Below are 71,896 nucleotides of genomic sequence, written 5' to 3' on the forward strand. Positions count from 1 at the left end.
CATATACCCTAATGATGACTGACTCCTATATATTTTTTATTTTAAAACTATTAAGACATGGAAAAGGTTCAGTGAGCCTAATATCAACTACTCGCTAGGTATAGGTTATACATGCAATAAATGTATATATAGATGTACTTACCTTTACAGGGTAAATACCTAAAAACTATATGTGAATTGATTATTTTGAATGTAAACAGTTTAAATAAAATCTGTAGTAAGTCCTTTTATTGTTGAAAGTCAGGCAACACTAACTTAACCTGTTTGTAAATTTGATTCTACATACTCTCATGGGCTTTTTCAAAGTGAAACCTGTATATGCATATGGTAGATAAGCATGCATATATGTACAAAAGCCCTTTAAAAGGAGTTCACCTTCCTTTTATAAACACCAGAACTCACTGTGCCTGTAACATGTTTTTGCTGACGTTTGCATCATTGACTCAAGTTTACACCTTCATGTTCGAGATATGCTGCTAGGACGATCGGTGCATGTAGATTTTTGTCAACTCCCTCTTACCCCTCAATAAGTCAGTTAACCCTAAAAAAGATTGTGACCCTTTCTATAAAATAAATGTTCATCAAACAAATCAGCATTATTTAGCTTATGCAGAAAAATTTGTCCCCCACACACGAGGAATTTCTATTTTGTAAGAATGTAGCTTGTATTTCAGAGTGCAATAAAATCTGGTGTAAGAAATAAACTGTTTTGAGTGGGTTAAGTGATTATTCTGAATGTATTTACTTCTAGTGTCAATTATTTGAGGGGGTGGGGGTGGAAGGGGGAGGTATAAAGATGAGGTTAACAAGTTTTTAAAATGGCAGTAGCCGTATGTTGGCATATTTTAGTTTGATATGTTAATGTAACATAAAAAGAACCTACTGGAATCCAGCATGGCCATGTCTTCATTTTCTTTGTGCTTATGCAGCAGCAACTATCACATCTAAGGCTATAATAGCCCTTCCAGTCTCAGTCAGATGAGGACCTTGAAAATTAACCTGTGATGTCCATAGGATTGGTTTACAGCATGGCTGAGAATTAGATAAGTACCTATAAAATAGTAAAATATATATACACACACACAGTGTACACAGGGAGTCAAGATGCATCATAGCAAACTGGACTACATTTCCACCTTTTAGACTGGCCTGGTTAAAGGTAATCTGGGAATTAGTACCAATGTGTGAGAAGTTTATATTCTGCAGGGTCGTCTTTGAGTAAATGTTCTTCCTTTGTACACTTGATTCTTCTCTTTCAGAGTAGAGTAGACCTTTAGTTTTCTTCCTTGAACATAATTTGAGTCTGTCATGTCTACTCTTAATCCAACCTTGACTCTCTGCCCTGCCCTTAAAACATCACTATTTTCCCCCCTATTAAGTTGACTTCCGTGGGTATTTAGTGACTTTTCATAACATAACTCCATTATCAATTATGAAGTAGTTTATTTACTTCTTATATTTTCATTTAATTATGGTACTTTGGAAAGGGAGCACCTTTTCAAGAGACAGCCTGCCTTCCCTGTGACATGCCTTTCTCCTCACAGAGTTTGTCACTTGCTCAGTTCTCTCAAGGAAAGGTACCAAGGTTGATCTATCTAAAAATGGAAACTTAACCAGCTCCCTTCTTGCCCACAGCCTTTCATTGGTTTCCTATTCCTTATCCACCCAATAAATTCCAAGGTAACATGTAATATAAGCAGTCTTCTGTCTACACATCCATCTTAATATGTTCTGCGTCAACCCGAATGCTCAGTTCTTCTGATTGTCTCATGCATCTTCACACCTCTGACTTTACTGAACTCCCCCCTCTGCCCAGAAGAATGCCCTTCCTCTGTCTTCTTTACCTTGCTAATTCCTGCTCATCCTTGAAGACCTCACAAAGGTATTTTCTTCCTCCGAGAAGCCCAGTTCTCCCAATCTTTGTCAGGGCCTTTCGTGTATGGAGTCCTGATTATCTGTCTCTCATAAGACCACAAGCTCTTCCGGGCTGGGATCACAGAGTCTTTTTGTTTTTTTGTTTTTGTTTTCCTTTTTTAATTTAGTTGTAGAACCAAGTACAGGTTGCTGGACAGTGAGGTTGGAGATGGTAGGCAGAACCATTGACACATATTTACTTAGTTAATAGGGTAACAACCACTTGAAAGACTAAACATGTAAAATTCCTGTCTGTGCCAGAAGTAGCTGCTGCCTGAGAACTGTTTGACCATTACCTACAGTTGATCGTGTGTCTTTACTTCATATCTTTCTCCTGCAGAGACCTAACTTGCTGTATATTCCATTAGATGCAGGTATATGAGCATTCATCTGATAACTAGGTTTAAGAGACTGTAAACCTTTACCAACTTAACTGGCAAACATCAGATGTACAGTAATAAGGTTTATTTAGAATATGGGACTGTGGTGAGATCATGGTATGAGGACGTTTTTGTCATCTCTGAATCCTTATATTGTTTTGGAAAACTTTTATTTTCCTTAAGAAAGCTCTCTATTTTTCAAACTGGGATTCGGAACTCAAATGTCAAAAATATGAGATACCTGTTCATTTTTCTGATCTAGTATTTCAGTTTGTAAAGACAGTCCTTGATCCTGAGAGACTTTATGTCATTTTAAATAAATAAGCCATTCCTCTCAGCCAGATCTGCCAAGCAGTACTGTGAGTCCTATTACTATGAGAGTAGCTTATTAGTAATTGGACTACATCAACAGCCTGATTTGTACTACAAAGATAGAAATCACTCTGCTGCTTCATGCGCAGTGACCACTTACTGAAAACAGATTGAAAAGGGTATGAAGACCTGCTTTTCAGAATGTCAGTGAAAGTCCTTCCCCACAAGTCTGATTTATCTTTGACTTCATTTTCCTTCTTTATCCTAATGCTCTTTCGTATGAGGTGACTCCTAACATAGGGCACCCACCTATTAATCACATAGCAGCACAAACTATAAATAACACATTTTCTGTGAGCTGCCACTTTGAACTTTATAATGTTTGCTCTCAGGTAAATTAAATTATAAGTCCTGTCTTACTTTTTTGTTTGTGTTTTTATGTGGGAACTTTGGGGCACAGTTGCAAGACTGGGAAGAACAGTAAACGTTAAGAACAGTGGAGGAAGGGCACCTGGGTAGCTCGATCGGATGAGTGTCTGATTCCTGATTTTGGCTCAGGTGATGATCCCAGGATCAGGGTCATGGGGTCAAGGCCCGTGTGGGGCTCCATGCTGAGTGTGGAGCCTCCTTGAGATTCATTCTCACTCTTGCTCTCTCCCCACTGCCTGCTCACACTTGCTCGCTCTCTATCTAAATAATAAATTAAAAAAAAACAAGGGAGGAATTCTGCATAAATAACAACCAAAACTTAATTATTTTAGCAACTTGATTAAAAGGAACAAGTGTACAATTGAGATCTTTGACACTGTAAATGATTTTTCATGTTTTATTTCAAAGTAGCTTGGGAAGTTACTCTTATAAGCAGACTTTATAGGGAATGCAAAGCAAATAAAAAACAAGTAATAAAAGAATTGTTACGGCATTTTTTACTTTACCCTTTCAGTACATTTGCACATTCTGGATAAAGTTTTTCTATGAAGCAATTGAGAGATTCTGTTAAAAGTGTCTCGAATAACATCATTCAGATTGAATATAAAATACTTTGTGGTCCCTTCAGCATCAAGATGCCTCACACTCTGGTGGTCTCTGGAGTTAGTTCTCATGTTTCAGCACCTGCTGTATGGAGTGATTTCACACCATGCCCAGGATGCGGGCCACCCACCAGCTGCATGGCATGACAACTCGGCAGGCGGAGCGGCAACCTTGATAGTTGTAGGGCCACGGATAGTAGCCCCCCAGGGGCTCACAGATCTTCTGGCAATGAGTGTAGCTCCGCCTACATTCTATGCAGCAGATTCCTTCGTGATCCAGTCTAGGGTCGAATGTCATGCCTTCCCCTTCCTGCTGCTGTGAAATAAAAGGTAATTGTGTTTTCTTCATAACGAGAATTCTATAGCATGCACATTATTTTAAAATAAGATCCTGAATATTTCATTGGTACAAGAAATAAGTATCACTTTCCGTAAGAAGTTTTTCAGTCTTTTAACCTGATAATTCAGAATTCCTTCTAAAAACTCAACCTCCATCTGTCACTGGCAGGAAGGTGGTTTTGATTTTTTTTTTTTTTTTTTTTTTAATGTCATGAAGTTTCTCCATACCTTTAATGAACCGTAACTCAGTAGTGCCTCGTTTTAAATAGACTAACAAAAAGGAAAGCATGATTCAAGAGTGGCATTTCTGCCACTGCTAATTTTAGTGGAACACTAGTGCCATTTTGTACTGATGGTCTCCACACTCTTGGAGCATCTTTTGAAACTCATTGCTAAGCCAACAGATTGCTATTCTAACTGCACTAGCTGAAAACGCTGACGTCTTTAGATTCTGCCTTCATTTCCACATAAGGGGTCTGTAACACTCAGGAAAAGGCACCATAAAATATGGAAAAATTCAAGACCTTAAACTTGACTTTCTAATTTCTATGTGCCATTATAATTACATAAAATCATGGATGGAGTAAAAATCACCTGCAGAGTTCCCATTTTCACTGCTGAAGAGCTCACAGAACTAGAAGCAACTTGCCCTCTGCCAAATTTATGTATCTGGTTTTCCTTTTCATGGATTTCTAGGGGTACAGATTGTGTCATATAGTATTGAATTACATTGCCAAAAAGCCCTTAATGTGTGTTCTTGATTCCGTTGAAGTCTCCACTGAACTTGGGCAGATGCAGCACCAAACATAGGTTAGGCTTGAGCTGAGTGAACCTAGTAAGCCTATCACCTCTTCTGGTATACAAAAAAGTCTTGAATTTTTTGGGGGGGAAGGGGGGGTACTTTTTACTATTTTACAGTATATCAAACATACTGGAAAGTGGAGAAAACTGTGTACCAAACATCATCTAGTTTTCATAACTGTTAACCTTTTGTCAGATTTGCTTGGCTTTTTCTTTTCCGAAGTATTTTAAATTTGGAAGTGACCTTAGAATTGAAGGTATTATGACATTTCACCCATAAATACATTAGAATGCACCTCCAAAACAATATTTTCCCTACACAGCTACACTGCCATTACCGTACCTAACAAAATTAACAATTCCTTAACACCATTTGATATACCCTATGTTTAAATTTTGTCACCAAAATATTTGTCTTACTCTCTTAAACTTTTTTTTTTTTTTTTTTTTTTTTTTTTAATTCTTCAGGCTCTTCTCATTTGTTTCTCTTATTTCTTGAACTGGGTTCATCAGGGACTGCAAAAAGAAAACCACCTAATTAATTGATTGTAGCTGACTCTTCCAGGGCAGGGGGAGTCAAAAGCCTGTTGGTTGTGGCATTTCCTCATCTAATAGTTGAACAAAGGTGTGTTAGGATTTAAAAGCTGGGAGGATCTCTCAAAGATACTTCCTCTCCAAGGATATTTCCTTAAAGAAACTTGTGAAGGATTGAGGTCATGGGGAGATGTTTCTGCTTAAACCTGAGCATGAGATAAAAGGAAAAAACTGATACAACTGGAGTTTTCAAGGAATTTGGATCACTCAAGTCTGGAGGCAAGGCAGACAGAGTCACATCCTGCCCTTCTGTGATGGGGCTGATGCCCTCATCGCCTGAACCAGATTTAGCTAGCCCAGCTACCTGGGGAATAAACTATATTAAATTTTCTGTTGGCCTATTCAGATTTTATTTCTTTTTTATTATTTGAGCTTCAGGGAATGAAGTACTATGGTGTCCTGAATTTTCCAATAGGCCGTGGGTTATTTAAAAAATACATTTTGCTCTAAATCATTCTAAAATTTATTAATCTAAAATGATAGACTAGAAAATAAGGACTGAATAGGCTAGATAGGAAAAATATGCAAATTAATTGCCTGTCTATGAAAAGATGCTCAATCTTACACGTAATTAAAGACAGGCGAGCTAAAACAATGAGAAGATACATTTTTACAGCCAAGAGACTAGTGAAGATTTTTTTAAAGTTTGAAAATAAATTAGTCCCTCTCTTTACCACGTGAAGATATGTAGCTGGCATAATTCCTTGGGAAACAATTTGGCATCCTCCCATTAAAATAAAATTCTCATCTCCTTTGACCCAGTCAACCCATACATCAGTATTTATGCTAAAAATACATTCCCACATGTGTACAAGAGGCATAATAAAGACTAGTAATTAACGTTGAGCAAGTTCATGCCTACTGTGCCAAGCACTGTGCTACGAACTTCACCTGCATTACCTCATTTACTCCTTCCCATAAGCCTATAGGACATGTACAAGGTTGTATACTATTAAGAGTATAAGAACAAAAGATAGGGAAATAATTTACATGTCCATCAAAGTAGAACTAGTTAAATTTCTGTGCATCTATCCATCCACACAATGGACTATGATGCAGCCATTTAAATGAATGAGGCAAGGGGTGCCTGGTTGGCTCGGCTGAATAACCCAACTCTTGATTCCAGCTCAGGTCATGATCCTGGGGTCATGGGATCGAGCCTCTCACCGGGCTCTGCATTGAGTGTGGAGCTTGCTTAAGATTCTCTCTCTCTCTCTCTCTCTCTCTCTCTCTGTCTCCCTCCCTCTTCCCCTTTCCCTGCTTGCTCTAAATTTTTTTTTTCCAAATTAAAAGAATTTGGGGCACATGGGTGGCTCAGTTGGTTAAGTGTCTGACTCTTAATTTTGGCTCAGGTCATGATCTCATGATTGGTAAGATCAAGTCCCATGTTGGGCCCCACTTGGGATCCTCTGTCTCCCTATCTCTCAGCCCCTCTCCTGCTCATTCTCTCTCTCTCAAAATAAATAAAAACTTCTAAAAAATAATAAAAAGTAATAAAATGAATGATGTAGATGTATGTAGAAGATACAGACCAGTCTCCAAAATACTGTATTGTAACTGGAAAGAAAGCAAGGTACAGAAGTATTGTATGCTCTTTTGTGTTAAAAGTGTGTGGTACACTTTCTTATACAAAGAAATTGGGCAAATAGCTATTGTTAATACATTGCTCTGGGGAAGGTGTCTGAGGTGGAAGAGAAACACATTTCATTGTATATCCTTTATACTTAAAGAAATATATATATGCATGTATTTTCTCAATTAAAAAATTAGTTACAAAAATTTACTACTCTACTTTTACTCCCTTCAGAGTATAGTAATGGTAAATAATATTTTATTGAAGATTGGAAATTTTTAGAACGTTAGTTTCATCCCTATAAACACCAATTCCCAGTGTTTCAGTCTAAGGTGTTTTATCTGTGTATGAGTCTGTCTCCCTCCTGGACTGAGAGCTCCCGAGGGCAGAAGTTATCTCCTGGCTGTGTGCACAGGGCCTGGAAAAGAGCAAGTTCTCAAAAATGTCTGTTGAATGGATGAATAAAGTGGATAAGAAGGGGGAAAGAGAATACTTCCTTTCTGGATGTTGTCTCTAGGGCACATTCTTAGAAACATTTTTTGAATAATCAAATTCCTGATATGAATTTGTCTTTATGGATTTGCCTGTGAGTCAAAAAAAGGAGAGCACAGAAAACAACTTTGAGTAAGGGTTACAAACAATCTGGATCTCACACTACAGAGACTATGCTTCAGTGTAATCTTACCCTCATTTATTTGAAAGTTCAAGTAGACATACCGCCACTTCAATGTTATGTTCAACGGATTTGTCTGAGCATGTCACGAAAACATCAGTACGTACATGATAAGGGTTGTCTGGATTGAAGGGTTCTGAATCCTCTTGAACACTGGGTCTGGTTTCATTATTTGGTTCTCTAGGGCCTGGGTTGCCCCGTGGTGCACTAGGTGGTCTCCTTGTGGTAGTTGTAACAATTTTTCTTACCAACTCTCTTCTTTCTCTCTGGATTTCTGCAAAAAACAAAAAACAAAACTAAGTTAATCCATTTATTTGGATAATTAAGGAAGTACTGTATCAGGGTAGAAGCATAAATAGATATCAAAAACATTGGACTAAATATGGAAATTTGTATTGATGATTTTTTAAATAATAAAGCATATTTCAGAGTCTTGGGTTAGTAAGCAAACAGATAACCAGAATGTGGTTTTACAGTCCTGAGACAGGTATTCTAAGGTAGCTGACGAAAATCCATTCTCAATCCTTCTTCACTTACCTCTACTATAGGCGCTGAGAAAGTAAGAGAGACCAGATGAAACATTTTGGGCCAGTGAGACGTAAGCAGAATATATTGGCACAGTTTCTGGGAAAGCTTTTGCTTTCTTGGTAAAAGAGGACTGGTACAGCTTTCTCTGTCTTGTCTTCTTTTCTTGAGCATACATATATGTGGGTTATGAGAGCCAATTTGTGACCAGAAGGGATAGGCACAAGGATGATAAACCAGTATGCGATGGGTAGCAAAATGGTAAGATAGAAAGAGCCTTGTGATATAGCTGAGTAGCTGATAATGCCAGAAACCTCCCTCCACACTTTTGATTGTATGAAAAAAGTCAACCTGTATCTATTGAAACCACTGGTGAACAGGTATTCTGTTAACTTTCAGCCTTGTGCATTTTTTGTCTTTTATTTATTTATTTTTATTTAATTTGTTTTTTAAACTTGCATCCAAGTTAGCATATAGTGCAACAGTGATTTCAGGAGTAGATTCCTTAATGCCCCTTAGCCATTAACCACCCCCCCCTCCAACCACTCCAGTAACCCTGTTTGTTCTCCATATTTAAGAGTCTCATGTTTTGTCCCCCTCCCTGTTTTTATATTATTTTTTATTCCCTTCCTTTATGTTCATCTTTTGTATCTTAAAGTCCTCATATGAGTGAAGTCATATGGTATTTGTCTTTCTCTAATTTTGCTTAGCATAATACCCTCTAGTTCCATCCACATAGCTGCAAATGGCAAGATTTCATTCTTTTTGATTGCTGAGTAATACTCCATTGTGTGTATTTATATAAACACACACATACACACACACACCACATCTTTATCCATTCATCCATCAATGGACATTTGGGCTCTTTCCATACTTTGGCTATTGTTGATAGTGCTGCTATAAACATTGGGGTGCATATGCCCCTTTGAAACAGTATACCTGTATCCCTTGGATAAATACCTAGTAGTGCAATTGTTGGGTCACAGGGTAGTTCTATTTTTAATTTTTTGAGGAACCTGCATTCTGTTTTCCAGAGTAGCTGCACAAGTTTGCATTCCCACCAGCAGTGCAAAAGAGATCCACTTTCTCTGCACCCCCGCCAACATCTGTTGTTGTCTGAGTTGTTAATGTTAGCCATTCTGACAGGTATGAGGTGGCATCTCATTGTGGTTTTGATTTGTATTTCCCTGGTGATGAGTGATGGTGAGCATTTTTTAATGTGTCGGCCATCTGGATGTTTTCCTTGGAGAAGTGTCTACTCATGTTTTTGCCCATTTCTTCACTGGATTATTTGTTTTCTGGGGGTTAAGTTTGATAAGTTCTTTATAGATTTTGGATACTAACCCTTTGTCTGATACGTCATTTGCAAATATCTTCTCCCATTCCATCAGTTGCCTTTTAGTTTTGCTGATTGTTTCCTTTGCTGTGCAGAAGCTTTTATTTTGATGAGGTCCCATAGTTCATTTTTGCCCTTGCCTCCGGAGACGTGTTGAGTAAGAAGTTGCTGTGGCCAAGGTCAAAGAGGTTTTTGCCTGCTTTCTCCTCGGGGATTTTGACGGCTTCCTGTCTTACGTTGAGGTCTTTCATCCCTTTTGAGTTTATTTTTGTGTATGGTGTAAGAAAGTGGTCCAGGTTCATTTTTCTGCATGTCGCTGTCCAGTTTTCCCACACCACTTGCTGAAGAGATTGTCTTTATTCCATTGGATATTCTTTCCTGCTTTGTCAAAGATGAGTTGGCCATACGTTTGTGGGTCTATTTCTGGGTTCTCTATTCTGTTCCATTGATCTGAGTGTCTGTTTTTACACCAGTACCATACTGTCTTGGTGATTACAACTTTGTAATACACCTTAAAGTCTGGGATTGTGATGCCTCCAGCTTTGGTTTTCTTTTTCAAGATTGCTTTGGCTATTTGGGGTCTTTTCTGGTTCCATACACATTTTAGGATTGTTTGTTCTAGCTCTGTGAAGAATGCTGGTGTTATTTTGATAGGGATTGCGTTGAATATGTAGACTGCTTGGTTAATATTGACATCTAAACGATATTCTTCCTATCCAGAGGCATGGAATATTTTTCCATTTGTGTGTGTGTGTGTGTGTGTGTGTGTGTGTGTGTGTGTGTGTGTGTTCTTCAGTTTTCTTTCATAAGCTTTCTATAGTTTTCTGTGTATAGATTTTTCACCTCTTTGGTTAGATTTATTCCTAGCTATTTTATGGTTTTTGGTACAATTGTAAATGGGATCGATTCCTTGATTTCCCTTTCTGTTGCTTCATTATTGGCATATGGGAATGCAACTGATTTCTGTGCATTGATTTTATATCCTGCGACTTTGCTGACATGGATCAGTTCTAGCAGTTTTTGGTGGAGTCTTTTGGGTTTTCCATATAGAGTATCATGTCATCTGCGAAGAGTGAAAATTTGAACTCCTGGCCGATTTGGATGCCTTTTATTTCTTTGTGTTGTCTGATTCCTGAGGCTAAGACTTCCAAACTGTGTTGAATAATAGTGGCGAGAGTGGACATCCCTGTCTTATTTCTGACCTTAAGGGGCAAGCTCTCAGTTTTTCCCATTGAGGATGATATAAGCATTGGGTCTTTCATATACGGCTTTTATGATCTTGAGATATGATCCTTCTATCCCTTTCTTGAGGATTTTATCAAGAAAGGATGCTGTATTTTGTCAAATGCTTTCTCTGCATCTGTTGAGAAGATCGTGTGCTTCTTGTCCTATCTTTTACTGATGTGATGAATCACATTGATTGTTTTGTGGATATTGAATCAGCCCTGCATCCCAGGTATAAATCCCACTTGGTCGTGGTGAATATTTTTTTTAATGTATTGTTCGATCTAGTTGGCTAATAATATCTTGTTGAGGATTTTTGCATCCATGTTCATCAGGAAAATTGGTTTATAGTTCTCCTTTTTAGTGGGGTCTTTGTCTGGTTTTGGAATCAAGGTAATGCTGACTTCATAGAAAGAGTTGGGAAGTTTTCTATCCATTTCTATTTTTTGAAACAGCTTCAAGAGAATAGGTGTTAACTCTTCTTTAAATGTTTGGTAGAATTCCCCTGGAAAGCCATCTGGCCCTGGACTCTTGTTTTTTGGGAGATTTTTGATTACTAATTCAATTTCTTTACTGGTTATGGGTCTGTTCAAATTTTCTATTCCTGTTTTAGCCTTGGTAGTGTATATGTTTCTAGGAATTTGTCCATTTCTTTCAGATTGCCCATTTTATTGGCGTATAATTGATTTTAATATTCTCTTATTATTGTTTGTATTTTTGCTGTGTTGGTTGTGATCTCCTCTTTCATTCTTGATTTTATTTATTTGGGTCCTTTACTTTTTGATAAAACTGGCTAGGGGTTTATCAGTTTGGTTAATTATTTCAAAGAACCAGCTTCTGGTTTCATTGATCTGTTCTGCTGGGGGTTTTTTGGTTTCAATAGCATTGATTTCTGCTCAGATCTTTATTATTTCCTGTCTTCTGCTCGTTTGGGATTTTATTTGCTGTTCTTTTTCCAGCACTTTAAAGTGTAAGGTTAGGTCGTGTATCTGAGACCTTTCTTCCTTCTTTTGGAAGGCCTGGATTGCTATATACTTCCTTTTTATGACCGCCTTTGCTGCATCCCAGAGGTTTTGGGCTGTGGTGTTATCATTTTCATTGGCTTCCATGTACTTTTTAATTTCCTTTTAACTTCTTGGTTGGCCCATTCATTATTTAGTAGGATGGTCTTTAGTCTCCAAGTATTTATTACCTTTCCAAATTTTTTCTTGTGGTTGATTTCGAGTTTCATAGCATTGTGGTCTGAAAATATGCACAGTATGAACTCGTTCTTTTTGTACTTGTTGAGGGCTGATTTGTGTCCCAGTATGTGATCTATTCTGGAGAACTTTCCATGTGCACTGGAGAAGAATGTGTATTCTGCTGCTTTAGGATGAAATGTTCTGAATGTATCTGTTAAGTTCGTCTGGTCCAGTGTGTCATTCAAAGCCATTGTTTCCTGGTTGATTTTCTCTTTAGATGATCTGTCCATTGCTGTAAGTGGGGTGTTGAAGTCCCCTACTATTATGGTATTATTATCAATGAGTTTCTTTATGTTTGTGATTAACTGATTTATATGTATTTGGGTGCTGCCACATTTGGAACGTAAATGTTTGCAATTGTTAGGCCTTCTTGGTGGATAGACACCTTAATTATATAAAGCCCTTCTTCATCTCTTGTTACAGTCTTTATTTTAAAGTCTAGATTGTCTGATGTAAGTATGGCTACTCTGGCTTTCTTTTGTCTACCATTAGCACTATAGATGGTTCTCCATCCCCATACTTTCAATCTGAAGGTGTCTTTAGGTCTGAAGTGGGTCTCTTGTAAACAGCATATTTATGGATCATGTTTTCTTATCCACTCAGTTACCCCATGTCTTTTGATTGGAGCATTTAGTCCATTGCTATTTAGAGTGAGTACTGAGAGATACGAACTTATTGCAATTATGTTGCTTGTAAGTTGGAGGTTCTGGTGGTGTTCTCTGGTCCTTTCTAGTCTTGTTGCTTTTGGTGTTTTTTTTCTTGTCTTTTCTCCCTTCAGAGAGTCCCCCTTAAAATTTATTGGAGGGCTTGTTTAGTGGTCACGAATTCCTTTAATTGTTGTTTGGGAAACTTGTATGTCACCTTCTATTTAGAATGACAGCCTTGCTGGATAAAGAATTCTTGGCTGAATATTTTTCTGATTCAGCACATTGAATATATCCTGCCACCCCTTTCTGGCCTGCCAAGTTTCTGTGGATAGGTCTGCTCTGAACCTGATCTGTCTTCCCTTGTAGGTTACGTACTTTTTTTTTCTCTTGCTGCTTTCATGAGTCTTTCCTTGCCTGAGTAAGGATATGTATGCCTTGTTGATGGTCGGTTTTTGTTGAATCTAATGGGAGTCCTCTGTGCTTCCTGTATTTTGATGTCTGTGTCTTTCCCCAGGGTAGGAAAGTTTTCTGCTATGATTTGTTCACATAAACCTTCCACCCCTTTTTCTCTGTCTCCATCTTCTGGGACCCTTATGATTTTGATGCTGTTCTTTTTTAATCAGTCACTGATTTCCCTAATTCTTAAACCGTGCTCTTTTGCTTTGTCTGCTCTTTTTTTCTGCTTCATTATTCTCCAGTAGTTTGTCCTCTATATCGCTGATTGGCTGCTCTGCCTCATCCATCTTTGCCACTGTGGCCACCGTGGCATCCATTTGAGATTGCAGCTCAGTTACAGCATTTTTTATTTCATCCTGACTAGCTTTTACTTCTTTTATCTCTGCAGAAAGGGATTCTAATCTATTTTCGACCCCAGAAGTATTCTTATTGTGATTCTAAATTCTGGTTCAGACATCTTGCTTGTATCTGTGTTGATTAAGTTCCTGCCTGTCATTTCTTCCTGCTCTTTCTTTTGGGGTGAATTCCTTTGTTTCGTCATTTTGAAGGAAGAAAAGGAATTAAAGTAAAAAAATTAAAATTAAGAAATTAAAAACAACACACACACAAAAGTCAAATAAATGATGCTAGATCCTAGATGTGTTTTAGTCTGTGTGTTGAAAGGAGCTTGATAGATTAGGGGAGGAAAATATTTGAAAATTTGAAAAAATACAATGAAGTAGAATAAAATGAAATGATGGAAGTAAAATAGAATTTGAAAAATTTACAACAAAGTAAAAAATATAGTAGAAAAATAATTTTAATAAAAATTGAAAATGAAAATAAATTTTTTCTCTTTCTGTATTCAAGAAAAAGAAAAGAAAAAAAAAGTGATAGATGGACCAGCAAACAGACTGAAATAGAATTGAAATTACATTGTTCTCCCCTAGAAGTCAAACTCTGAAGCGCTTTATAGTCTGCAAACTAAGCAGGCTGAGAAACTTGAGGTGTTCCTGAAGAGCGAGGTTGGCTCACTTGGGCGGGGCTTAGTGTAATGGCTCTATTTTTCACTAGATGGCGCTGTTTAGTTTACTGGGGTGGATTGTTGCCGCGCTCGTTGGTCGGTGTGCGCATGCGCGGGAAGGGTGAAAATGGCGTCACCCAGTTGACCAGTCTCTACTATCCCAACTGCATTCTCTCCGATCAGCTGTCGCACACCCGTCCTTTGTCTCCAGCTTCTGTCCACTCCCCGCTTTTACATTGTTCGTGACCAAGCCATCAGGTTAAAGGCGGCACGACCCTCCTACAGTGTGGCTGCCTCTCGGATGCAGCTGTGTTTCCCAACCCCTCACTTCTGAGGGACTACGACTTTGACCCGCTCAGATCCTCTGGGGGAGGGTCTCACTGAGCAATGGCCAGGTGCTGCCCGACCCAGAAACGTTTGTGGGACCCTGCTGCTGCCGATGCCCAGAGACTGGCTGGGTGCCAGCCCACCCCAGAAAAGGTTCACGCCATCGTGTAGCAGCGTTTCAGGGATATGGAAAATCACAACATGCATCTGGCACCAGGCTTCACCCTTAACGTCCTGTTCCAGAAGCAGCAAATGTGGTTGTTCTCCGGGGTCTGCTGGGGTGGCTACAGATTCTACCAAATGTCCTCCCAGCAGGGAAACCGCCTCTGCCCGTGGCTTGAGAACCCCTGGACTTCACTCTGCTCCTGGGGATTCGCCCTTCCCACCAGAGCTTCTCCAGGTAACGAGCTGTGGAGTTTCAGACTCTGTGCTCCCCCTCTTTATAGAGTCTCAATGGAATTTAAACCCTCGCCTTTCTCCTTTCTGCCTGTTTTGTTCGGTCCCTGCAGCTGTTTCCACTTTTCCACTTTCTCTCCAGCTGCTTTGGGGGGGGGGGGGCGGGGTATGTACTTTTCCCATAACTTCCCCCCCCCCCATCTCCATCCTCTCTCCACAAGAAAAAACAGCTCCCTGCCCTCCTCAGCTTCTCTCTCCCTCACTTTACCTTTCCGCGCCGCGTACCTGCTGAATTCTGTGGTTCAGGTTGTGCAGATTGTTGTGTGATCCTCAAATCAGGATTTGGTTGATTTGTGTTGATTTGGCTGTATCTCATGGACGTGAGATGCAAAAAAAAAACTTCCATGCTGTTCCACCATCGTGACTCCTTGCTGTTTGTTTGTTTTTAAGTAAGCTCCACGCCTGGCATGGGGCTGGAACTCCCCAAGCAGATATTTAGATTCACATGCTTTACCAGCTGAGCCAGCCAGGCACTCCAGCCCTGTGTTCTTAACAGGTTGACTGTATATGTATAAAGCTTTACAATTTTTAGGAGATTTGTTGTCTTAGTTGATTCTTTTAAAAATCCTATGGGTGGGATAGAAAAGGCAGTAACTTTTATATGTGAGGGCATCGAGGCTCAGAAAGACCAAGTGACTTGGCCAAGATCACAGAATGGGTGGCAGAGACAGGAGCCAAACGTGACCTTCTCTGGCTCCCAGCCCAGTGCTCTAGTTGATCACACAGCCACACGGGCCCCATGGTTGCTGAATAACAGACATGGAAAGTAACCACCCAATGTGGGCTTTGGTGTCTCTCGGAGTCTGACTTTCTTCATCTGTAAAACGGGGATAATGTATCTAATTCACCGAATGGTGACAGAAGATAGAGTTGTGCCTAAGGGTTTTACTATAGCATTTGGCATATAATAAGCACTCAAATGTTAGGTAATGATGATTATAGCATGCTGTATTATTTCTAAGAACTTAGATGTGCTTTAGAGCCATGGAGAACTTCCATAGACAGCTTCTGGGTTTCTGCGTTCATGGTTGGAGAGGCATCAGGGAGACCTGGATTCAAATCTCAATACCACTTCTTTTAACTAACTGAATGACCTCAGGCAAGCTGTTTAATTTCTGTGAACCTTGGTTTCTTCATCTATAAAATGGGACTATTTGTAGTTACTAGGATACTTGTTGGCAAAAAGTAACTGAGGACAAAATAGAAAGCTGTAGCACAAAGGCTGGCACAAAGCCAGAGCTCAGCGACCCTCACCCTTCCCTGTGACCTTGCCCAGCCACCATTGTCTCTTGATAATACAGCTCTGTGACCTGCCAGCTTAAAGATCCAAGACAGAGGTTGCTGGAGTTGGGGAGTTTGTTTTTGTTTTTTTCGTGTTTTTGTTTATTTTTGAGACAGCATGAGCAGGGGAGGGGCAGAGAGAGAGGGAGACACAGAATCTGAAGCAGGCTCTGGGCCCTGAGCTGTCAGCACAGAGCCTGACGCGGGGCTCAAACTCACGGACTGTGAGATCATGACCTGCGCCCAAGTCGGATGCTTAACCGGCTGAGCCACCCAGGCGCCCCTGGGGAGTTTTTTTTAGAATTAGGTGGTTGGGACCGACATCCTCAGAGGGGGTTTACTTTCTTGATTTTATTGTTAAATGTGACATTTATGAAAGACTGAAAAAAAAAAATCCTTCATCTTTAATGTGTATAATCCGCCCCGTGGCTGTACCAACAGTTACTTAAATCTTTTCATTGCTGGGGGCATTTCCACTTTTCTGATGTTGTGCATAACATGTAATTCTGGGATGGGTCTGGTGATGATTGAATACTTAAGAGGTGGTCCTGCCTGTGGGCTGTGAGGGGCCAAGCTCCATCTCAGAGGTAGGGAACTCGCTCTTTCCCAAAGGCTGAAAGCGCTCAGTCAGCCAGACCAGCACCGCCTTCGCACGGCTACCCCCGCCCTCTTTGCCCTGCTCTGTTAGGTTTCGGTAACAGGGCATGTTCGCTTGCTACAATGTAAACTTCTGTTCAGAGCATCCCAATTACCCGGCACAAGTAAATGGCACGTAATAAGCCTTCAAAAAATGTTTGTCCAACAAATGAACGAACTCACTGGGTAAGAGGCTTGTCCTCACGAACAGGAAGTGATTAGAGAGAGCTCTACATGGGAGCATCACCTGAGGCTCCGATGCGGCAAGGTGACAGGTATTGGAGGAGTAGTTCCTGGGGGTGGGAAGCAAGAAGCCCATTCCCTGTGGATGGAAGTGAGGAATCGAAAGCTAGACCTTGGCAAACGGCCACAGGATTGTGAGTTGCCAGCACCCCCTGGAGCAAGAACAGGGAGGGCAAAAGTGACCGCCCTTTTGGCAGACCCCCTCTCTGGCCCCTAGGGGGTGACAGACACTGCTCATGCCTGTGGCCTCAGGATCCTTCTCAACTCTCCTTCCAGTGGCTTAACAACTGAATCCTATTTGCTTTGCCTGGGCCAGAAAGGAACCATCTTATCCAAGCTTTGGGACATAATATTTGTGATCCAGAGGAATGAATTAGCCATGGCAGAACCGGAAGCCTGAACTTTCTAAACCTGGTCAGGTTTTGTGTTTGTTTTTTTTTTTTTTTTTAATTATGGTAAAATATACATCAAAATTTACCATTTTAGCCATTTTTATGATTGTACAGTTGAATGCATTCATGTTGCTGTGCAAACGTCTGTCTCCATAACTTCTTCAGTTTTGCAGAATTGTAACCGCACCCTTTCAAAAATAACTACCCATCTCCCCCTCCTAAGCCTGGTGGTCTTAATGCCTGTATTTTATTTCCATGCTGCTCTCTCTGTGTCCAATAAAATCTTTCAGAAAACAGTATACCTCAGCTGTGTTGAGAGAAAGGCCCTTTTCCCACACTTGAGCCAGAACTACTGAGTAAGCATTTGGGGGGCCAGTGGGGTGACTGGTGGCAGTGACGAGCGAAGGTGCCCTGGGGATGGAGAAACTTGGCCCTCGGGGCTCACCTGCCCTTCACCCACTGATGGCTCAAAGGTATGCTCCAACCAGGGGCCTTTCATTTCTTTTCACCGGACTTAGGAGCTGATGCTCAAGCCCTGAACTTGAAGAATCTCAGCCTATGGCCACAGCAGCTTTTGGCTGCCTCATAATTCTAGGTATGAGTATAATAAAGATTCAGCAGTATGACAGCTTCTTAGGCCCTTGATACTGTGCCCTCGGAATAAAAAACATGTAAAATTGGAAAGTGCAGACAACTTAGATTAAGGAGCAGAGCAGAAAGAAGGGGGAGTCTCATAAATAAAAATGGCAGATGATGCAGTGATGGTGAGTCTCCCTGATCTGCTTCCTGTTAACCCTGCCACTCAGTCCCTTCCCTAAAACATTCATGGTTGTCACCTTCCTTCTCTTTGATCTCTCTTGCCAATTACTGAGACACTGTGACTTGTGTCCTGATAAGTCTTCCTTGTTCCATGCTCAGGCCTGTGGAGGGGCTCAGGAAACATATCAGCAGCATTAAAAGAATTTAAAATGTTACCTTTTGGGTATGTTGGCTTAAGCCAGAAGATAGGAAGGTCACCACAGAGTTCTAAGACCTTAGAACTCAAGAAGCTGTTGTCCTTCACGGGCTGGTCGACAGCCACCCAGATAAGAGAATTTTCTTCATACTTGACTGGCATGATCTTGCCTTCCTGTAAGTTCAGTAAAAATGAAATGCATTGAGCAGAGTGGACGGTGAAACATGTGTATTAAGAGTCACGTGCTGGTAAAACATTATTTCGCCTACTAAAAACTTAATGAGAATTGTGAGTGTGTGTGAGGGGCTGTGAGCTGTGTGTGGTGTGCGTGTGGCGGGGTGTAGGCGGGGGTATGTCGTGTGTGTGGGGTGAGTGTGGAGATGTGAGTGTCGGGGGTATTGTGGGGTTTTGTGGTGTGTGTGTCGGATGTCGGTGGGGGGCAGGTAGTGTGTGTGGGATGAGTGGGGTAGGGGGTATGTATGGGGCTGTCGGGGGGGTGTCACTGGGAGGTATACAGTGTGTGTGGGGTGAGTATGGGGTGTGTATATGGGGGGGTTTGTATAGCGTTGTGGGGTGTGAGTGTGTGGGTGCATGTGCGTGTGCATGTGTGTGTGTTTGTGATGCGTGTAGGGGAGTATGGGTTGGGGGTGTGTGGTGTGTGTAAGTGGGCATGTGTGGGGTGCGCTGTGTGTGTCTTATCTCTGTAGCTCTCTTCACAACATTGTCTTCGCCCTGCTTGTCGGCCTGCCTTGCATAACTGAAATATGTGAATATTGAGTGTCCTGAGTGGAAGTGAAAATTACTTGCTACCAACTTTGAGATTTAGGTTAATCTGATGTTGCTGATCAAAGATTTTTTTGAGGAAAAGCAATTGAACGGACTCTGAAATCCTGTAAAGGGATAGAGGAGCCCTTCATTTGAAGTGAAAATCCTTTGGGGTTTTGTTCTGCAGCCTCCGAACAACAATGGAAAAAGCAAGCGATTGTTTCTTTAATGTCTTCAGTTCAAAGTATTATTTAACATAAACCATTTCTACATTTCCCAGCTATAACAAAACACATTTCAGATGTTCCTCACATCAAGCACACCACTGAGATTTCAAAGTTAAACCCTGAATTTTCTTCTACAGCGAGATACTGAGAATGGCCTGATAACCCAGGAGACAAATTTATTTTGCCAGGTTGTTCCTTTCATATATTTATTAGTTTGCAATAGGTTGGAGAAATTAAAATGTTTTCTCCATATTTTCAGCTAAAAGCAGCACTTCATTTATGCTTTCTCCCCGAGGCTTATGGTTGCATGAAAACAACTTAAAGTCATTGGAGGAAGTTAACACTCAGGTAATCCAGTTATTTACCTTAAATTAAATGGCTCCGTCCAGGAAATGAATACTCTTTGGGTATAGCAGCTTTTTAAAGTTCTACAAAACTGATGAAAATTTTATAAGAGCAAGTGGTACATAAACCTACTCCATCATAATCTAAAGCGCGTGGGGAAAGAGTGGGGCGATGGGGATAACGCATACATATGCATCTTACAAGCTAGGAATGTTAAATCAACTTATGGCACATGGTCTTAGCTGCCCATCCAACCTCGTCTCTCCCTGCCCTTGCAACACAGTCCTGCTTCTGTGTGAGGCAGCAGTGTCCCCGCCCCAGGAGAGAGGCTGGCTGCTTGCTTTCTCAGACCCTCCAGTGGCTTGGGGTGCCCTAGACTATGCGATTCACACTGAAGTCTACTGGGGGGCTGAGAAACCTCCTGCTTTTCCTAATTAAAGGGAACTCGTGCTTGGCACTGCTCAACCCCTTCTGACTTCCGTACTCGAATGCACAGTTGATGTTTTGGAGCTGGAAGGAAAGGCCAAAAAAAATCAGCGATGCTGGCCACCGAGCCAGTGCCTGCAGCCACCTCCTTCCATATCGGCTACTGTGCAGAAAAACAAATCCTTTTTGTTTCAGTCACTCTGGGTGTAGTTTTCTGCCACTGACATTCCTAATCCACACAAACACGTTGCCTGCATTTGACTTGTCCACCAGAGGGTCCACCAAGCACAATATAAGCAACTAAAACACAGAAAAAATAATTCAGCTTTACGGTCTAAGAAAAGAATCAGATGCAGGCAAAGCTGTAAAAGGCTAAGCTGGTCATCACTGAATTATTTCTATATTCAAATAATTACTTTGAATTATTATTTGAAATAGTGAAAAATTAAAGATGGCTGAAGTATTCAAGAGCAAAAGACTTAAATTATAATCATCTGATGACATATAATACCTCCATTATCATCTACATTTTAGAATAACTAAAGTTAGGTGAAATTAATAAGAATGTAGAGCAATATAACTTCAGTTATGAAAAGGAAACCACACATCCCCATGCATTAAAAAAATTCACCAAAACATTAACATTAGCTATCTGTGGATTATGCAATTGTGGATGATTTTCTTCTCCATTCTATGTAATTCCCCAATTTTCTACCATGGCTACTTACTGTTTCTAAATATCAGGAAAAAAATAACCTTGTTTTTAAAGAACCCGAGAAATGATTAGATCTCCATCAGCTATGTTAGGAGAGCTGGCTCTTCTGGAAGGCAGGAGAAAAGAAATGTAAAGGCTTATGCATTACAGAAACTGAGTCACAGGACTATAAAAAATGGTAATGCAATAAGAAGTTCAAGGGTCAGGGTGCCTGGGTGGCTCAGTTAATTAAGCATCGGACTTCAGCTCAGGTCATGATCTGGCGGTTCATGGGTTTCAAGCCTGGCGTCGGGCTCTGTGCTGACAGCTCAAGAGCCTGGAGCCTGCTTCAGATTCTGTGTCTCCCTTGCTCTCTGCTCCTCCCCCAACCGTGCTCTGTCTCTCTCAAATATAAATAAACATTTTAAAAAATTTAAAAAAATTTCAAGGGTCAGAACAAAGGAGCTCTTGGTCTCATTTTTATACTCCGTACTAGGGGGTTCACACTGAGCATGGCATTCTGTTCTGAATGGCACAGCTCCTGAGGAACAAACTGGAATATGGTCCCAGCCAAACGACTAGAGCAATGAAAGTCTGGAAACTGTCTCACAGGATGAATGGGGAAACTGGGAGCAGAGTAGAAAACTGGGGACATGATAGCCAGCTTTAGAAACGCACCGGTTTGTTTTAGCTTTTGTTTTGTTTTGTTGTGAGACGCCTGCTGCTCCTATGACGGCAACCAGGCAGTTTCCAGGCACCTCTGCTTACCCTTAGTTTTCCTCTTTTGCCTTAAGGGAGCTGATGCTTGCTTTCCCTCCCTCTCGGGGACACAGGAAGGACCAAAGCTGATCATAATGGAATTAGTGATTTAGAGCAGCAGCCGTGTAGTCATTATCTGGTAGGTTCTAGGGCCACGAGGACAGGATGCAGACCCTTAGTTTGTAGATGGCAAAACCGAGGTCCAAGGAATTGAAGCCACATCCACAGCAAGTGTCAGAGCTGGGATTCGAACCCACATTTTTCTAACTCTGAAGTCTATTTTCTTCCCACTATATCCTGCCACAACTCACATGGAAGGCAATAACACGTGGAACCACTTTATAAGCCCTAAAGTATCAAATAAATGCAACACATCAGATGTGTCTTTAGAACTCTGTGCAATTCTTAAAGTAAATTTTTATAAAATCAGGCTCAGAGGCAAGTTGTTAATAATAAATGGGAAAATTATACTTAAAATCCTCACAAGTCTGAGATGTAGGAAAGGAATTCAATACATGTTAAGGAGCTTCACTGGGCTGAACTCAAGCCAAGGGAAAGAAACCAGGGGGAGCCAGCTCAACTCAGTGTAGAGCACAACGGTTTGAACTGTCCCCCTCCCCAGGAAGTTGCCTGGCACCCAGGGAAGGGAGCACCCTGTCATTGCTTTCCAGCACAGCCATTGGAGATTTTCAGGAGGAACCCCACACTGATTGGAAGTGAGGCTAGAAGGCTCCTGAGGCCCCTAATGAAGATTCTGTTATGAGACGTCCTTTGTATTGTTTTCATTACTAATCGGATAGTTCCCCAACATTAGGCAAATGAGAGCCATGTGAAGACCGAGCCCTTTTATGCACTTTAAAATATGGTTTACTGGGGCACCTGGGTGGCTCAGTTGGTTAAGCGTCTGACTCTCATCTCGCCCCAGGTCACGATCTCACAGTTCATGGGATTGAGCCCTGCATTGGGCTCTGCACAGAGACAGTGTGGAGCCTGCTTGGGATTCTCCCTCTCTCTCTTTCTCTGCAAATCCCCTACACATGCTCTCTCTTTCTCTCAAAATAAATAAACATTAAAAAATATATGGTATACCATGTCATATAAGAATGATCACTTGGAATCGCCAAGGAGGACCAAAATAGTTCCAACTCCTTTGGCAGAGAAGGAATAGAATCTATATTCTGGTCACAAAGCTATACAGGAATGAGAGACGGAAAGGGTTGTGGATTCAAATGATGCCTACCAGACCCCCTTGCTGTCTGAAGCATGCGGCCGGTACCCACCAATTCGGAGGAGATGCTCTGTTTGGTCACGGTGCCCACTTCAGGAACACGAGCCTTCACCTGTGCTTTGATGTAGCACTTTTCTCCTCCAGCAAAACGGATTCCGGTGATGCCCTAGGAAATAAAAATTTATCCATCCATCTATCCATTGGTTCATTTACTCAATGTGTTGAGTGTCTACCGCGAACCGGGCACTGTTCCAGGCGCTGGGTATGGGCATGAACAGAACAGATGGCACGTCTGCACTCACGGAGCTTACCTCGTTGTGTTATTTACCAAAAATAAAAGGCAGAGGGAAAGTCAGGTGGTGGTAAGTGCTACGGAGAAAAATACAGCAGAGTGTGAGACAGGAATGACAGAGGTGGTACTTTTGACAGTGTGGTCGGGGAGGCCCCAGTCAGGGGCATGTGAACTGACACGGAGTATGGTCATTGCTCCGTTAACCCAAGCAGGCTCAGATGAAATGCTGCCTCGTCCAGGCAGCTTTCTCTGACCCTGATTTCCCGTAAGCTCTCCAGTCTTCATTCCCTCCTGTGGCACTTAGTTCTCAGTGCCTGTGCGGTCACTCCTGGTCAAGGTCCTGGCCCCACTCAATGATAAGCCTCTTTGACATTGGTATCGGAATCTTTTATCTTTCTGGTGACCCCACGAAGGTTCTCAAAAGATGGGGGCCCAATTAATTAATTCCATGGATTCCGATTTTTCCCAGGTCACCCAGCCAGGGAAATAGCAACACTTCCGACAACACTAGGAACTGACCTTTGTTCCTAGACCTTACCTGAGGACTCAGATGTTTTGTTCTTGTCCCCTGTGAGACACAAACAGTGTCTCCTCCTTGTCAGCCTAGGGACTGGCCTTAAGGGAAACCTCGTCCACGGGGCTCCGGTGTTGGCTGACAGCTCAGTGCCGATGCTACCTCGGGTGCATCAGGCACAACAGTACGTTCTGTCCCAAGAGTGTTTCCTTTCACCCTGCTGGTGAATTTCATGACGAGTGAGTGGCCAAAAGCAGTATGAAAGGCCTACAGATTTTATGCCCGAACAACATAGACACCAACAGAAACCCAAACCCCTCAACTTGTCAATCTGTTCAGTTGGGACAAATGTCAGGAAGATAAGGACCTTGTTCCAGCATCAGTGCCGCACAGTGGGGGAGGAAGAGCATTTAGAAACCTCCGGGGCTTGGCTCAGGACACTGCCCTCCTCGGTGAAGAACAGAGTCAAATGTAAGTCATGCTAGAAGACACTCGTGGTAAGTCTCACCGTTTGTAATCTGAGAGCCAGCAGCCCTGCAAACACTGGTGACAGAGCAGAGAGCAGAGAAGGAAAGGCTCGTTCTTCCCGAAGCTCCTTGTGCTCTCCCCTGTGGCCTAATTGGCCATGATCGCACATGTGACACGTTCGTCTTAGCATCACCTCTCACCCAGAGAGCGGTGGTAGCAACATCCCCTCACTCTCCAGGAGGAGGGACTCGAGGTTTACCGTGCGACTTCTCAACTCACTGCACCAAAGCCACCTGGACAGATTTTAAAACCACGGATGCCTGGGGCTCTCCCCAGAGATTCCCGTTTCACTGGCCTGGGGCAGTGCCCAGACAGTGGGATGCTTCAAAGCTCCCTGTGTCGTTACAATGTAAACCTGGGGTCGAGGATCATCGGGTTAGGGCGAAAACAACTTGTTCAAGGTGACAACATTCTTAAATGACTGAAACCACCTGCTGTAGACTGACTGTTTTTGTCCCCTCACCTGAGTACCTATGTTGAAACCTAACGCCCAATGGGGTGGTATTTGGAGGTAAGGCCTTTGGGAAGTTAAAGGCAGAGCCCTCGTGAGTGGGATTAGTGCCTCATAAAAGGGACCCCAGAGAGCTCCCTCACCCCCCTTCTGCCACATGAGGACACAGAAGACAGGCCAACTATGAACCAGAAACTAGGGCCACCATAGACCCTTATCAGCTAGTGCCTTAATTTTGGACCAGCCAGCCTCCAGAACTGTGAGAGTTTCCTGCGGTTTAGAAGTCACTCCGTCTATGATACTTTGTTACGGCAGCGTGCGTGAGCTAAGACACAGCCTTTGAATCCAAGATTCTTCTATACCACCAGCTCACCAATTTTCCCTTGCATCAAAATCACCTGGAGGACTTGATAAATAAAATAGTGTTGGGCCCCGCCCCCGGAGATTCTGATCCAGGTCTGGAGTGGGGACTGAACTCTGCATTTCCAATAAGCTCTTAGGTGCTGCCACTGCTGGTGGCCTAGGGAACACGTTTTGAGAACCACTGCTCTCTGCTCTCTCCTGCAGACCTGCTGCTTGTATTCTGCATGCACATCTAGCGCTCATGGTTTGAAAAACAGAAGGCAGTGGGGGAGAGTGCTGCTGCCCCCGTGCCATATGTCCTTTTCACTTCACACCCTTATATCCTCTGAATGTGAGGTGCGAGGGGGAAACACCATATAACCGTCACCATATCCCCCAAGGAGAGAGCTGATTCTGTCAAAGGATTCACAGCCCCGATGTGAATCTCGTGTTGAGTTAGTTCTGACAGTCTACACACTGCAAAGAGAGCCGAAGCCCCATAGGGATGGGTCCTGTGGGAAGGAATTCACACGTCTGAAACACCTTGTCTGGCTGCAAATCCATATCACGCAGCCAGATCTTTGAAGAGATTAAACAGCAGGAATGGAAAAGCACAAGAAAGCCAAGCAAACCTCCTGCTTCTGCAAACAAACAAGGCCTCAGAAGCTGGTGATAATGAAGAAATTTGCTAACAAAGATAATGAGGGAAGAGTCCAATGCTCTCACATTCTTTTAATAATTAGAGTCAGGCAATCTCATTGTAGCTGCACAGTTTTTCTTTCTAGAGGATCTCATAGGATTTCTGTGGCTTCAACCAGAAGTTCCCAACAAGTTCCCAAGAGGGCACTTTAGAAATCATTCAGGGAGTTCTGAGTTGTCACAAAGACTGGGGCTCTCCTGGGCTTCCTCAGGCAGAGCCCAGGGATGCTGGGCCCCAGAGAGCCCAGGGAAGCCCCGAAGACCTGACTGCCCTGGGGCCTGGGGGAAAAACCTGATTGCAAGTATCTGTGCCTACACTCGAACACCCTTTTACGTATAAAGACAAAGCGACTTTTGGCAAAGTTTCCGTGTATGATGATGACATTCTTAGGAATGCAATTACTATGAAAATAGAGAGAAGATGGTAGTTTTGCTCACTGTTTGAGAAAATAGGCTGGTATTTAATCTGCCAACACACCCCTAAGTCAGTCTGCATTTTAGGCTGCAGCACTGACAGCAATTCACCTATGGGAGCAAGCATCTGACTTCAGGATGTTTTTGAGTTCGTCAGGCTGAGCATTAATACTGAAGTCCAAGTTAGATTATAAGTTACTCTGGTTTTACTTTTCTTTTCTGTTTTAGTTGGGAGCCATGTTGACTTTTTAAACTTTTTTTGAGTATGGTTGACACACAATGTGACATTAGTTTCAGGTGTACAACATAGGGATTCAACAAGTCCATACGTTACACAGTGCTCACCACAGGCATAGCTACCATCTGTCACCATACAACCTATTACGATACCATTGAATCTACTCCCTGTGCTGTGCCTTTCATCCCCATGACTTATTCATGCCATAACTGGAAGCCTGAATCTCCCACTCCCCTTCACCCATTTTGCCCAACCCCTCATCCCTCTTCCCTTTGGAAACGATCAGTTTGTTCTTTGTAGTTATAGGTCTGATTCTGCTTTTTGTTTGTTTTTTACTTTTTGTTTATTCATTTGTTTTTTAGATTCTATATGTAAGTGAAATCATATGGTGTTTGTCTTTCTCTGTCTGACTTATTTCACTTAGCATAATACCCTTTAGGTATCTATGTTGTAGAAAATAGCAAGATGCTATCCTTTTTTTATGGCTGAGTAATATTCCACTTTATATCTATCTGTCTATCTATCTATCTAATCTGCCTATTTATCTGTACCACATCTTCTTTATTCATCTAATGATGGACATTGGGTTCCTTCCATATCTTGGCTATTGTAAATATTGCTGCAATGAACACAGGTGCATGTATCTTCTCGAATTAGTGTTTTCATATTCTTTGGGTAAATACTCAGCATGAGAATTATTGCATCATATGGTATTTCTATTTTTAATTTTTTGAGGAAGGGTTATGTTGATTTTTGAAATCACTAACCTACCTATCTGTGAGGTAGGTTATGCTATTTTATTTTTCTCTAGCTTTGTAAATTAAAACTTTCAAATATACACAAAGTTAAAAGAAATTGTGTAGTGAACACTTGTATATACATATCAGTTTAGTCTATCTTAATTTCTAACCAGGGTTATTATTATATAAATGAATCATTAAGTCTGAAAGGGTTGGCTTAAACCAATAGCATTGATACTTTTGAGGGCAAAACTTTTTAGAACGTAACTCATGCACTCTGAACAAACCCCTTTTTGTATTCCTTGGGGTACTGATGAAGACCTTCCTTGACCCAACTCTAGTCAGGTTCCTCTGAGTCCTCTTTTTGCCTAGGCCCTGACTGTGGGCTCTGTCGGCCAGTTTATTCCAGTTTTAGCAAGTATCCTGCTGAGTCTGCCTTGATATCTGATTACCTTGGCTTGGCTTCAGAAAAATCCTGTTGGTTCGGTTTAGTAAAGAACTACTGTACCTCTTAGTAACTTTCTATCCACTGATATCCCCACTCTGCTCCTTGGCTATAAATTGCCCCTTTTCCTTACTGTATTCAGAGTTGAATGCAATCTCTCTCCCCTACTATAAAACCCCGCTGTAGTAGCTTCCCTTGAACATGGTCCTCTTCCCTTCTTTAACAAGTGCCCTGAATGATTTTTCTTTCACACTATGGAGACTGGAGTCCTCTGTTCAGTGCTATTCCGTCTCAGGAGGGTTTTCTTCCTATTGGCTCCACTAAAACCTTGGTGTGGTCCTAGGTTACCAGAGGAGACTGTTCCCTTACAGTTCAGAGCCTTTCCTCATCTGGCCCCTGCCTCTGCTCCCCTTCCCCACCATTCTGCCATGTTGGGCTACTTAGAACTCAAGAGCAGGCCTGTGCATTTGTATTCAGTATTCCTCTGAGTCTCTACTTCTCTGCTGGTTGAAATCCTAATCATTCTTCGAGACCTGATTCAACTGTCACAACCTCTGTAAAACCTGCTTCAATGCCCACAGTGCACGCAACTGCCCCCTTCTGTGACCCACAGCACTGCGTTTATAGCTCTGTGGCAGCACATCTCCCAGGCTGACCCGAAGTCACTTCTGTGAAGAATGTCTGCGCCCCCCAACCCACCCCTCCCCCACCCCCCGCACCCTGGCCTGGACTGTAAGGTCCAGGAGGGAGGGAGCAAGTATCAGTCATCTTTGCATCCCTCATGCTTCATACTGTCCCATGCACACAGTAGGCCCTGAAAAATAAACACCTCTTGGATCTGACTGTTGGTTTAATGTACAGGAGAAAGTAATAGTGCCGGTACCATAGAGGCTGATTCATGTGTTTTCAAAAGTCCAGGCTTGTTTAAACCCATAACAGGTTCTATCCATCAAAAAAATGTCCTACTCACCAGTTCTGACTTAGAGAAATGTGGAAGCTATCAAAGAGAATTGATCAGCTTATAAAATATTTGTGGCCCTGTTGGCTTATGAGAACAAAACACAATCAATACCATTATTAGAGCCAGAGGATTATAAAACAGAAATATAGGCCTGGGATTAAAATATTTTAAAAGTATACTCCTGATTCATGCCCCTTTGAGAGAGATGGATCTTTTCTCATTCATCTGTGAAGCTACCTTTGCATATCTTGATACTGTGGCACATCATAGGTATTCAATTTTGTTCTGGATTGAATGATGTGTGTGTGGGAGTCACATTTTATCATTTTACATTGAGTAGTACAAAGAAAAAATGCTTTTGCCTTGTCCTGGGTCTGGCAGTAAAAGCCTTTAATAGGCCCAGAGAAATTATCTTTCTGCACTGACCAGAACCATTTGCAAAGCTCTGATTAAACGAAGTACACCGGTCACATACAGGGCTGCAGAGCCCTCCCCTCCCCCTTCCCCAGGCAGAGCAGAGCCAGTCTCTATCATGAGCAATACCTAACAGCACAGGAGTCCAAAGGTTAGCATCTGTTTGGTATTCAGTAGGACTTGTGAAATGCCTTTTGGCATCAGCAAAGGGAGTTCTTTCATTCAAATGAAGAGCATCTCTGGTTTTTCTCATCAATCGGCACAAGGTGGGTCGATGAGATGTGTGCAGGCCAATAAACTATCAGAAGAGACATTATTTTCAAGTGCCTTTTTTCATTATGGAGTCTCACCTACTCCATCTACAGATTTAACAGGAGAACACAAACAGTGATGCCTCTTTCCCGTCTTAGAACAGGAAGAGAAGAAGATATTTATGGCCAACAGGAAAGAGGGCCAGGAGCGATACTGTGATGCAGATGTCCACTGAAGCACAAAGCGTGAGGGCTAAATTGCCTGCAAATTGAACTTTTGAAAACAAATGTGTTCTCCCCTTTCAAAGCAGACGCGAATGTTTTATCAGTAATTGGCCACGGTCAGAAAACATAGGATTATAATAGAGGAATTACTCCACGCTAATTTTCTGGGTGAAATGGGAAATCTGAAGAATTGAGCAAAGTATGTAAATAGATCCCACCTGTTGTCGATAAGATTGTTAAGTCATTACAGTTTGCCTTTTGTCTCTAAGTTCACATCTCAGACTTTGCAACATTCTAGGATACTGAGTCTTTTATTCATCATGTTATAGAAAGCTGCTTGGAAAGAAATAGCTCTTTCAAATCCTTCTGCCAAGACTTTATATAGTTCCAAGAACTTGTTCTTTTCAGTGCCAAGGTGTTGTGTTTTTCATTCTGAAAATATAAAGGACAAAGAGTGGGCCTTTCTCAGAGGGAATATGCATGGGGGTCAGTGGCACCATGACTGCCATAAAGAACGGTTACATTGGGATGTGTGTGAGATGCTGCTTCTCTGAGGATTAGGAAAGTCTTCTGGACTTGCCTGGTTTAACTCTCTAAATGTGTGAAATATACTTACATTCTGGAAATCATTAACTTCAATTGCTTCTTCAGCTCCACTTCCCATTTTAAAGGTCTCCAGGTTGTTCCCAGCATCTATTTCCATTGACCCATCTTGTAATTTCCCATTGATACTCATGGTATAATGGACATTGTAAATCTGGAAGTGAACATAGGAGTCAGTGATGCTTTCCTTTTAGGGCAATTCAGGGCTTATCTTTAGACCTGCAGTATATGAAGTAGCTATCATATTTGTTAGAGATACACTGAATCATCGCTAGTCGTAACAGATTTAGATATGAGGACTTCATCCATACACCCATCACTTAATACAATGATTTCTTTAAAAATACCTTCAAAGTAAAATCTTTGGTAGTCTCTAATACTAATTCAAATAGCTCAGTAATTTGCAGTCCTGGCTGCATATAAAAGTATCTGAGGAGAGTCTCCACCTACCATGCACGCGTTTACCCTGAAAGAATCAAATCAAAACCTGCGGGGATGGGGCTTGGACACAGATCTTTCTTTTTCTGAGTCAACTCTACTTTGCAGCCAGAGTTAAGACCCATCGATGGATAAATGGTTAACTGGATTGTTAACAAGTCTGTAGCTGGCACCTCAATTTGAAAGTTAAAAAAATTTTTTTTTAATGTTTATTTATTTTTGAGAGAGAGAGACAGACAGACAGAGTGTGAGTGAGGGAGGGGCAGACAGAGAAGGAGGCACAGAATCCAAAGCAGGCTCCAGGCTCCAAGCTGTCGGCACAGAGCCTGACGCGGGGCTCCAACTCACGAACAGTGAGATCATGACCTGAGTTGCTTAACCGACTGAGTCACCCACGTGCCCCAATTTGAAAGGTTTTTAAAAATCCATTGGTTAAGATTGGGCACAGAGTGTGGTATATAGTCAGGACTTCAGGCAGGACTGAGATATGCCTGATACAGGCAGAGCAGCATTTGTGGAGTGCAAGGTCAGTGTGCACATCTGTTTCAGCTCAAAGTGGGAGTTAGTCATTTTAATGACTATGGGACAGGCATATGGTATTGTAGAGCATTATGTTATGAGACGTGTCGGGGAAGAAGGGACGGAGACTTGGCCTCAGCAAAGAGCACTGGCCCAGGAATCAGAAAAACAAGTGGCCACCCCACTTATCCCTGGGTCTTGAGAGTTGCTTTGGGCATAAAATAAAGAAGTTGGCCCTCATAGACGGTTCTCGTTTATGTCCTTGGAGCTCTGAGGTTTCACAGCGGTGGCCCACAGGTGAGGGTGGCGGAGCAGGTGGGGCTGTGATGTGGTCCTTTCTCTCCTGTTCATCTGCAATTTAACTAGGTGGCTCTGCTTGTTGTCTCTTTTGTGTTTTGGATTTTTAAGTAAGATCTTAAGAAAAATAACTCCATGAAATATATATATTTTTAGTTTATGACTAAATTACATGGTCCAAAGGGCTCTCTTAGTTTAGACAACTTGTTAGTATACTAACTTAAAAAATAATTTACACACTGCTCCTGCTCAGTATGCTGCTGCCATGCTAGAACTTTCTTGTGTTGTGGAGTAGTGGGTGGGTCTTGTCTTCCCTTCCTGCCCCTCCCCTCTCCTCCCCTTCCCCTATCTTGCCTCTTTATTTTTCTGACTTAGAAGCGTGTGTGTGTGTGTGTGTGTGTGTGTGTATACATACATATATATCTTATATATAACATACAAGATATAAAATCTTTAAAGAGGAAGGACTAAGAACTGATGAGAGCCACTTGCTATTTAGTGTCAGGCCAGTAGGTCAGAACTGCAAATAGCTCAGATTCAATTCAAGTCCAATTTTCTCCATCATTATGAAGAAAGATGGCTACATGGACAAACACTGGAAGAAGTATTTGATATTACTGGATCATTACTTGTAAAAACTCATTATCACAAGACCCATGGAGCACAGTTTTATTTTACCAGCAGAGAAGTAGAAATGGCTTGGCTAGCCAGTACCCTTTCGGGCACCGGCCTTCATTCAGCAGAACAGAAGATACCAGCACACTGTTTCAGCTAACCGTGGGTCAGTGCCCTTCCTTCCGTCCTGGTGAACTTCGATCCCTGCAGCATACTGTCCTCCGGGCTTGCCTGATCCTGAGAACCACTTCTGGAGTTTCTGATTTAGGGGGGCTGGAGCAGCGCCCACCAGCCTGTGTTCACTTTGCATCTCAGGTGGTCCTTCTGATCAGCCCAGTTTGGGAAACCTGTTTTCTTTGGCTGGGTCCGTGCTTTTTGCAGGTAAGGTTTAGAAAGCAGGCTCTGTTCTGTCCCTGTGCTCTCTGAGCAGCCACTGTTCACATGGGCTAAGGATGACTGTCAAAAGGAGTATAGCAGACGACATTTGTGGGAGTTCCAGCCACAAGCATCCTTCACTCATGCAGTAAGAGGCTGTGTGTGTGTGTGTGTGTGTGTGTGTGTGTGTGTGTTTGCATGTGTGTGAGAGAGAGAGGGAGAGGGAGAGAGAGAAAGCATTGCACATAAGTTTTACTATTAAGGCAATGCAAGATCTCAGAAATGAACAGTTTGTAAGTTCTTAGCAGATCTTAAGGAGACAAAATTCTAACACTAGGAGAGTGGTTTGTGGTCCTAATTTTACTTCCCTCCACCACCACCCCACTACCTTTGTGCCAGCAGAAGCTCCCTAACTAGACACAGGTATTGCATCATTTGTTTTTTTCTTATTATTTATTTAGGTTAATTAATTAATTAATTGACAGAGAGAGAGAATGAGGGGGAAGGGCAGAGGGTGGGAGAGAGAGAGAGAGAGAGAGAGAGAGAGAGAATCCCAAGCAGGCTCTGCACTCCACACTGAGCCCCATGCAGGGCTCAATCTCACAACGGTGAGATCATGACCTGAGCCGAAATCAAGAGTTGGGACGCTTAACCAACTGAGCCACCCAGGTGTCCCGGGTATTGCATCATTTGTAATGTAGCTTTAGCCCATTCTTTATGAGGAGGACACTGTCTCCATGGGGCAGCAGTGAGAGGTCTGTGCCCTCCTGAAGGGAATGGCGGGAGGGTAAACAGTCCACAGTTATTTCCAAAGTACTGGGCCCTACGCTCCGAAGGAGACTGGGCTGGTGGAGCAGGAATCACCTTGTCTGCTCTGAGCCGGTGGAGCTGTGGGGCATTTTCTAAGTACAATGAAGTTTATTGTTTGCCAAAATTCTGCTCAATATGGTGCTTTTTACAGCCAAGAATATTTGCTAATGAGTTTCTAATGACGTCTGGGTTCTATAAGATGAATTACATAACATTTGGGACAATATCTAGAAAAATCAGTCTGAGAACAAAGGCCCCAAGCAATGATCTCATTCCCTCATCCCACAAGGTAGGATGGTCAGCTATCTCATATTGGCGAGGCTATCCCAGATTTCAATGCCTGTTCCGTTTACGATAACGTGGGTGAGACCTGGCTTCGAAATTTGAGCTCCGTCCCTTGTTCCCAGTTATTAGCACTCTGATGTTTCCACAGTCCTGCAGCTGACTTCCAGTAAACCTGTCCTAAGGGGATTTACGCATATGAAAGGGATAGGAGGTGAATTACAGCTGGTTCTCCTCTATAAGCTAATATAGAAGAACAGAGGCATGGATAATCCCCAAAGAGTGGGCAGTCCATTTGGTGGGGGATGTCTTTTTGTTTGACAGAGACTTACCTTTCTGGATTACATTATGTCTGGGCTATTTACACTTCCAGGGAAAGTGGCCCTGTGCATGTACTATGCATAGATGGTGCCAAACGTACTCTATTTTGTGTTTTGTGATTTGTTTTTCAGACTTGGGTGAGATAGATCAGCGCCAAAAATTTTGGGAGTAAAAAATGTCTATCATGATTTTCTTCATTCTTCTGCCTGTAGAGGAAATAGCAATAACTTCATTTTTGGCCAGAAAATGTGATTCACTATTCCTCTGTATTCTTAGAATTTAATACTGCTTGCTCTCTTGGACCAGACTCTTGGGGTAAAGTAGAAGATGAAAAGAGGGAGCCCTACTTAGTCAGTATGATCATTCCATCTCTCTTTTTAGAAGCTTGTCAGTTAGTTGTGTTTGCCTTGAATAATTAAATGCCAAATGGTATTCATTTTAATATACATCATGCCTAAAATCTTTACCCTCCAAAAAGCAAAGCTATTTTTATCTCCAAATGACCTGTACCACTGAGGTTCTGTCATCGAAAAGACAGCTTTTACATTCGAATACCATACAATTTCCCAAAGGGTGACAATCAGAAACCCTGCTATTAATGGAGATGTAGATCTTGAAATTGTTCTCCTGTTCAGATTTGCTGCTTTCAAACATGAGCATTTGGCCTAACTTTTCTATTTAAAATACAAATACATTACAGCACTTTTCAAATACACACAAAAATACTGTGCAATTCTGATCTTACAAATCGATGCTTGTAAATTTGATATAGTCTCTAAAACAGACTCAGCGCTAAATGGCATGATTATCTACAGTAGGCATTTGAGTTAAAAATACAAATTATGCAGTGACTGCGGAAGATGTGATGTGTAAAATGGTTGAATTGCTTTCAGCACCATTTTCTCTAAGTACTGGAATTCGTTCATGCTTTGAGTTTCATGGTTGGGGGGGGGTTCCCCCGCAAACAGCAGCCACAGCTCCTCTGAGGGAAGTGATTAAGAAACAGCCCTTTGTGTGCACCCTGGTGATGGAATTCTTTTCCATTAGTCGAAATAAGCTTATACCAGGCCTGGCAATGGTCATCAAGATAAAATGTCCCCCTTTATATAGGTGAACAAAATTCAGAGTATTTAGAGAACACCCTGGAACTCTGCCCAGTCAAGCTAGAAGCAGTTTTTATACTCCTTGAGAGATGGTGGAGCTATAAAATAGTTACATACAAAGAAAGTGGGACAGCAGTTAGTGAAACATTTACCGTTAAATCACACGTGACTAGGCCAGAATTGATTTTTAAAGAGATTTGCCACCTTTAAGGAATTTCTTTTCCTTAGGGCAAGAGAGAAGGGAGCATTCATGGATAGGTCTTATGCAATAAACAGACAAAAACTCCTGAAAATTCAGATTCATCCCCAATACTGGGTCTGAATGTTACTCCACTATCTTTGTCCTAGGTTCTTAAAGTCACAGCCCTTCTCAGCTGGGAGAGGTCCTACAGATCATTGAATTCCATTTCTAACCCAAGGTATGAGGCCAGAGGGGTGCGGTGCCTCACCCACAGTCACACAGTCACACGACTGCAAGCGATCCGCTGAGACCGGCAGAAAATGGCTTTCCCCTACCTGTCCATGGATTTTCCCGCTACTCTACCTTTTAATATTCTCTGTTAAAACCCTGACTTGCTTTTCTACAAAGTAGCCGAGAGCAGAGAGCAGCGCGGCCGTGTGGGAGGGAAGAAGGGAGAAGGTGCCCCGAGGGGACCCAGAGGAAAGCTCGAGCTGGGGCGAGCCGCCTGCTCCGGCCCTGCGCTCTGGCTCCACCTAGAGGTGAACGTGCGGGTGATAGCGAGGACCCCGCCGCCCCGCGCGCCTCCCGGCCCCGCGCGCCTCCCCGCCCCGCGCACCCGCTCTCGCCCTCGCCCTGGGGTCCGCACTCCTGAGCGACGCCCTCTGGACTTACGTGATTGTCGCTCCCCTTCCAGAAGTAGAAGGCCCCGATGGTCCCGAAGAGCAGCAGCACCGCCCCCGAAATGAGAACCACAGCTCCGAGCTTGAGCAGCCGCGCGGGGCTGGAGGGCTTCACGGTCACCGTGGCGTACGCCTGAGGACCCGGGCCGGGGGTGGGGGGAGCACGGGTCACGTCTGCGCCGCGCCGCCTGGGACTCGGGGCTGGGGCGGGGGACGGCGCGCCCCCTTTCGCGGCGCTCCCTCCCGAAGCCCCCTTGAACTCAGCGTGGATGTACGATAAGCAAACTTTTGGCGGAGCAGGGCCATCGCCCCGCGGCTCTGCACCCTCCGCCGGCCACAGTACGCCTGCTCCTGGGTCCCGGCCCACGCTCCCCTTCCCACTGGTCTGCGGATCCCGGGCCCCCTGCACACGCGCATATTTGGGGACCCACCTCCCACATTCGGTGGCACAAATCCCTGACTCCGGGCAGTCGATCCAGGCACCCGCTCAAAGGCCCGGCCCTGCGTGTCCACTGACCCGGCAGCGGGACCGGGGATTCGGAGCTGTACTCACCGGGGGACTGCAAAACTCGACGTCGTCAGGCCCCACTAGGGCGATGGGAACTTTGTCGGAGTTTTCTGTCATGGCTGTGGCCAGAGGTGCGAGACGCTGGGAGGCTCCGCGCGCGCCCTGGGCTCTGTCCCGCTGCCCCAAAGCGCCGGGCATTTCAACGCCGCGCACACGCGCGTGCACACAGCGTGCCCCGTCCCGCCCGGGCCAGCCCCGCGGTTCCCACCCCTTCCAGCGCCTCGCCCTCTCTCCTCCCTTCCCTCTCCCGCCCCAGCAGCAGTGTGAACTAGTCCTGCATTCCGGACGTCCCCCCTTCCCGCTCTCTCCGGTCTACTGCGCCCCCGCCCCAAACACCCTGAGTGTGGCACGGTGGGGTGGAGATGGGGAGGGATGGGTAGACCGGGAATGCTGAGTCCTGCGATCTCAAGAAATGGGAAAATGCGAGGACTCTTTTTACCATCCAAGCATCTCCTAAAATGTCAGAGGACTCTACTGTGATACCCAGCTGGAGGCCCATTTCCTGCCTTTGTGTGTGCCCTGGGAGCTGGTGGAACAGGACAGAATGGAGAGCAGAGTTTGGCATCGCTGGAGGGCCCCTGGGACTAGAGCATGGAGCAGGGCCTTGGAGATGGCCCTTGCCACCCCTGTCTCTAGGAGGTCTAGGAGAAGGTCTAGCAGGGGGGTACAGCGGTAGCAAAGGTGAAAGCCAAGCAGAGGGGACTCGGGGGAAGGAGCTGAGGAGATCAGAGTAAGAGTGCCTTCTATTTGGTTGACTAAGTTGAAGAACAAACAAATCAACAATGGCAACGCGGGCACCCCCCCCCCCCCAAACATTATGTCCAAAGGAATAACTAAAACATGTATTTTTTAAAGAAGCAGAACAGGGAGAGTATTTTTTCACTTTGGAAATGCCATCTGCCAGTACTAGGATGACAGTGCCTCATTTGGAGCCAGGCTTCATTAATTCATATGGAGTTCTAGCTTTGTGCATAGTCCTCTGCTGGGAGCAACGCATGCGAGGGTGCAAGGGAGGAACTGAGGTTTCCCGAGCCAAGGGAGACTGGATGGGCCCAGCTGCAGCAGGAGGAAGTGCTTGTCAGCGTGGCTCAGCAGGGCTGGGAAGGTGGCAAGAATGGAAGAGACGCCCACGAAGAATCTGTAGGATTTGGCAGCTGCTAGGCTGGGGAGAGAGAGGGCCTCCCATACAGTGCTGTGGGTGGGTGAACTGGTACAGCCCTTATGGAAAGCAATTTAACTCCCAAATGCAAAATCCAATTTCATTTCCGTGGATCTATCCCACACATGCACTTGCAAGGGTGGAAAAATCCTAGATGTGCAAGGATACTCATTGCAGCATGCTCATTAGAACAAAGGACTAGAAACATCTTGGGTGTCCACAGCAGAGAATTTGTGGTACATCCTCACAGAGGGCTCTTGGCAGCTATTTAAAAGAAGGGAGCAGCTTTGGATTTCCTGATGTAGAACAACCCCTAACATATTTTACGTGAAAAAAAAGCAAAGGATGGAAAATATGCATAAATGCCTCCATTTGTATAAAACATGCAAACAAGAATATATGTATGCATATGCTCTCCAGAAAGATAGACAAGGTACTGACAGTGGGGGTTGCCTCTGAGGAGAGCCATGTGGCTTGGGGACACCATGGAAGGAAGATACTTGGTTGTGTGCCTTCTGGAATGTTTTGAATTCTGTATTGTGAACATGTATTAACTCTCCAAAACATGAGTGAATAAAATAATAAATAACAGTGAGTCGGGAGTGGGGTGGGGAGGAAGGACATGCAACGCCTGGAGACTGTTCTTTCAAGAACTTTGGCATTAACGGGAAAATGAAATAAAGAGGCTGGATCAAGGGAGTTGGAGGATCAAGGAAGTTCTCCCTGCTCCCCCTGCTCCCCAGCTAGGAAGACCTTTGAAGGCCACAGGGACGGGGCAGAGAGGACAGAAAGATGGGGCAAGCAACAAGATAAACCTTGAGAAGGAGAGAGAGACTAATGGGACTAATCTGGACGGTTTGGGGACATGTGGACTCTGAGGAGAGGCACCCAGAGGGAAGGGTGAGGAGAGGGAGAAATGCAGCTTTCTATCCCATTCATACAACAAATGACACACCATGTGCCAGGCAGAACACAGGAAGTGGCTGATTGAGGCTTAAGGGATGGGGGTGAGGGGTGCACGGGGAGACCATGGCATCCTCTGAGCACATTCTCTTAAAGTGGCATATTTTCAACAATTTTAAAGTAATATATTTCCGTGAGGATGGTGGGCAGTGATGAGACGACAGTAGGAGGAGTAGCCGGGTGGGAGGCTTGTGGAGAAGGGGATCAAAGGGGTCCTCACTTCACAGGCTTGTTCCCCTCTCCCCCGCTCCTGCTTCACCAGATTCAGAGGCTCATTCCTTGGAGATTAGGACCCAACTCTGCCCTGTGCCAGCTTTGGGGACACAGCAATGGGCAAATGAGCTAGGGTCCCTGCTCTTGAGTTGCTTATAGTGGAGTGGAAAAGATAGTCATGAAGCAGGTGATTACAAAATAATGGTGTCACTGCATTTGTGATAAACAATATGAGAGAAAAGTACAGGGTCTCCTAAGATACTAAAACATCTATTTTACATTGAATGAAGAAGGGGGGCAGCACCTGAGGAGGTGACATTTAAGCTGAGAACTGAAAGACAAACAGGAATGTTCTAGGTGGAGATGGGTGTAGGAGTGTGGGAAGACAGCATGTTACCATGAGGTGGTGAAGAGTTTGCCATTTGAAAGAAGAAAAGCGTGGATCGTAGAGAGTGAAGGAAAGAATGGCAGAAGATGAGGATCCAGGAGCAAATGAGGTCTTCTAAGGGCGTTTTCCTCTTAGTACAGGGAGGTCATTAGGGGGCTGAAACAGTGGAATGGGCATGATCGGGTTTGCATTTTAAAAAACATCATTTGGGGCGCCTGGGTGGCGCAGTCGGTTAAGCGTCCGACTTCAGCCAAGTCACGATCTCGCGGTCCGTGAGTTCGAGCCCCGCGTCGGGCTCTGGGCTGATGGCTCAGAGCCTGGAGCCTGTTTCCGATTCTGTGTCTCCCTCTCTCTCTGCCCCTCCCCCGTTCATGCTCTGTCTCTCTCTGTCCCAAAAATAAATAAACGTTGAAAAAAAAATTAAAAAAAAAAAAAAACATCATTTGGACATCCAAGTGAGATGATGGTGGTCAGGACTAAAAAAGTCATATATGATGGAGCTGAGAAAGAAGGAAGGAAGGGACTTGAGATTTGTTTCATACTAGAATGGACAAGCTCTGGAGATTGATGAGTGTGAGGTGCATGGGAGAAGGAGATGTCAGGATGACCCCCATATTTTGAGCACAAACAACTGGTTAGATGTAGGGAGCACTGGCTGAGTCTGGGGCCCAGTAAGCTTAAGAGCTTTGAAAATTCAAGGAGAGATACACTTAGTGTCAGTAAAGAGGCTGAGAGAGCCATCTGCTGAGATGGAAAGGCGGGGGACTGAGCAGGGCTTATGAAGTATGGGAGACATTGATAGCATTTGTATGAGAAATACAATACGGAGTACAAAAGCAATGATCATTTGGGGCTGGGGAGCATGAAGGTGCCAAGACTCTCCATCAGCACCGAACAAACTCAGAGCGGAACTGAGGGCACTGGATGGTGCTGGGGTAATTGGGTGTATTAGCCAGTGTTCTCCAGAGAAACAGAGTCAATAAGATACGTATAGGTATATAGAAAGAGATCATCATGAGGTATTGGTTCCCATAATTATGGAGGCCGAGAAGGGGTGCCATCTTCTCTATCTACAACCTGGAGGCCCAGAGAAGCAGGTCTAAGTCCTGTTTGGAGTCCTGAAGGCTGGAGAACCCTGAGTGCAGATGTCCAAGGGCAGGAGAAGATGGGTGTCTTGGCTCAGTTTCCATCCACCTGTTCTATTTGGGCCTCCACAGATTGGATGACACCTGCCCATATTGGAGAGGGTGGATCTTTACTCAGTCTACCCATTCAAATACTAATCTCTTACATAAATACCCTGATAGACACACGCAGAAATGTTTACTAGCCACTTCAGCATCCCTAAGCTCAGTCAAGCTGATACCCAAAATTATCCATCACAGCGTGTTAATTAACTCGATGGGGTAGGGGGATCCTTTCACAATGTATACACGTATCAAATCACCACAAGGTACACTTTAAATAGCCTACAGTTTTATGTGTCAACTATACCTCAGTAGAGCTGAAAAAAAAAATCACACTGGATGTGGAAGATGGCCTTCGGAAGGGCCAAAGGTCAGGGGCTGGGAAGGGAGGTCTGGGAAGTAGGGAGGGGCTGATGAACTGGGAGAAAAGGGGAGACCTGATGTGATGGCAGAGGCTTGAGGGGCAGGAGGAGGAACTCTGGAGAAAATCAGGAGGGAGAACTGAGACTTTGAGATCCTAGAGGTGGACCCGTTCTCAGGACCGGAGATCCTAGAGGTGGACCGGTGGGAACATGGTCTAAAGTGTGGGCCTAATGACAAAGCGGGGTTGGGGGTGATGACTTCCAGGATTTGAAGATATTGAGGTCAGGGCATCAGAATCAGGGTTGGTTTTGAATTTGTGAGTACACCCAGTAGGGATGTGACAAGGAAAAATGGAGAGGGAGTTGCAGAGGTGGTTAGGTGGGAGAATGTTCTGCATGCAGCTCCCTAGCCAGAGGTGAGGGAGTGAAAAAGGGGGTATGGATGGATGTGTGAACCTCAGAAAAAAAGACTGTGTTCCAAGAGCGTGGTGAGACAAGTTCCTGGAATGGACAATGGAGATCCAGAAAGAGCCCTTGTCTGCAGGGAATGGAGATGTACAGAGACTCCCTGTTCCAGGAGAGGGATGTAGAGCAGCAGAGAGCTCCAATATTAGCACTGTTACCACAGCTGCTTTTATTTTTTTTTAACGTTTATTTAGAGAGAGAGAGAGGGAGAGTGTGCATGTGCTGCATGAGTTGGGGAGGAGCAGAGAGAGGGAGAGAGAATCCTAAGCAGGCTCCAAGCTGTCACTGCAGAGCCTGATGTGGGGCCTGATCTCACAAACCACAGTATCACGACCTGAACTGAAACCAAGAGTCAGATGCTCAATCGACTGAGCCACCCAGGCACCCCCCCCGCCCCGCCCCCCGTAGCTGCTTTGACACACAGCTTTCTGCCACTACTTCTTTCTTTACACTGGCATTTAGGAGGAGAAGGTGGGAGGCTTAGGGACAACTAGTTAAAGATAAAAGAGGGGGTCCCACAGAGCCACTAACACAGAATTACTTCACACAGGCAGTGGGGAGTCTCTGTAGGATTTTCTGATGGTGACACTGACATCCACAACTTAGGGAGACTAAGAGGACATTGATGTAAAGCTATCATAAGCAATTAATTTTTTGTGCATTATTCCAGAGTCCCTACACCCCTGTGCTCATGAACTGATTGGCCCATGGGTCCTGTTTACTTCTCCTTTCTCACTTTCTGCTATCCAGCCAGTTTGGAGTTAACATAGCAAATGTCTTCTTGTTGGCATAATAAAAACATCGCACTGATGGTAGATGCACTGCAGAAAAAAAATGTCCTCTTCCAATGCTAAATACCAGGGATTAAGTTATTATCTGCCTTTTCAGATTATCAAAGCAGGCTTTTTTCCCTTTAGCTTAGCCAATTTTGAGCCTTACAAATTTGTGTCAGTCCAAACAGATAGGTTAATTTTCAACTTGTCTTTATTAAAAAATTTTTTTTAATGTTTATTTAGTTATGAGAGAAAGATGCACACACACAGAATCTGAAGCAGGCTCCAGGCTTTGAGCTGTCAGCACAGACCCCGACACGGGGCTCGAGCCCACGAACTGCGAGATCATGACCTGAACTGAAATTGGATGCTTCACCAACTGAGCCACCCAGCTCCCCTCCATCCAAGTTATCTTTACATTTTTTTAAATGTTTTTATTTATTTTTGAGACAGAGAGAGACAGAGCATGAGCAGGGGAGGGGCAGAGAGAGAAGGAGACACAGAATCCGAAGCAGGCTCCAGGCTCCGAGCTGTCAGCACAGAGCCCCACACGGGGCTCGAACTCACGGACCGTGAGATCATGACCTGAGCTGAAGTGGGACGCTTAACCGACTGAGCATCCAAGTTATCTTTAACTGCTCATCCCTACGCTGCCTCCTTCTCCTCAGCCAAATGTCAAAGTGTACAGAAAGTGCGCAGAGGGTAGTGGTACAGAACTGTGTATACATCATTGGAGCTACAGCCTCCTGCATCCCTCCAGGTGGCTATTTCTTGGCTTGTTGGCTCCATCTCAGCCTCCCAATGTCATGAACTGAGGCCCCTCCCAATGGAGCTTTATGTGGCAGTAATCCCTGGGAGAACATGAGACGGTTCTCCTTGTCGGCCTGCCTCCCTCCAACCCTGCCTTCATCCATCTCTCTGTACCTCTGTACCATCTGGAGATCAGCTTTTGCAAAGGGCAACTCCTAACCCTTCACACCTCTGCATAGGGCCCTCGCAGTGGCTGTCAATGCCATCAGAGCAAGGTCTAAACTCCTTTAAAGCATACATGAGGCTCTGGCCATCTCCCCAGTTGTATCGTTGCCTATTTTTTTGGTCTGTTTTCTCTGCTAGACTGTCACGTAAGCCTCTGAGAGGTCAGGACTGTGTCTTATTCACTGTTGCTCATTCGACAGATGCATAGTTAATTAATAAATGAAAAGAAAAACAGTGCAAGGGCCATATCAAGAACATTTGCTAAGTCATGGTTCAGAAAACCTTGCTGAAAAGGCTCACGCTCCTCATTAATTGCTTGTTGCAGAATTATAAATGGTCAGTCACCTTATGGTATAAGCTACTCCTGTGTTCAGTGACCGCCATTTTCAGCTAAAAATCCGAACTCATGGTTCAACAGAGGATTTCTGCCTTACTTCCAGATAGAAGAGGTAGTCTGAGATATGTAGCTTGGGTTCTGACTATTGGAGATTTAGGGGGATAGTGACATAGAACATGAAGTATCAGAACCAGCCCAGAAAATCTGGGACCTGTGATCACAGATCCCAAGAATCACAGAAAGATTGGCACATGAACTGTATGACCTTGTGTTCTGATTATTTTGTGAAGAATTCCTAATCCCTCTCATAAGACAACAAGTTTCTGGCTTACTAGGGACTGTCTTATACAGACTTGGGCCCTTTCCAATGTTCAGTATGGTGTGTTGAACACAGTAGTACTTGATAAAAGTTTATTGAATGGCTAAATAAGGTCTAAGTTAGTCATCTCCTCTGTGTCACACTTGATTGCTCAGGGGAATGGAGACAAAATATTCAGGAACTTCTAGACTGTTCACAACAGAGCAATTACCACTTGAGCCCACTGGGATTTGCCCTGGGGTTCCCCCGGAGAATGGCTCATCCAATTAACAGTTTATTCAAAATGACTATAACTTCAACATATCTTGCCATGGAGTCACTAAGGAAAATGGGCCAGGCTGGTAATTTTCAAGTCCTATCTGTATGGATCTTTATGGTTTTTTTCATCCATACTCATCCAGACACCTTTTTCTGTCAATTGTGGGAAAGTCTTTCTAAGAATAGGGGCTGAGAAAATAGATAGGGAAAGCCAATTGCATTCTCTTTGCTGAAAGTCATAAAAATAGGAATGGAGAGAAATGAAGATGGGGGCATTCTGAAGGGTCATTAGGTCTGCCTCCTCTTTATCATTGCTGAATAGCTATTGCGTGTCAACTCACAGCGGGCACAGTAAGTGGGTAGGATCCCTGCACAGCAAGTTAATCCATATGCAAACACAGTGACCCCAATTGCTTTGCAATGGAGAGCCACATGGCCCGTGCCCTTAAAATACATCATTTGGGCAGCTGCCAGCGGGCTGATTTATCCCAGCTGGCCAGAAGCAGCCCTGAGATCATCAGCGCCTTTGTTAATTGGGAGAGAGGGGCAGAGGAATCAAGATATTCCTGGGCACCAAGCATTCATTAGCCACCTGGCCTTCCTAAATTATGATCCTGCCATGATTTTCCCAGTGTTCAACTGAAATTTTAATATTTGGAGTGTATTAATAACTCGGAACATGTCATTTCCTAAATAAGCAATGCCCTTCTGGACTCATTGAAGGGAGTCCGGAGAATGGATGGTTAAACAGCACAGATATTGGCTACCCAGTGAAATGAGCGGTATGGGGGTGACCCTATAAGTTCTATCCACAACAGCAAATACAAACAGAGGAATGTATGAATGGACCTCTGGGTTAATGCCCCTGATTTCTACTCATTTGTTCAATTCATATAACATCTTAAGAGGACCAACCCCAGGAAAAATGATGAAACATGACAATAGAAGCTAATGATGCTAGGGGTGCCTTGGTGGCTCGGTCAGTTAAGCTTCCAGCTTCAGCTCAGGTCTTGATCTCACGGTCTGTGAGTTCGAGCCCCGCGTCGGGCTCTGCTGACAGCTCAGAGCCTGGAGCCTGCTTTGGATTCTGTGTCTCCCTTTCTCTGCCCCTCTCCCACTCATGCTCTCCCTCTGTCTCTCAAAAATGAATAAACGTTAAAAAAATAAAAAACCCTGCCATGCCATGTAGGTTACACCATGCACTCCTCAGGACACCCCTACAGGACCATTTTACTCCTCAGGGCACATCCCACAGTGATGGATGCTTCACAAGACTTGGCGTGTCTTGTTCATCTTTCAATCCTTAGCACCTAGAACAGTTCCTGACACATAGTAGCTACTCAATAAAATATTTGGTGAATGAATGAGTCTTCATTGTAGATGAAGCAGTTGAGGTGTGACAAAGTTAGTAACCTGTCCGTGTTGTACAGTTCTAGAAAGTGACAGAGGCAGGACTCACACTCATTCACCATCCTCCGGCATCCTCTTGTTCTCAGCCCCCTGTCAGCCCCCGGTTTAGGTGTGTTCCTGTCAGTGCTCTATCCTCCACTGAATGTTGTGTCCCCCTCACATTCATATGTTGAATCCCTGACCCCCCATTGTGATGGCATTTGGAAGTAGAGGCTCTGGGAGGTAATTAATTAGGTTTGGAAGAAGTCATGAGGGTGGAGCTCTCATGATGGGATTAGTGTCCTTAAAAGAAGAGAAAGAGACATCAAAGCCCACTCTGTCCACCTTATGAGGACAGAGCAAGAGGTAGGTGTCTGCAAGGAAGAAAGTTCACCAGGAACTGAATCTGCTGGTAGCTTGACCTTGGATTTCCCAGCCTCTAGAAATTTCAGAAATAAATGTTTCATTTAAACACCTAGTCTGTGGTGTTTTGTTATGGCAGCCCAAGCAGATTAAGACAACCCTTCAGGCACACTCATCAAAATGTACCGTCCCATGTCCCATTCATTTAAGGCTTTGCTTTCTACCAGTCAGCAACAGCTGGTGATTGGATCCCTTCCTGCCTCCCCTTTCTACTTACCCCCTCCATCCAACATCTGTGTAGTGTATCAGAGTTTACAAAGAGACTCATGTACATGATTTCACGTGATACTCAGAAACAACTTGTGAAACAGGTAGGATGGTCTTTATTATCCCATTTGACAGCTAAGTAAACTGAGGCTTGGCAAGATCAACTGACTTACCATGACCACTCAGCATCTTCAGTACCACACTGTGGAAAATGTCATGGTGTTTCATTCATTCAGGAGCAGGTTGCCTTGAAACTGGAGGCTGATGGAGAGGTAGATGTCAGCTTCCACGAACAATTCTCTCTGGAGGTATTTTGGGCAGGTGAGCTCAGAGATTTGGGAGTGCCTCAAATGACTCCGAGCTGACAAGTGTCTATCTTTCCTACACCTGAGCCTGGGCCAGGATCATTCTTCTGAAAATCTCCAAAGAGTTGGCAAACAGGTGCACCTGTCTAATCCACACTCCTACTTGATCTTCTAAGAAGTGTCACCTGCATTCACTCCTTTCTGGCTATCCCTGCTCCACCTGCCATGCATACCTCATCTCCTCATGCCATTCTGCCTGGACTATTGCTGGGGTCTCCCAACCAGACCCCTGCTATGCCTCCACTCTGTCTAGGTCCCCCATGTTGGGGACAAAGAGATCTGCTTGAGTAACAAATCCAATGATCCCAACCTCCTACTTAAAAACCCATATCCGTGGAGTATACGAGGTGAATGTGGCAGATTTAAAAAGGGAAAGATAAAAATTTTTAAAAACTTTTTTTAGTGGGAGGACTTGAAAATTATTTTACTCTTCTTAAAAAGTTCTCTTTTTATTTTCTTTGAGAAAGTATTGCTCATTGAGTGCAGAATATCTTTCTAGGACACAAAGTTGTTAGACACCTAAATACTAACACATGAAAGCCACACCTGCTGTTAAGGCAGCTAAGGATGGGCATATTTTTGATTGTCACAAAATTCAAAACAGAATCCATTCACATTGACTTTATTTTTTAAAGAGTATGCTAATTTTTGACTCCAAGGAAATAATCCAAAAGAAGGGGGAAAAGTCAATAAAAATCAAGATGATCATTGTGGAGTAGTTTATAATAAAGAAAACCTAGAAACAAGAGTAAGTAGTTAAGTAAATTACGTTGTGTCAATTTGATGGACTATCGTACAGTCACTCAAAATTATAATTATGCAGACTGTGTAGCAACAGAAAATGCCTATGATATAATGTCAAGCACGCCGAGCAAATTGCACATATACTTGATTACAGCTCTAAAAATCATGTTTACATGTGGGCAAAGACTAGCAGGAAGCGAGAAGAATGAAAACAGATGATTAGTTCGGCTGGTGGGATTGTGGGGGAATTCCTCATCTTCTGGAATTGGTGTTTTTCACGTTGTTTGTGCAGTTTCGAAAGAATGCTGTTTAGCCCTTTTTGGGACCATTTTCGAGAGTGTTGGTCCCAGGAAGGCACATAAACAGCAATGAGGAGTGCAATTCCCGATCATGCCCCACTGCCGGGTCTCTCCTGGGTGCCTGGCTCTGCTGGTGGGAATTACTCGGATCCGACCCGAGCACGGCTGTTTGCACATTGTTCCCAAGCAGAACGTTGCTGCGGAAACTCAACCACTGGATGAATATTTATATATACATTTGATTATATCCACAGCGATTTACCACTTTATTTTTCATTTAAAAACAACTCAAGCACAGGCTGGGAAACGTTTACCTGGACTGTTGTAGAGGGAGTTGCTACTTGGGGTAGAAGTTTTAACTGGATGGTCTTAAAGATGTGCTGAATCTATGAGTCTCACCCATGACTGGCGTGACCTTTATATACATGTCATCGTCGAGGCTCTTAGATGTGCACGTGCTGTTTCCTGCTCCAGGAATGATGTGGCACATCCTTTAAAATATAGACCTTTGGAATGGATAGGCAGGCTCTGCAGTCAGTAGCACTGGGGTCAAATCCCACTGTTCCCACTGACAAGCTGTGTGACCGTAGATGAGTTACTTGTTATATCTCTGGACCTCAGTTCTGTAAAATCTGTAAAATCGAGACATCAAAACCTATCCCCGAAGGTTGTTGAGAGCACGGAGATGATTGGGCATGTGGTAGGTACAGAATTAAATGAGAAGGAAATAGAGGTACACACTAGTGACAGACCGAAGCAATCTGGTGAGCTTTAACACATGGAAGCACAGGAAAAGTGAGTTTTAAGTAGGGATTTAAAGGAGCATATCCAGTGCACGTGAAACAGAAAACTGCTGATAACATATGCCCATATGCCACAGCGTAAAGAAAAGCTGGGAGTTACTGCCAATTTACAGATGGCGAAAACACCGTTTCTCCCGGGAGCAGCTGTAACAAAAGCAAACGTGAGCAATCAAGAGGCTCCTAAATTTTGATTTAATTGCAAAAAAATCAAATGCATAATCTGAGAATCACCATAGGCACCTGCTCTACCTTCTCTCTCTTAAGTCAAGATCTCTCTGTTAACTAGATCAGCCTTTCATGCTGCAATTCAAAGAGATGCTTCCCTAATAAGCTGGCTTCTCAGATTTATGCCACTACATGTATCATGTGAACTATTTTCTGTTTTAAATCCCCAGCAATTCTCTTGGGACCAAGATTTCCACTGACATTGAGATTCAGTATTAGTTCAAAGACTACTTTCCTAGTTACATCAGAATTCGATACACTAAAACAGAAAAACTTTGGACTTTTTGCAAACCAGTATTAAGATTTTTTTTCTTTCTTTCTTTCCTTTTTTTTTTTTTTTTTTGCCTTCACTTTGTGTAGGAAAGTAAAAATATTGAAAGGAGAAGTAATACTTATTATTTACACAAAACTTGAAAAGCAATAAGCTGTTTTGATTTCTCAAAAGTGTACCCTGAATACACAAGGAACTTCTGATATTTCAGGCATGTGGAAACTAAACTAATGAGCATGTCGCATGGAAAGATTAAATACAGTGTATGGTATTTTCAGAGTCAACACAAAACCCACTGGGCATTTATGGCATCTGAAGACTAGGTTTATGAAATCCACTGAGCCAAGTTTTGTGCGGAAGCTGGAGCTGGACAGATACACATTCACAGCACTTGGGGATTTGTGTGGAAACAGCTTACAGATTTTCTGACAACCTTGTCTTTCAACTCAGATGAATGAAGTACTATTGTTTGGTCATGAGGAACTTTCATTAAAAAGTTGTCACCAAAGCTGTTTCTCATTAGGGGCAAGGGGTATAGAAATGGTAGTCTTTTTAAATTATTATTATTATTATTATTAAAGTTTATTTATTTTGAGAAAGAGTGAGAGGGTGGGGAGGGGCAGAGAGAGAGAGGGAGAAAGAGAATCTCAAGCAGGCTCCACACTGGCAGCCCAATGCTCGAACTCACGAACTGTGAGATCATGACTTGAGCTGAAGTCAGGAGTTGGGTGCTTAACCTACTGAGCCACCCAGGCAGCCCTAGAAATGGTAGTCTTTAAATTTTGCTTGAAAAATGAAGATACAGGGCACCTGGGTGGCTCAGTCGGTTAAGCGTCCAACTTCAGCTCAGGTCATGATCTCACGGTCCGTGGGTTCGAGCCCCGCATCGGGCTCTGTGCTGATGGCTCGGAGCCTGGAGCCTACTTCAGATTCTGCGTCTCCCCCCCCCCCCCGCCCCTCCCCTGCTCAGACTCTGTCTCAAAAATAAATAAACATAAAAAAAAAAAAAAAGAAAATACATTGGACACCAAAATCAGTGCCAAATTAGCTTTGAATGAAAAATAGGTGACCAAATGCCAAGATAAGACTAATAACCTTTGGGATTTGTTAGTAGATACACTCTTGTCTCCCAGCTGGCCCCTGATTTAGATTACTGTGAAAGGAGATGGTGTCTAGAGCACACAGACAAGTGGACATTTTGTAGGTGGCCACTTGATATTGCGTTGATTGATGTTGCCTCACACACCCATTTTCAAGTACATTGGCTTGGTTTAGGGCTTGGGGATGCGTAACACACTTAGCTCTTCTAAAGCTGTGGCCTTTCTTGGCTGAATGTAAAATGCCAAATATTGTGCTATCCATGGACATGTTAAGACTTCTACAGGTTCTCAGGCATCCTCTATTTGTAAATCAGTTTAAAATGACTGCTGGGTAGACCATTGCTCCAATAATCACTGAGCTGGAAGAATCTACATAGGGCTGAAGGATGCTAAGGCTTTCAAAATATTTGGCTCAACAATTGGCAGTCAAGTAGGAGGAAGATTTATTTCTTTATCTTCTTCAAGGGCAGATGACTTACCAAAAAGTGCAACTGGTTTGTGGTCAATAGACCTGGGTTTGAGATAAAGTGGAAAGAGGGTGAGATTGGGATCTGGGTATGGGTCTCACATGGACAGTGTTAACACCTGTGAAAACTTTCTCACCTATCAGAGTCTCAGTTTACTTGAGAAATGAGCCTACTAGTAGCGTTATTCTCACAGGATTGTTAGGAGGTCTCCATGGGGTGTGATGTTTTCGAAAGTGCTTTGTGTCTTATAAAGTACTGTACTGAGTTAGCCACTATTCCTGCTAATTGTGAGATCTTGGACAAATCTCTTAGCTCTCCTGAGCCTCAGTTTCCTTCTTTGTAATATGGGAAGAGTAATGGCAGACCTATTCACTCCCTAAAGGTATTGCAAAGCTCAAAATGAAATGATGTGAAAAAAACTAGGCATAGGGCAAAAGACTTTATTATTTTAGCAATTTAGAAAAATTAATTTCAAAATATCCAAGTGAAATGGCTTGAGTGTTATCCACTTTGGGATGATTTAGTGATTTCTATTGCTTGTTGAATGTTGCCATTTGTTTAATTCGATCTATAGGTGATTTCTAATATTCTAATAATCTCTTAGGTGGTTTATGGCCTAAATATAATTTGGTGGCTTAAGAAAACTATGTTCTCATGTTACCACGGAGTTGTTTTCAACTACTTCCCAGGACAACCACCTCTTGAAAGCTGGCCCATCACTGTATCTGCTTTTTCTCCTTTTGGTAGTTACGTCCCCATTTCCTAATCGCTCTCTATTGTCTGCTTCAGCAACATACAACTGGCACATGTTGGCCTGGAGCCAACAGTAATTTCCTCATTGCTCTTTTGGAAGGGTGATCTCTGCTAGAAGTTGGGCATTAGTTATGCAGAATCTTTGTGGAGCAGGAGGGGAGCCTCAGAAACACTATGGAAACTGACAAGTTGAGAACACGTAGATGGACAGATAGAATTTAAGAAATAGCATAAATCTGCATCTTTGAAGAAGATCCTCTTCTTGCTGTGCAGCAACATTGTAGCCTTTGAGGCGTTTTATGGGTGCTTTTTGAGGTTTTCAGTGCCACTGTGTGATAGGCACTGTTCGAATAAGAGCCAACGTGTCTTGAAAGTTTCTGTCATTGCTTTTATTCAGAAAGGGTTGGCTCAGCTCGGCTGAATATATACTCTTTCTTTAGAAAAAGCCCAAGGACAGGCACTGTTGACATTATCTTTGCAATTTCAAATAAAACATTCCTTGGTGAAAGGCAGTCTTGTTCCTATCCCAAGATCTATCAATATTGGCTCCCAAGCTGGTCTTTGCATTTCACAGAGGATGTCAGGTATCAGCATTTGTGCTTGTCTACATCCCTGCAGAGTCCTCCTTAGCAGGTCCTTACCTAGTTAAACAGGGACAAAAGAAGATATTTTTTTTCTAGAGGATTTTGACTTCCAAAGAATGATGGGAAGGTCAAAGGGCCATATGAGCTGGTATGGCCGACTCAAGGACTGACCTATTTTCCACATTATGTGTGCAAAGCTCCCAAGTGAAAAGCAGAAAATGGCCAATTGAGTTGAAAATTGAGAATGTGAAGTGGCACAAAGGACTAAGTCTCTCTGAAAAGTAAAATAACAACCAAGGAGAGCAGATAGTAGAACTTGTTAGCAGCCACCCAAGAAGTGAGAGGAAGGAGTGGTGCAGGTAAAGGTCTGGGCGGTGTGTGTGTGCAAGTGTGCATGTGTGTGCAGTTGGTATGGATAGACGAGAGGCAGAATGGTCTAATGGCTAGAAGGCCAGCCAGCCTTGGCTTGAATCATAGCCCCCAAATTACTTTACTTTGTTAGTCTTAGTTTTCTCATCTGCAAGTGGAAAAAACAACAGTACCTACTTCCTAGGGTTGCCATGAAGGTCAAATGACAAATAAGGTATCTAAAATATGGAAAATATAATTCTTGTATAGAGCAAGCCCTCAGTAAGTACTCCCTATTTTATCATTCCCATGTATTTCCTGTGAATAGAAATATTGTGACTACAAAATTATTAGTCATCCAGTATTTTTTGGGGGGGCTTTGAGATTTGGTTTTCCCCTTCCTACCATTATAAAAGGGAAATGTGGGTCCTTTAGTTCTAAAAATGGTTCTTATTTTTTTTGGGGGGGGTCAATATCTTTCTCCATGTGTTCACTTTTTAGAATATCTTTTGAATGGCCAGTTGGTCTTTATTTTCCATGAATAAATTCTAATGATTTAATTAGGACCTTTAATCAGCCCTCCTCTTTTCAGCCCTGCTTTGTGCCTCTGCCTTCAGGACTAGTATTATTAATTCCTGAGCTTTTCGAGGTCCTGGAGTATAATTGGTTTGCCTCTGGTTGCCTTCCCTTGCAGGTACTTCAGTTTGACTTTCTTTGTGATAGAGTTGTGAGATTTTCACAACTCTTAAAAATAGCATTTTTGGGGGCACCTGGGTGGCTCATCGGTTAAGTGTTGGACTCTTGATTTCAGCTTAGATCATGATTTCACAGTTTGTGAGTGTGAGCCCTGTGTTGGGCTCTGCACTGACACTGTGGAGCCTGCTTGAGATTCTCTCTTTCCGTCTCCCTGCTCCTCCTCTGATTGTGCCGTCTCTATCTCTATCAACAAACAAACAAACAAACAAACAAGCATTTAAAAATAGCATTTTTCCTAGTTTCACTGATATAATATCTTTTCTTATGTCTTTAGGGATATTGATTACAATTTTTAAAGATGTTTTCTTCTATTCCCTGCACTGTCTTTATTTATTCCGTATTTCTTTGTCCAGTGTATTGCTTCTGGTCTCTCTTTTCCTGTAGTGGTTTTCCTCATTTGTCTGAGATGCTTGGCTGTCATTGATACTTAAGTGCGAGGCCCTGAAAAGCTAAATGGAAGCTCTGTGTGCATGGCAGGACTGAGAGCTGGTATGGTCAACAGATACGGACTTGGCTTTTTGTTTCAAACATACAAATATTTTATTTTTTTATTTTTTAAAATTTTTTATTTCATTTTTTATTTTTTAAAATTTACATCCAAAGTAGTTAGCATATAGTGCAACAATGATTTCAGGAGTAGATTCCTCAGTGCCTCTTACCCATTTAGCCCATCCCCTCTCCCACGACCCCTCCAATAACCCTCAGTGTGTTCTCCATATTTATGAGTCTCTTCTGTTTTGTCCCCCTCCCTGTTTTTATATTATTTTTGTTTCCCTTCCCTTATGTTCCTCTGTTTTGTCTCTTAAAGTCCTCATATGAGTGAAGTCATATGATTTTTGTCTTTCTCTGACTAACTAATTTCACTTAGCATAATACCCTCCAGTTCCATCCACGTAGTTGCAAATGGCAAGATTTCAATCTTTTTGATTACAGAGTAATTCTCCATTGTATATATATACCACATCTTCTTTATCCATTCATCCATCGATGGACATTTGGGCTCTTTCCATACTTTGGCTACTGTTGATAGTGCTGCTATAAACATGGGGGTGCACGTGTCCCTTCAAAACAGCACACCTGTATCCCGTGGATAAATGCCTAGTAGTGCAATTGCTGGGTCATACAGTAGTTCTATTTTTAATTTTTTGAGGAACCTCCATACTGTTTTCCAGAGTGGCTGCACCAGCTTGCATTGCGACCAACAATGCAAAAGAGATCCTCTTTCTCCGCATCCTCGCCAACATCTGTTGTTGCTTGAGTTGTTAATGTTAGCCATTCTGACAGGTATATAAGGTGGTATCTCATTGTGGTTTTGATTTGTATTTCCCTGATGATGAGTGATGTTGAGCATTTTTCATGTGTTGGTTGGCCATCTGGATGTCTTCTTTGGAGAAGTGTTTATTCACGAATAAACAAATATTTAAAAAAAAATTTTTAATGCTTGTCTATTTTTAGAGAGAAAGAGAGAGAGAGAGAGAGAGCAAGCAGGGGAGGGGCAGAGAGAAAAGGAGACACAGAATCTGAAGCAGGCTCCAGGTCTGAGCTGTCAGCACAGAGCCCGATACAGGGCTTGAACTCACAAACCATGAGATCATGACCTGAGCCAGAGTTAGGCACTTAATCGACTGAGTCCCTCAGGTGCCCTAGGATATACAAATATTTTTATCTGTTGGTCTTTCCCTGGATCCTAGTAGTTTCCTCAGAGAGGAATCCTCTATCTACTCTTGTCCTGAGTGTTTCGATTACATTCCAGTATTTAGGGAGCAGGAAGAGAAAGAGGCAGAAGGTTCTCTCCTTTCAACCTGTAGTATTTTCTTTATTTTTCTTTAAAACTTTTTGGGGCATAATTGACATACAGTATTATTTTAGTTTCAGCGTACAACATAGAAATAATCACCATGGTAAGTCCAGTTACCATCTATCACCAGACACAATTTACAGTATTATTGACTATATTCCCTTTGTTGTACATTACATCCCCAGGCCTTATTTATTTTATAACTGGAAGACTGTACCTCCTAATCCCCTTCACCTTTTTTTGCTCACGCCCCCGCCCCCTCCCCACTGGCAATTACTGGTTTGTTCTCTGTATCTAAGAGTCTGTGCAGTATTTTCTTTAATTCTTCTTTTCTTGGATGTAGCTCATCTTGCCCTTACCTGTGCCTAAGCCTCATACTGTAGCACCTGGCTTGTTGATCCTCCCTGAGCGAACCCCCTCTTCTGTGTGGCAGAGTAAGGGCTGTTGTCTGGCTATGTAGAAGGAGCAGGCACCTGGGACACAGACCTCCTCATATGGACCTTCAATCAGCCCTCCTCTTTTCAGCTCTGCTTTGTGCCTCTGCCTTCAGGACTACCTAGTATTATTAATTCCTGAGCTTTCGGGGGTCCTGGGGTACAAATAGGTTTCCCTCTGGTTGCCTTCCTCTGCAGGCACTTCAATTTGGCTTTCTTTGCTGTCTCTCCCATACAGTTTCCATGTTTCAAAATGTTATTGACATTTTTCATTTGTTGAGTCTTCTTCTGTTTGTTGTTTGTTTGTATATTTTTAGCTCTTTAATTCTTTTGCTGTCATTTTATCAGCTTTTAGGACGAAGTAGAGATAAACACCTGTGTTTATTTAATCAGGAGTCCAATCATGGAATTTTAACAACATACAGACACCCAAGTCCCATCCCTAAAGATTCTCATTAAGGGGCCTAGGGTGGGATCTAGGCATTCCTATATTTTAGGGGCTCCCGGTAGGGTGATGAGGTGAGCCGACTTCATGGCCCACTGAGTCCCAGTGGAGTGTGGCCTTGAATACTTTCCTCATGCGTAGTCGACTTCTCTCTTTGCTAGAAGCACAGCAGTGGGCAACAGCTAAGTGTTAAAAGCGTTTATTGGCTGCTTTCTATGTCCCTGGAATTGTGTTAAAGATTCTTTTGGTTGCAGATGATTGAGTTAAGCAGCTTCGGCAGTGAATTTTTGGCCAATATAAATAGTGATGGGAAAAGCAGGTACTCAAGCACCAGATGGGCTTCCCCGATCTTGCAGCAAATCTTTTCTCTGTGGGTTGGCTTCGTTCTTCATGAGGCTAGAACCATAACTACTGTCAGACACAGTCTTCCATCTTTACAGATTCCATTCTAGAGAAGAAGAATCTTTCCCTTCAACCCCACTATGCCCATCCCAGCTCAGGTATGAACAAACTGGGGAAGGTCTTGGGGTGGCTATTCAGTACCAGAGTGTGTGCACGCACCGTGTGTGCAAAACCACAGATACGCTTATTTCCTTAGTGTTCCGAAATGTTCCAAAGTCAGGTCCACGCCTATATATCATTCCTGTTCATTAGTCTAGATGTAGCTTCTTACGATTCTGAAACTTACAGGTAATACGAACAGTTAATCTTTCTCAACTTACCCAAGCCCCTAGAGTTCTGGTCTCAGTGGGCTGAGTCCCCAGACATGGCAGATAATCATGTAACAAACAGCTTAAGGGACTCTTACCAGAGATCTCTATCAGAGTGAGGGGATCCTGACTGCCTTCCGTTTACTGTTCTGCTTAATCTGTTGCTGCACAACACACTGCCTCAGTTGTTAGTGGTGAAAACAATAATGATCATTTATTTTGCTCATGGTTCTGGAGACTGACTGGGCTCAGCCAGGTAGTTCTCAGTTGTGGTCTTAGCAGCTGAGGCTCGGGTCCTCTCAAAGGCTTTTTCATCCCACAAAAGGCGGCTGGCTGGGAAGACTCCAATGGCTGGGCTCCTTGGGCAGTTCTCTTTCATCAAGGTCTCTCCATATGTCCGCTTCAAGGATCTGGACTCCTTACATGGCAGCTGAAGGCTCCTGGGATGAGTGTCCCTAGATAAACTGGCAGAAGCTCCATGGCTCTTTCTATCCTAACCTCAGAAATCATCTCCGCCCCACTCTGTTCATCTAGGCAGTCACCAAGGCCTGCCCAATTTCAAGGGGAGGGGGCAGATTCCACCCCTCGATGGAAGGAGTGTCAAAGAATTTGCAGACATATGTCATAATCACTATCCTGATATTCACTCTGCCAGTGTCCCTTTTTAGGGTCTGTCACTGTAGACGTCCCAATTCTGGCTTTTATAGGATTCTTTTCGTTGCATGTGATACTATTTGAATAAACATATAGCCAACTCACAGAAGGGCGGGGTGACTAGAACCAGGGACTTCAACATCTGTATTCCCTGTTCTCCCAGTGACTTGCTCAGGACACTTCCCTAGACAAAAGACTAGTTGTAGGACCTCAGCTATGCATGGCATATCTGAAAAGGGCCATCGCCTCTCCACCAGTTACTGTGGTCAAGGTCGTGGGAGAAGGTAACATCTCCCATGTGGCCACCAGAGTAAGGTGTTGGGGAAAGGCAGTTTCCTGAAAGAAGAGGGGTGCTTTTCTCAGGGAAGGTGGGTAGTGAAATCCTGCTCAATTTTTACATAGAGTATCTCACTTAATTCCAACAACAACCTGCCCTGAGGTAGGTCCTAATGTTACTCCCTTTAAGCAAATGAAAACATTGAGGCTTAGAGATATTCAATATCATGTTCAAAGTCACTCAGCCAAGCCCAGCAGGGTGAGTTGCTGAGCCCATTCTGTCCAAATGCAAGTCCCTGATCAACGCCCCTCTCTCCCCTGTCCCCAGCCACACTCTCCGGTACTGCCAATGGAGGTAAGAGACTAGAGCTGGGAAGGGATGTAGGGGGAAGGGGTCTCTGATCTCTAGCTCCCGCATTTCATTTTTCTCTCCTACCCATCCTCCTTGCCTCCACCACAGGCTGCCGCTCCTCCAAGGGGACAAGCAGTGGCCTGATCCCTGTTGGTGACATTAGTCCAGCTGCCTGCATCCTTTCTTCCCTCAGTTCAGCTAAAGTGAGGTTGGACTGTCCCCAAAAGAATCTTTTTAGGAAGTGCACGGAACATGAATCGAAAGCAAACAACACAGAAATACAAGAGCTGAGGATATGAATGGGATCAAAGGGAGTTGAGTCCTTATCTTACTTTCGGTAAAGTTCTGGCCCCCACCAGTATGGCTGCTACTGCTTGCCAGGCCCCCAGGGCTCTGGTTTTCTTCCCAGCCCGTGGCTGCAAGGTTTCCCAGAGATGCTTTCACCAGCAACTTCTTGAGGCAGGTCCTACCTCTGTAGTCTTCATTTAATTGGGCACAAAGGCTGAGGCTCACCAGGCCACAGGATCTCCGGGAAAGATGCCCTTGGTGAAGGCCCTCTGTCACCCGAAGAAGATTGGCAGCCCCCACACCTTCTGCAGTCCAAGATTATGTAGGATAACTTTGGAATTCCTGAGTTGCTTCCACTGAGCTCATCTGCAGGGCCAGGATCACTGACATGACCACAGCCCAGTGGAGGTCAAGACTTTTTGCCTGAATGTGTGTGTGTTTGTGTGTGTGGGGGGGGTGGGGGGTGGGGGGTGAGGGCAGAATTCGGATCGTTATAATGTCTCAATTTCAAAATGCCTTATGCGTATATAATGACAACACACAGAGGAGGGGGGAACAGCAAGTGATTTCTCTCTCTGGACCCTTGTAGACCCCCAATATTACACGAGACCCTATTGTTTGTGCAAGAAAGAAGGAAGAGGGCCTGAGACAGGTATTGCTTCCAAGCTTCGGGCTCCAGGCCTGGGGAAGGAATATATATATTTTTAAATAGCAGAGAACAAGATAAAGGAAAATTATAACAGTTTGACAGCATAATTTTAATAAGTGTTGTTTTTTCCTGGCACAGAGATTCATCAAATCGTGGCTTGAAGCAATAGAGAGATGATAAGGGAGGGAACAAATGTTGAGACATAAGCAGTCGCCATGGTGGCCGCCTGGAATGTTGTTTGGTTGTGAGGGTTGTTCACACTGTGGATATTCCCAAATGCTTTCCCGACTCAAATGAAAAAATGATTATTTAATGTATTCAGTTGTTCTGTCTGCTCCTGAGAGAGTGATTGTAATGGCCTTCCAGGCTGGTGGGAGTGAGGCAGCGTTCGATTCCTGGCTCCGCAGCCCCTCCTCCTCCATCCCTCTCAGCTGCTCCCTGCTTCTCCTCTCCCGTGGGGCTGGGGTCATGCTCTGCCACCTCTCTGCCTGTGGCTGAAGCCACGATGAGCTCGGTTTTTCTGGGGTGCCTCAGAAGAAGAGTAGGGGCCACCAGGATGCCAGGGGAAGGAGAGGGGTGGTGGCTGTGGGGGCCTCCACAAAGTGGTTGAACATTCTAGAAATCCAAATGCACTCAGTTATCGTGTGTCTATATGATACGGAAGCTGGCTGATTGCCAGGTGCTAGGGATACCAGTGAGAAACGGGCAGCCCTCCTCGCTGTCCTCTAAAGTGTATATCTCCTCAGTGGTCCCTGACCTGAGCCCTGGGCCTGCTCCCAGGCAGAACTCTGAGGCAGGCTTGTCTCTGAGTGCGGTGCAGCCAGACTGGACCCCTGAACACCTCAGGATTGCAGCGATAGTTCAGGGACCTACTGGGCTGCTCCACTCCGAGAGGTGTGGGGGGTCTCGGGGCCTGATGTAGTCTCAGGCATTGCACTTAGTAGGTGGTTGGCCCCGGAAATGCCAGGCTCTGTGATGTTCCCCTGCTGCACACAGCCCTGTAAGCACGGGGCCTCTGAGTGCCCAACAAACTGCTTTCAATGGGGATAAAATCTGTCTTCCTTCTTAGCATCAATGACAGATGGTCTACAATCTTGACTACCCTAAGTAACACCAAATAAGAACGATACACACTTTTGTGAAGGATTTCATCCTCGCAGTTGTCAAATCCTGTCAGTTTTCCACCTCTGCCGTGTGTCTTCTATCCATCAATTCCCTCCTTCCCATCCCCACTGTCCTAATTCAATCTCTCATTATCTCCTGCCTAAGATGATTTCCTCAGCTTTATTACTAGTTTCTCTGCCCGCATTCTCTCTGCCTTTGAAATCATCCCACATAATGCTGATGGATTAATCTTCTTAAAGTGTAGCTCAGATCATGTCATTCTTTGACTCAGAAACATTTTGTGACTTCTTCCTATTGTTTACTAAATTAGGAGAACACTGTTTTGGCCTCCGGCGAGGCAGGTGCCTATACCAAGTGGCCACAACGTCTTGTCCTGGGTTTTCTTCTGTGGCTCACACTCACTCACTTGGCTTTTTGGCCAAGATTGGGGGCTGCAAGCTTGCTCTGTATTTTGTGGCTTCTCTGCTTTCACTTCTAGTCCTCTGGCTTGAATGTTCCTTTTTGGGATCTTAGTCTGCTGGAACTCTCATTGTCCTTCACAATGCCATGAAAATGGGTCCTCTTTCACAAAGCCTTTCCTGTCCCCAAATTGGATCTCATTGTTCCTATCTTGAACCATCATGGCGAGAGTTTTGTCCTTGTCTTACGCCAGTTGTCAGAATTAGTGGTGAGTGCCTTCTTTGGGTAGCTAGCTCATGAGGGCAGTGACTTATTCAGGAACTCAAAACGTCCATTGAATCTGGTGAGTGGACATCATATCTGTCTGTGCATTCCTGACCTGTAGGGCATCTCAGAACAGCCTTATTGTTTGTTTGTTTTTAATGTTTCTTTATTTAGTTTTGAGGGAGAGAAGACAGAGTGTGAGCTGGGGAGGTGTGAGAGAGAGGGGAGACACAGATTCTGAAGCAGGCTCCAGGCTCCGAGCTGTCAGTACAGAGCCTGATGCGGGACTCGGACACACGAACCATGAGATCATAACCTGAGCTGAAGTCGGATGCTCAACTGACTAAGCCACCCAGGTGCTCCAGAACAGCCTTATTGTTTTGTAGAAAAATAAAACAGGGCCCTTAGACATTCTACCAATGTGATTATAAAGGATTAGAAATTTATATATTGTATGCATGTCCATTGATTACTACATGTGTGAACAGAAATCCAACTCGATCCAGCTTAGACAACAAAGGGGTTTATTGGAAGGACACAAGTTTGCAGAAGTGAAGAGGAAGATGAGATACCTGGGGCAGTTCCAGGGACCTCAGGGGCAGGGGTCAACAGCTCTGTGTGTTGTGCAGAAACTGTTTCCATCTCAACCTGTTTCTATTGGGAGTTAACTCGGAGGGAAGGTGGGAGGATAAACAGTGAAAAAGATGAAGGAGCATGGGCTCATCTGGGTCATGTATGATCACAGAAAATGATTAAGTGGACGACAGAGCTCGGTCCTATTACTTCTGACCCAAGCTGTAGGATTTGTAGGACATTTCCTAATTGTGTCCTCTGCTTCCTGCAGAGCCAGCAGCCCCACAGGGACAGCCTGCCCCTTTCTTTTCCAGGTGGGCTGTGGGGAGAGCAGGAGCATTGGAAGGAGTGAAGCACAGGCAGGTGAGGGCTGGGGCCGGTGGTGCTTTTGGTGATGGGTGGGAGTAGGGAATGGGGTGGGCAAAGGACCAAGCTAAAGGGAAGATTGTCGTTCCAGACTAATTCTGGCTCTAGGCATGGAGCATTGGAAGCTAAGCCTTTTAATTAACAGGAGTTGATAAAAATGTCCTGGCTGCTGGAGCAATTAGATGACTTGAAAGGGCTTAAAAGAATAACTAAAGAAGCAGGTAATGAGAGATACATGCATTTGTGAGGCTCTGACTGATGATATGAAACATCTGCCTACCAGAGGTAACCTGAATATTTAACGTTGTGAATCTATAAATATTTAACTACATTCAAATATTTAGCTACTAGAATTGCCTCTCTAAAAAATGAGATTTTTTCCCCCTGAATACAGGGCCATTTTTCTCAAGGCACAATGTCTAAGCAATTCATTTAAAAAATCATTTTTGACAACTTCCCATCGATTACAGAATACAGCCCGTTGTGTTTTGGGATCCCTTCTGATACACGGATTGGATGGGGTGTAAAGAGAGCTCTGATCTGATTATCTTTCACCACACGCAGGAGGTTAGGAGACCTCTCCCAGTTTCTTGACTTTACCAAATGTGTCCTTTTCTTGTTCTCCCCACGAGAATCTTGTGAGACTCCCCTCTGGGCAAAATCGTACCCCACTGTAGAAAATCTATGCACTTAGGGAATGGTCAACAAGAACAAGAAAGTAATAGCTAAAAATAGGGGGTGGGTGTTTGTTAAAGGTAAGGTGGGGAAGGAAAATGTCCAGGACATTTGGCCACACGTTCTCGGGAATAGTAATTCTAGGAGAGACTTTTCACGGACATGGAGGTCATGCGACTTAATTCCCTCGGAACTGTCTGTGCCCACACATCCTTTGGAAAGCCTTTATTTAAAGGCTTTGAAGGTTTAAAGATTGCTGCTCTTCACATATGCTTTGGCTCTCAAATTCTCTGCTTTTGAGGGCATTTCTTCTCTCCCAACACCTTTTCTGCCTTCAAATTTAAGGGACCACCCTTTACACAGGGAAAAAACTAAAGTAAGTTTCCATCTGTCTCTGTTAATTCTATCATTATTGTCTACAGCTCTTGTATTAGTGATGGTTCTCCAAAGAAACAACACCGGTATGATAGAGATATAGATACAGACAGATAGCTATAAAAAGGTATTTATTATAAGAACAGGCTCATGGGATTATGGAGGCTAAGAAGTCTCACGATCTGCTCTCTGCAAGCTGAAGAACCAGGAAAGCCGATGGTATAAGTCCAAGTCCAAGAATCCTGGTCTGAGACCAAAGATCTGATGAACCAGAAGTGTCCAAAGACAGGAGAAGAGGGATGTCTCAGCTCAAGCAGAGAGATGGAATTCACCTTTCTTCTACCTTTTTGTTCTATTCAAGCTGTGGGATTGGATGGTACCAACCTTCATTGGAGGGGGTGCTCTTTTCCACTCAGTGTACCAATTCAAATACGAATGTCTTCTGGAGATACCATCACAGACACACGCAGCAACAATGTTTTACCAGCTATTTGGTTAGCCCAGTCAGGCTGACACAAAAAATTAACCTGCTTCTGTTCCTATGACGGCCTCCATGATCTCCAAACTGCTCTTGTCCACCTTGAGCACTTCCTGCTCTATTACTTGATCAGTGGTATCCCATATGGACTTTGGTTCTGTCTGCCACCTTAAAGAGGCTCAAGGAATTATAATGTCCTTTGAAGACGAAGGAGACACACGTATGCCAATGTATTGGCATTTCTGATAACATCAGCGGTAGCTATTGAGTTCCAGCTGGGCGCGAGGACCTTCACATAGCTCATCTTGAATCTCACAACAACTCTGAAGGTAGACAGTATTATCTCTCTTTTACATTTGAAGCCACTGGATGCCGAAGCCCATGCTCTTCCCTTTCCCACACATGGAGAGGTGTTCGATCACTGTCATTGGAAAGGAGAGCGACTGAAGATGACCCACCACAGAATAATAATAATCACATGAACTGATAGTCCTGGAGCTCTTGTACTTGCCGGGCCCTCTTCTGAAGGCTTTGTAGTACGACATCATTTCATCCTCATGGCAACACGATGGGTGTAAGGCTACTGTTGTCCCCACTTATCAGTCGAGACACAGAAGAGGTAGGGGGCTTCCCTAATGTCACACTGGGAATGAGTGTTGTAGCTGGATTCAAGCCCAGGCCATCTGGTTCCAAGTGGGCAGCCCGGAACCAGTCTTCAGGTGGCTCAGAATTGGGTAGCAGGAAGGGGAAGTGCCCTCCTCATGACTTGGCCTTAAGTAGAGAGACACTACTTCACACAGGGCTATAGCCACATCCATTGTCCTCAGCACCATCGCAGCTCAGTCACCTACAACAATGACGGGTGTGAGTTTGAGAAAAAAATCACAAGGATGGAAGCTGAGATGTGATGAGGTGCTCTGGCTGCCTGGTCCTTCTAAACACCATCAGTCCCCAAACTACATTTTGGCCTCATCTGCCACTGACCTAAATTGTAGGTTACCGGAATCACCTTGCTGCTTTACTCTTACAGCTCTGCGTCCTTTCTCATGCACTGACTTCAGTCTGAAAATCCTATTCCCCTTTTCCTCCTGATCCTCAAGGCCAGTTTAAAGTTTATTTCCTCTAATCTGACAATGTTCGTCAGATGTAAAAGGTTTGGATTTTTCAATTTAACAATTCCACTTGTAGGATTTTAAGCTAGAAAACACTTATATGAAGGATTCAAAGATTTAAGTTCAAGGACATTCATTGCAACTTTCTTTGAAATGTCAAAAAATGGAAACAACTTGATTGTCCATTCACTGGGGAGATGGAAAGAAATTATAGCTCCTCACAATGGAATACCGGGTAGCAGTTTAAATAAGTAAGATTGATTGGTTAGCCAGAAAGGTATTCACGATATATGGTTAAATGGGGGGGGGGGGGAACCAAAACAGGTTGTAAAACAATATGGAATGTATGAACAAATTTTCTTAGAACATAAATAGAAAAAAATAAAAGCATAAGCATAGGGAAAGTGTAGAAATACACTAAACAATTGATAATGTAAATTATCTTTGGAGGATAGGGCTATGAGTGACATTTTCCTTTTTCTGGTACAGGTGTAATATTTGAATTTTTTTTTTTTTACAGGAGGCTGGAAATCTGCTTCCTTGGGGCATCTCTCTGGTTACCCCCCTCAGCCCCTTAGCACATTGCTTGTACCTTTTTAAGTTCTTGTTCCAATCTTGATTGTTTAATGTATTAATCATTCCTCCTGAGCCCTAAACCCCTTGTCATTCATTTTTGTATGAGCTTGACTCATATTCAAATGGCAATATCTGATCCTGTTTTGCCTGCAAAACTGGCAGTGCCACTGTGCCTGGTCTACTGTGTCCTCGGCATGGTACCTGGCTTGCCGCTGGACCGACTTGAATTGATTTGAATTCATACTGGCATTTGGTATTTATTAATTTACCTTAAATGTTTATTTTTGTGACAGAGAATGTGTGGGGGGAGAGGCAGAGAGAGAGAGGGGGAGAGAGGATCCAAAGGAGGTTCTGTGCTGACAGCAGCAAGCCCGACTCGGGGCTCTAACTCACAAACTGTGAGATCATGACCTGAGCTGAAGTCGGACGCTCAACTGACTGAGCCACCCAGGCGCCCCTGCATTCAGTATTTAGAAACTGGCTGGTTTGCTGCTTCACATGAACACATATTCATTGTATTTATATATTTTTTCACTTATGTTTAGAAACTTATATTTATTCACACTTTTGATACCATTCGCCTAATAATTCATACTCATATTTGTAAAGATAGCTCAGGCATGTGTATAATCGAACAACTACTGATGTGTCTGTACAAGGGAAAAGATCAGAAGTAGAAATTCAAGATGAATCCTAGAAGAAGTAAGCCTGTGACATGGAAAAAAAAATAGGCAAACCTCTAATTCTTTCTGGTTCTTGATTTCTTCTTAAGATGTGTCAACTAAAGAGAGTGAGGAGACTTGAACCAAGGCCAATGTAATTTTTTCCACCCAAGGCAAGCCTTCAAAGTGCGTGGCTCTGAGAGAGACCGCTGCCAGCAGCATACGGTTGGGGGACTTTTCATCAGGATACTTCTTTAAAGACAACCCATTTGTCTGGAGGGCTTGGCCGAGCTTCTTGGTTAAGGATTTGTTCTTCTTTCTTTTCTTCATTACAGTTGTGATATTAGACCTGAGTGATTAATCTCTGACCTCAAATTTTCTGCAGGTTCAGACAAGGGTTCTCTTTTTGAACACAAGAAAATATTTTAGGTGGTCTATTTCTTATTGGAAAAAAATAAAATCAAATGTGCAAACCTGGGAGCCTATTCTAGAACTCTGTGTTTCAAAGGCATGGGTGTGTTTAAAGATAAGAATGCTTGGGGAGCCTGGGTGGCTCGGTCGGTTAAGCGTCCGACTTCAGCTCAGGTCATGATCTCACCGTCCGTGAGTTTGAGCTCCGTGTTGGGCTCTGTGCTGACAGCTCAGAGCCTGGAGCCTGCTTTTGATTCTGTGTCTCCCTCTCTCTGCCCTTCCCCTGCTCATACTCTCTCTCTCGAAAATAAATAAACATTAAAAAAAATAATAAAGATAAGAATGCCGTAGAGTGCCTGGGTGGCTCAGCCAGTTAAGGGTCTGACTCTTCATCTCAGCTCAGGTCATGATCTCACAGTTCATGAGTTTGATCCTCACATCTGGCTCTGTGCTGTTGGTGCAGAGCCTGCTTGGGATTCATTCTCTCTCCTTCTCTCCCTGGCCCTCCCCTGCTTCTACTCTCTCTCTCTCTCTCAAATAAATTAAAAAAAAAAAAAAAAAAAAAAAAAGAATGCCAGCTCTCTCCATTCACTTTTGGGAGGAAAGCCTGAGAAACAGACATCCATGGATGGATCCGAGGGATGGCAGGGAGCAGAGCCAGTCTTTGGGATTTCCACCTGCCAGGCCTGGACAGAGTCTGTCTCTCTACCGGCCCTGGCAGGAGGCCAGCCTTGCCTAGCGTGTGAGAGTTAAGGTCAAGGCTCAGAAATAGCAATGGCAATTCAGCTCTGGATAGGCATCGTAAATAATTTTTAAGTAATTTCAAATTAGGGCGCATTAGAACATTAGGTCCAGAAGGGATCTCAGAGATTGTCTTGTTTCCCAAAGTTCTGCAGGATATTTTTAGGTGTTCAGAAATAAGGGGGGAGGCGTTCCATGGCTGTGTAAGACTGAGAAATGCTGGATGTAGCAGCTGCTGTCGGTGTCCTGCTTCAGCACAAGAGACTGACTCCCAGCAACTCTTGTCAGTATGTCTCAGGCTCTTCCTGAAGCCATGGAAGGCCCGTCTGTCCTCACATCATGGGCCATGGGTGGCAGCAGAGGCTTGACGTCCACCCAAAACAGCCCTTAAACTCTGCCTAGTGAGAGCTGGCATATAAACATCCCTGCAGTCTTGCCCCTCAGGTGGGATAACTGTGGCGTGTGCTCTCTGCTGGATCTTGCAGTTTCCCTAGGGGGACTGGGTTCCAGCTGCCCCCACTGGCAGCTGTCTTAATAATGCGTTCTTCAAGGCTGCCTTCTCGTCTCTACCTTGCTTCCCAATTTCCTTGCTGTGTTTCCCTTCATTTCCCAAATCAATTACTTGCACTCAAATCCTTGTCTCAGCTTCTGCTTCAGGAGCCCAAAGTAAGATAACTGAGTAAAGAAAAAAAATGAACAAATGTTTTTACTATAGAACTTTCCAGAGCCTTTACTATGCTAATGTGCTTTGCGACTATTTAAGAGGGACATTCACTCTGCAATATTTCCCAAATAATTGCCTACAAAACTATATCCCTGCTCCCACAGATCTCTCTTGAGACTAGTATTCCAAGAAAAATATTTTGAGAGTCAACTTCTTTATTTTACTAGTGAGAGTATCATCAATCTCCACATTTTGCTGACAAGAGGACTAATCCTAGGAAAGTTAAGTATTCATCTAAAGTGTCACAGCCACGGGTGACAGAATTATGCTTAGGATCTAGGTTTTTTCTTCATTCTTCTCCATACAATTTTGCATCTGTAGCTCATTCCGGATCAGCCTCGTGTCAGAATTCCAAGGTCAAAGAACATGGAGTCAGGAGTTTAGCTTCAGGGGTTCTATCCGGTCTCCATCACCAGCCAGCTGTGCCCCTCTGCTTATTCACTCACAGTAATCCTTTGTCTTACCTTCTTCATCTATGAAACCGGATGATTAAATTAGCTGACTTGAAAAAAAACTGTGGTAAATTATATACGACAGAATTTACCATTTAACCTGCTCTTAGTTGTACAGTTCAGTGGCACTAAGTACATTCACAGTGTTGTGCAGCCATCACCATCCTTCACCTCCAGAACTTTCCCATCTTCCCAAACCGAAACTCTGTATCCATGAAACACTAGCTCCCCATTCCTCCCCGCCCTCTAGCCTCTGACAACCTCCATCTTATTTTCTGTTTCTATGAATTTGACTATTCCAGGTACATCATATAAGTGGAATTATACTGTTTTTGTCTTTTTTTGTGTGACTGGCTTATTTCAGTTAGCATAATGTCCTCAATGTTCATCCATGTTGTAACATATTGCAGAATTGCCTTACTTTATAAGGCTAAATGATATTTCATTGTGTGTCTATACAGCATTTTGCTTATCTGTTCATTTGTCAATGGAAGGTGGGTTGTGTCCACATTTTACCCACTGTGAATAATGTTGCTATAAACATGGGTGTACAAATATCTCTTTGAGACCCTGATTTCAGTTCTTTTGGGTGTATACCCATACAAGGAATTGCTGGATGATATGGCAATTCTATACATTTTCTGTAAACTTTTGGAAGTCTGACTCTTAAAAGGGGAAAAAGAGAAAAATAAAGGGGGGGGGGGAGGATGTCAACACTTTAAATCCCTTGAAGTCACTTTAGTTAGAGGGGGAATGGCTTGGAGCAATGGTGGCAGGTGCAACAACAATGGCTGCCTGCCTCTTTGTTGGAGTCTCTGATCAGAAGCAACAACCAGCTATTGGAGCACAGATCCTTGATATCTGAAGGACAGGGTTCTTTTGGCCTACAATGGCTCCAGCAAGCTGTGTGTTCAGTTGCTCCAGGAACACACAAAGCTTCTTGCCACATTCCTGGGGGTGAGGGATATGGGTAGCCGCTACTGCTCTAAAAGCTGGAATTGACTGAAATTAATTAATTTATTATCTAAGTCTAAAGTTGCCAAACTTCAATGGACTCCAGAGTTTCCAAAATAGTTGTATCAGATAGATTCTGCCAGTAAAATTGCTGTCTACCTGAGGAGACAAATTCCTGGTCCTTCCTGCCCTAGCATCTTCCCAGAATCCTCTCTTTAGGTTTCATTTTTGAGGAACTACCAATTATTTTCTGTGGAGGCTGTACTGTTTTGAATTCCCAACAGCAATGCACACGAAGTCCACTTTCTCCACATCCTTGTCAACCTTTGTTATTTACTTATTTTTTATCATATCCATCCTAATAGATGTGAAGTGGTATTCATTGTGGTTTTGATTTGCGTTTCCTTAATGGTTAGTGATGTTCAACATCTTTCCATAGGCTTATCTACCTACCATCTGTATATCTTCTTTGGAGAAATGTTTATTTATGTTTTGGCCATTTTAAAATTGTCCTTTTTGTTGTTTAGTTGTAGTTCTTTATGTGCTCTGGATATTAATTGTTGTTATCTGACTTTTAAGGTTCCTTTCTGTCTTAACACTTACCCATCATTTTTATTTAAGTTTTATTTATTTAAGTAATCTCTACACCCAATGTAGGATTTGAATTCATGACCCGGAGATCAAGAGTCGCACGCTCCTCTGACTGGGTCAGCTAGGTGCCCCAACATTTGTACGTCTTAAAACCACACGGAGGTGCCTGGGTGGCTCGGTCGGTTAAGCGTCTGACTCTTGATTTTGTCTCAGGTCATGATCTCACGGTTCGTGAGGTGGAGCCCTGCATTGGGCTCTGTGCTGACAGTGTGGAGCCTGCTTGGGATTCTCTCTTTCCCTCTCTCTCTGCCCTTCCCTTGTTCTCCCTCCCTCTCTCAAAATAAATAAATAAACATTAAAAAAACACATTAAAACCATACCAACCATTAACTCAATAAGCCTTATGCTCTGTCATAGATAGCTTAGAATCTGGCTATTCAAAGTGTGGTCCCCAGATTGGCAGCAACATCTGGGAGCTTGATAGAAATACAGGATCTTGGAACTCACCCCAGAGCTTCTGAGTGAGAATCTGCACTTGAACAGGGTCCCCAGGTGATTCACTGAAGCTTGAGCAACACTGCTCTAGAGCACAGTGTGGCTGTGCAAGATGTAAGATGAATCAGGCATTTGCTTTTTTCAATTTTTGATTCTAGAATTATCCCATCCTGGCATTCTTGCCCTTTCTGCTATTAAACTGTGCATTTCTGAAGGCAATGTCACAAGTGTATGGCTCTTCTTAACCCTGATGAAACCCTGGATGTTTTTCTCTAGGGCTGAATCAGATAAGTCCATATGTCTATATCTTTTTCTCTCTACTTATCTTTTTTTCCCTTTTCTCTGCTCCAAAAATAAATGTAGCCAGTAGCTGTACCTTCTGTTTCTTTCTAGAAAAAAAAAAGAGAAAGAAACAGATTCCCACGCTGGTTTTCAGTGGCCCATCTGACACTGTTTTATTTCTTAGCTGCTCTGTGTAAATTGCTTGTAGGCAATTCTCTTCTTAACCTCCAACTGGGGCTTTGTGCAGCCGAGGTGGTTATTATCTCAGCAAGTTAGTGACATCAATCAATCCCTTCCCTTGTGGGATCGTATATCTTTAATGAGAACACTCCTTGAGTGTCCACTTCTGAGCTGCTGGGGCAGGCGCGGTAGCCAAGGGTGAAACCTCTGCACAAGGAACATGTGAGTCAATGAGACTCTTCCCTGACACCTGTAACCTACACATTTCGTTTGATGGTTAGCCTTGAAAAATACCTTTGGCTCATGGAGATTTCTGGAAAGGACAATAATGAACACGATACCCATGCTAATAGACACATTCACCTTGAACACGGGTTGGCTGCTTATTATTATGGTGTTCCCTTATGGTGAATCTTGCTTTGAATGGCTTACTGAACTCCCACCTACTCAGTCTATGTTGTCTTTTAGTGATGTGAGCATTATCTTTGTTTATACTTATTTCTATTACATACAGTACACAAGTAGAAGGAACCTGAAACTAAAATACAAAGTTAGTTTCTCACCACTTCTCAGCAGGAGTAAACTCAAAAGGAAGGAGGTGGGAGTCAGGTACCTCTCTGTAAAGACATGCTCAGGATTAGTCAAAACCCTCAGTCTGTTCTCCTGTGATGCCTCTTACCAAGTGACTGCTGGAAGGTGCTTCTTGGGAGAATGATGGTATATGTAGTGGATGTTATGTTTGGCTAATATCCATTCCCCTCCCTTTTATTAGTCTCAGTCCATTGCAGTTACACCACTCTCTGGCTAGTGATAGGTTCTGGAATGACAGGTGATGAAATAAGGCATGCAGTGATGTCTGCGGTTGGGGTAGAAGTGAGAGAATTCTGCGAGTCTCCCTTGTTTTATGGAAAAAAAAAGTTCTTTTTCTGCTTGGATTTGTCATGGCTGGTGAAAGTGCCTAGAAGCCCTGCTGTCATATTGCCATGATCCTGAGGATGAAGCCAGTGCTGAGAACAAGCAGCATAGAGGCTTGGAAGGACCTGGGACCTCAATGGCATTGCTGAGCTGCTAGACCAACAAACCCTGACACCCTGGCCTGTCAGTTTTGTGTGACAATTTCCTTACTGTCTAAGTCAGCTTCAGTCAGGATTTTTGTTTCCTGCAGCCAAAAGCATTCTAACAGATACAGAGAGACAATATGGACAGTTTCCCAATATTTCAATGTTTGGGGTTTATTTAGTTTGCAGTGTTGTAAGTTCATGGAATAAAACAGATCCATATCCCCAAGTGTACAAACACGTCACAATGCTAACTATAAATTAAATGTAACTTTTAATCTTTACTCACATTTTAAAGTACCTACCCCATGACTTTCCTTCACTAACAGATAATTGCAAGCTGGCTATTTCACTTCCACTGAACTCTGCAGCTTTGGGTGTAGAGGAGTGACTGTGTCCAGCATCTCTCATCTAAGTCTGTTCCGTTTTAACTTGGCTGTGGGCTTATCCAGGCATGGCTCTAACAAGACAAGGATCACAGTAATCACAGTGTGTGTTTCAGCGACATTAATTTAGGGGAAGGATAAAGTTAATTTATAAAAGGAAATTTAAAATTACATCCAAATTTTAAATTACATTTAAACTACTTACAGTTTAACTAATTTTAGTTAACAGTTTAACTACTGTTAAAAGTAACAGTTTACTTACATTTAAACTAATTACACTTAAAATTAAATGTCAGTTATTTTCTGAATAGCTGGGTCATGTATATGGTACACATTCAAAGGCACAGAAGGGTTGGGGCTCCTGGGTGGCTCAGCTGGTTCAGCGTCCAACTCTTGATTTTGGCTAAGGTCATGATCCCCGGGTCATGGGATTGAGTCTTGCATCGGGCTCTGAGCTGAGTGTGGAGCCTGACTGAGATTCTCTCTTTCTTTCTCTTTCTCTCTCTCTGCCCCCCTCCCTTGCTTGTGTGTGATCTCTCTCTCTTCCTCTAAAATAAATAAATGTAAATGAAAAGCAAACCAAAACAAAACAAAAAAACAAAGGCACAGAAGGTATACAGTGAAAGGAAAGTCTTCCCCTTACCCATGGCTTCAGCCACGTGGTTCTCCCTCTTAACAGGCAATCACTGTTCCTGGTTATGAAAGAAAACTTATCTCCCTAATCCAGTCAAGCCTGGGTTCAACTTAGGACAAGAGTCTGCTGATACATAAGAGATTCTAGAAAGTTGGCTGGAAAGTTGGCTGGAGCCCTAGATCTAGACTTACTAAGACTGTGCTCTGATCTTGACCTTGAGAGAACAGCTGAGCCCCACACCTTGATTAGGATGTCCGGGCTTCTTTTATAAAATGGTGGCTAATAATGCCTGCCCTACCCTCCTCATGTGCTAAGTTAAACTTCAGATGAGATATAACAATAGGTGTTCTCTGGAAAGACGAAAATGCAACGGCAGCTGAATGCAGACAAATGAGAGCAGTTTACTGCATTGGGACCCAAAAATGAGATAAAGATTTTCTTGTACCTATTTAGAATTCTGCTTAATGTTTCAATAATTCTTGCATGACTGAAATATAAAATAAAGCATATGGAGCCTGCTGTCAAGGGGTTCTAACTAGCTGGCTCTACTAT

The 71,896-nt window shown here is 43.5% G+C and overlaps 1 protein-coding gene across 3 annotated transcripts; it reads right to left on the reverse strand.

Moving 5' to 3' along the window:
* Positions 1 to 3,404: 3,404 nt before the first annotated feature.
* CNMD (chondromodulin) lies at positions 3,405 to 36,286 on the reverse strand. Of its 3 annotated transcripts, none has more exons than XM_045478262.1 (7): positions 36,078 to 36,285; positions 35,517 to 35,657; positions 29,917 to 30,057; positions 22,839 to 22,952; positions 18,363 to 18,516; positions 7,725 to 7,891; positions 3,405 to 3,950 (listed from the first exon to the last, which is right to left on the reverse strand). In XM_045478262.1, the coding sequence occupies exons 1-7, from the start codon at positions 36,228 to 36,230 to the stop codon at positions 3,738 to 3,740; spliced, it is 1,083 nt and encodes a 360-aa protein (XP_045334218.1). In that variant the 5' UTR covers positions 36,231 to 36,285; the 3' UTR covers positions 3,405 to 3,737. The 3 variants fall into 3 exon arrangements, with proteins under 3 accessions (XP_045334218.1, XP_045334210.1, XP_045334227.1); XM_045478254.1 differs by having other exon boundaries at positions 3,405 to 3,953; positions 36,078 to 36,284; XM_045478271.1 differs by lacking the exon at positions 3,405 to 3,950 and adding an exon at positions 5,215 to 5,293 and having other exon boundaries at positions 36,078 to 36,286.
* Positions 36,287 to 71,896: the final 35,610 nt, after the last annotated feature.

Source organism: Leopardus geoffroyi, chromosome A1, assembly GCF_018350155.1.
Source record: "Leopardus geoffroyi isolate Oge1 chromosome A1, O.geoffroyi_Oge1_pat1.0, whole genome shotgun sequence".
NCBI classification, from domain to species: domain Eukaryota; kingdom Metazoa; phylum Chordata; class Mammalia; order Carnivora; family Felidae; genus Leopardus; species Leopardus geoffroyi.

Coding starts and splice junctions, on each gene's coding strand:
- CNMD (XM_045478254.1), bottom strand. CDS start 36,230: ATGCCCGGCGCTTTGGGGCAGCGGGACAGAGCCCAGGGCGCGCGCGGA. Junction 30,058..35,516: donor GGAAGGGGAGCGACAATCAC/GTAAGTCCAGAG, acceptor GTTCACTTCCAG/ATTTACAATGTCCATTATAC. Junction 7,892..18,362: donor TAAGCCAACATACCCAAAAG/GTAACATTTTAA, acceptor TGTTTTTTGCAG/AAATCCAGAGAGAAAGAAGA.